Here is a 71,910-nt window from a genome sequence, read left to right as displayed (position 1 = left end):
AGGCCAACATAAATGAAAGAAGCTACATGCAAACTCTGCGTGTAGGTAAGCAGACTGCGGCCACATACATCGCAGGTACATCATCATACTGTATAATAAACTGCAACATCACGAGTGATGGGGTGTGGCAAGCCATGTTTGTAGTTGCAGTGGACTCATTGTAGGCATTCAATGAGCCAGAAAAACAAGGAAATATCTAAATAAGATGTAGCAGAAAAGATACAACGTAAACTAACCTGCAAACTGTACCGACCAGCAGGGGTAATATGTAGCCTGTTTTCCCCATAAAACCAGGAGGAAGACCAACATGGTGTTGCACCTATGTATTTGCAATGAATGGAGACAGATGGATAGGAACAAAAACATCATCGGCAATGGGGTGTGCTCAGTAATAGAACAACCAGCAAATTGTATGAGGCAAAGACATCATTGGCAATGGACCTGTCTTCCGAAATGAATAGAAAATAAGTAGCAACCAATGAAAACAGAAGAACAAATGGAAAAGAGAACTGGCAAGGTCTAATGATATTGCCATCACAAAATCAATGCAAACAGGAAGGTTAATGGAAAGATGAAATAACCAAACACCATTTACAATTCCATTGCCTCAGTCTAGAAACAGTTTATCATCACACAATCCTAACACCTCAGTCAATAACATATAGAACGAAACAATTAACCGTCACCATAGAGGGACCTGCACCGACATTGACCAACCAGGGAAGACGAAGGTGAGTTGTCCCTGAGCTGGACCAGTAAAATTGTTTGGCTGCGACGTGGCCAGTACAACCGCATGGGCGCCATCTGTAGTTTGTTAGGTTCAATTTTGGAAACAAGAGAGCAGCAGGAGCCAACGACCTCCTAGGGTTTTTTTTTGGGGGGGGGAGGCAAGATCCTCACAGGGAGGAGAGGGAGTCTGAGGGAAGGAAAGAGGGAGAATGCATTTCCTTGTTTCTTCCTGATGAGCCCAAAGGTGCAACATGAAGTCTTAAACCATGCACCGATACACGTCTATAGATGGCAAATTTACCAAACATAAGTTCATGCTATGCGCCAACTGGTTTCCCCAAACACAAACAGCATGAACTGTCAATCTGGAGGTAAAATAAAATCAGAGAGAAGGAAGTTTTAATGCAAAATCAAGGGAGAGAAAAAGGAGACAAGATCTAAGAACCAAACCAGGTAACAGGACGCAAACAATTGAACATGAAAGTAGCAAGGAACAGACACTACATGGCATGGGGAGGACCTGAAAGTAGCAGTTGGACATGAAAGTAGCAATGAACACCGAAGATTAGTTGTAGATCATAAAACTGGACATGGAAATTTGACTTGCGTAGCATAAAACTGGGCGTGGGAATTTTACTTTGTTTCGCACTCAACTCACCAACAACTATGAAATTTCTAGGCCAAAGCATAACCGAAGCAAACGATGCAAACATAAATTATGTTCGATATTTATTTAGGCTAAATATACATAAAAATTGTAGCAGGGTGGCACACAAGCACCGGTCTTTTGGAACACATGGAACTTGTGCTAGCCTGGTAGAGTTTTTATTTATATTCAGCATAATTTATTTATGCATAACAATACAAACCCTACCGTATGCAGATGAATATATAACAAAACATTTTTTTTTGCATAATTTATGTTTTAGCATCATAAAATAAGGAAATGAATATATAACAACACAAATCCTAGCGTATGCAGATAAGGTTGTAAACGGGACTTCTCAAAAAATAAGGCTTGCATGCAGCAGATGATATAGCCAAAAAAAAAGAGAGGCAAATCTACAGCAAACACCCCCAAATTTCGTTCCCCTAAATATCGAATCATTTTGGATGTGCAAATACAATTGTGACTTACTGAATGCGTAGCTTGCACTGCCTGTAGAGGGAGATCATTTGCTGACAACAAACATGTAAAATGACAGTGACAGGAAAAGTATGCTGTCACAGTGAAGAAGATAAGAAACTTTTGTAAACGAAGAAATGTTTTTTAGAGGCCTCAGAAACATAGCAATCATCATTTGTTCATCAACTTGGAGCCTCAAGGCATGGTGTTAACTGATGGCCAAAAAAAGGCATGGTGTTAATTGGTTTACCCTCAGAAACTGCATGATATCAGTAACATAACACTCATGCCCAGTACCTCACAAGCGAGCGAACATGAGATCATATCATTGAGCAATGCACATGTAATTTTCATCACAAGCTCAAGAAGGAAACAATAGTAAGGCGAGAGGGACGGTTGCTTGTATTGGAAGCTGTTTTACTGAGGTGGACCAATCAGATAAGACGAAGATGATGCGGTGCTGGCATGGACCAATCGTAGTTTTATGGGTGACGTGTACCAACTCGCTACCCAGGGAGGCCTTCCTGAATAGAGGCCTCAGAAACATAGCAATCATCATCATTTGTTCATCAACTTAGAGCCTCAAGGCATGGTGATAACTGGTTTACCCTCAGAAATTGCATCATATAAGTAACACCCATGCCGAGTACCTCACAAGCGAATGAACATCAGATCATATCATTGAGCAATGCATATGGAATTTTCATCACAGGCTCAAGAAGGGAAAAAATAGCAAATGGCAGACGCTAAGATCATCTGATCATAACCAAATCTCGGTTTACAATCAGAAGGTTTACCACGATAGAGGAGCTAGGCAACGTGACCCCAAAATCGCCTCTACAATCAGAAAAGGATGTGATTTTGCGGTCCTAATTTGGCCGCTAACCAGAAATTTGGAATTTGAATGGCACTTAAGCTAACATGGACTAAATTTAACAAAATTATAACTGCATAGAACCACGGCAGAATTACCTCTTTGGATAACCGTTCTTCATTTCCTCTTGCTGGCCATAAGCAAGCACGACCTGAAAACCAAAGGCAACAATTACATTACACAAAAGGAAGCCGGAATTATAGCACATCATATTATTGTACATGGAACAAAAAGCTGAGTAACATTAGTTACATTATTTACAGATGGGTTGTCATTTTGAGCCTTCATAGGATAATATTAGCATAGTACAGGATTGTTTCAGGTGGATATGGAGACTCATTTTGCCATGGGGGAAAGAACTTTCAGAGTTTGGCAAAGGTGTCCAGCTAGCAAGCGAGGCTTGTTATGGGAATGGGTTTCATCAGACTGATCATGATGATGAAAGATGACACCTCGAGGAAGAGAACAGCACTGACTGTGCAGGCAGAATGAAAAGTATTAGTTTTGCTTAAACGATTGAAGGATATACATTCGCAAATCGAAGAACAATGAGGAGACAGAAGCTAAATCAGTAAATATGGTTTGGTGCTTACTGCCAGGCATTCGAACGTTTCTGGCGTGGACATTTTTTTTTGACATCATACTCCGAAAGGTAAAGAAAAATAGAGCATGTTTAGTACTATTTCTCGGTGTACAAATTACAGTAAAAGTAGGGAATTGTTACCTTGTAGTAAATAGCGAGCCATTTAGTAGCATCTGCTGTACCAAAAGGGGCAATGTCGAGTTAGCAGAGAGCCTGGCTAATTGTTACATGAGGATATCAGGCACTATGGAGTGAACCTAAAATAGTAAGAGCTCAAATAAGAAGGTAAAATCATTTGCTGAAACAATCATCAGTAGCTTAGTTTCAGCATTGCATCAGTAGCTTAGTTTCAATCATCAAGCTACTGATGATGCTACTGATGCAATGCTCAAATAAGAAGGTAAAATCATTTGCTGAAACTAAGCTACTGATGAAACTAAGCTACTGATGCAATGCTTTACCTGAGCTATTCATCTGTGATAGCACTGAGCATCAGCTGAGTTGCATCGTCTGCGTCTTCGAGCTGGCAAAGCACTCCTATTCCCCAGGGAGTAATCTGAAGAATGGCAACAACCATGCGTAACAAAAAAAAAGGGTTTCTTAGCTTGTTTTAGTACAAATGCCAGAAGACTGTAACTCCTTTAGAAATTGGGGAATAAGGAGTGGTAAGCGGGCTGTTAAGTTGGGATGTTATGTTGCTACAATTTTTAGGGATTGTGCGCACATGCGAGAAAGCGCAAACAGTAACTTGTGTGCATGTGCTGGACAAATATTTGTGGCAACTTGGCAGGGGGGTTACGATATAACAAATGATGAAGAGAGAACGGATAACTGCAGCAACTTGACCAATTTTTCTCCTGGAAATGGAGCAGCACAGGTGATGCTTGAACCATCTGTTTAAGCAGCATAGATTGATTGTAAGGAAACTATTCTGATATCACGAAACTATTGTACTAAAAAGAAAGGAGGCATGGACTCTGTTAGATTCATTGCATATGCAGAAGATAACTATTAAGTTTGTTACACATGAAGACTGACTAATACAGCCAAAAGCTAAAACAAACGGGCCACTGTGAAGATGGTTCAGGCGTATTACTTGCTGTAAAATGTAATGGGAAATAGTTTTACCTGGCGAAGAAACTGTGCAATTTGGTGTACTGAACATCCATGTCTTTTAGTACTGTCCATAGCACCAAAAAATCAATACTCCTGCAAAGGCATAGTAAACTAATATTTAATCTCTTGCTTGAAACAGAACCCAAATTCTAAGAATAGGTGAAAAAAGTTCGGTGAGCGAAGGGAGCTTAGAGGAACTGAGGATAAGATCAGGACAATGACACCAGTTCAGTCAGGATTAAAGCATGAAACAACACTAACTAAATGCCCACAGAAGGTCATATAGAAGCTGGTATGAACTGCATGGATCATGAGACCTTAGATGCATGGGTCAGGAATTTGAAAACTTGTAGAAGCTCATATAGGAACAACTTACACAACTGAATGACTACTCCATAATGATCGAAATGCTTTATCGGACCTTACATTCGCAAAATCACCCTTGCATTTCAAGCACTGAAGATTAAAGGCTTTTGTGCGTTACTCCAGAAAGAGAACGAAAAGGAAATCTGGAAAAAAAGGAAAAAAGATAGTAACTTACGTAGTAAAAGTTTTGATCCCGAATTCACCATAACTTGGGCATATTTAATGATTTCCAGGTAGTTTCAAGCAGCAGTTTAGAAGAAACAGAAGTTAGTAAACCGTGGGTATATAACTAAAGAGACCCTAAACAAAAACTTAAAAAAAAGAAGATAGTAACCTATGTAGCTAAAGTGCTGTTCCTAAATTCACAAAAACTTGGGCACCGTAAATTTGTTCTAAGTTTTTTGAAGCTGCAATAGAGAAGAAACAGAAGTAAATAAAAGGTGGGTATACAACTAAAGCCCTCAGTGTGAATCTTTAAAAAATAAATAAGATAGCGACCTATGGAGCTAAAGTGTTGTTCCCAAATTCACAAAAACTTGGACATTGTTAATTTGTTCCAAGTTATTTGAAGCTGCAACTGAGCAGAAATTGAAGTAAATAAAAGGTGGGTATACAACTAAAGCCCTCAGTGTGTGCGCCTAGCTGCATCTGGAAAAAAAATGTGGGGCTGAGCTCCAATTGAGAGAACAAATGGCCTTGTTATGGAACTGTTAAATTCAGCTCTGGATCATTTACCCCTAAATTCCTTGATCTATATCATTTTTGGAGAGGAAGCAGAAATAGCAATCAGAATTATGAGGTAAGCAAGTAAATTAAAGACCTCCAAATTTACAACCAAAGACACATATACTGAAGTAAATAAAAAAACAGTAAAGAAAATTAATCTTTGGACAGCCGGTTACCAAGCGACATCTGCTATCAGCTGAAGAAAGCCTCAAGCGGTTTCATACATAAGACACATGCACGGGCGAAGTTAGTTGCCAAAAAAGAGAGCTCTTCCATAACTTCACAAGATCTGCCTGTAGAAGCCTGGAGCAGTAGGGTAGAATGACAGATAAACTATTACACCTGTAAGTGACATGAAAATCAACAAACACATTTGTAACATAAAGGATAAAACTGAGAAAGGAAACTAAAGCATGTAATTGTTAATACAGGAAGTATAATCTTCAGTGTAGTCCTGAGAGAAGGCAAGACCATAACCAGTTAGTTTAGCTCTGAAAGTAAGGTGCTTAGAAGACAACATACAAATAGTGCCAACTAATGATTTTATTGGAAAACTGAGACTCAACATATCAATAAGCGAGGAGCCAGGTATTTCATAGTTCATACAACTGCACACCAAAGAAAGGAGATTTAGCACAATCTGTGCACATATCAAAAACAATCACGTAGATCAGGCACTGAAAACAGTTGCATTAGCTCGTGCTAAACAGAGCCAAACTCCCAGAACTTTTTTCCCTGGGCCAGTTTGGAGGCATATTTGCACAAACAAGGTCTATGCTGCGAGATGTGAGCTTCATCAAGATAGAGAAAGTGAGGGCAAGAGAGAGGAGAGCTGGGAGCTTACCTCGTCGTCCACGCAGCCGCCGCTGCCGTGGCTGGCGAGCGTCTCCATGCGGAAGCAGGGCACCACCGCCAGGGGTGGGGTCGGCGCTGGGCGCCCACGACCTCCAGCACGGACAGCTAGGGTTTCCTGTAGCACACGAGCACACACAGAGCAGAGGGAGGAGGCATCACCGAGGGGCAGCCACGCCTGCGGCCACCGGCTCGCCCGCTTGCGCCGCGCTATGGCCGGGGACGGGCACCGTAGCCCCGTGGCCTGGCAGCGCCTCGCGCCGTGAGCGGGCGGTGCGGGCACGGCCGGCACGGCGCGAGGCCAGGGGAAGAGGAGGAGGGGGAGAGGAGGAGGAGGAGGAGGAGGCCGGCCGCAGCCGCCGTGCCCGCCCACGCCATCGCCGCCCCTGTCCGCGTGGAGATCGAGAGGGAGAGGGAGAGACCGACGGGTGAGGGAGAGAGGAAGTTGGGAGAAGACTCTGGAACGAGAAGCGGAAGGCCAAGTATATATTTGCCAGGCCGGATTCGGATGAGAAGCCAGGGAAGCCGAGACGAAGCAGCTGAGAAGCCGGATAAAGCAGGAGAAGCTGCTTCCGACGGAAACCGCTTCGAGCGTTTAGGACCGTTGATCGGCATATCGGACGGGCACAAAATTTCGGGACGACGTGGACGGTGGTTCCGCTCGAGGAGCATGTTCGGCTTGTCTAGTTTAATGGGCAGAAGCACATTGAGCAAGTGCAGGCTGTCGTAGTGCAAAATAACATAATGGTCACTTAAACTTGTGATTTAATTAGGTTGTCACATCACATACAGTCACATCCATTACTCTTTTCTTCTCGAATGTGCCATTTGCACGGTATTCGTTAAGCAGAAGAAGAGTTTTACAAATTATTAAAATTGGGACAGTAATTTGCGGTTACCGAACCAAACACCGACAGAGCTCACACAGTTGTGAGTACAAAAGAAACTATGTAGCAACCGCATAGAGGACCAAGCAAAGGGACAAACAAACACAGCAGGCCCTGAACCCAGCGGCTAAAAAGCGTTCTGCTCGAAGCCAGTGAGGTTGAGCTCCATGGCCACCGGATCAAAATTTGGAGCGAAGAGCGTCTGAAGGGCCTCCTGCTTGGTGGGCGACAACGGCTCAGCGAAGAAGGCCTTGATACTGTCCAAGGCCGCATGCTCCGGACTCGATGCCATGTCTGCGATCCCTAGCTTTTGCTTCAGCACATTTTGTGCCTGGACAGTCGGGTTGGAGGCCTTGGCCTTAGCAGCAAGCCTCCCACTTCGACGCACCGACAAACCGTTGAAGGTGTCCTGGACCTCCTCAGCCTCAGCTTGCTGATCAAAGGGGTCTCGAGTGGGATGCATAACCGCGCCTCCAATTGTGTCAACAGGGACACATTAGCCAATGGAGGTTGAGCGCTATGGCCTTCGTCGTGAGTCGAAGACCCGTGGCTGGGCCTCAACAGCTCAAGCTCCACAGCTTCCAAATTCGGCATAGGCATCATCGGCCGCTTCCTACCCTGGGGGGAGCAACGCGTGGCCAAGTCAGGCGATCCACAAAGCTGGACCGGAAGGGGCGACCCTCCTGCTAGGACCCCCACACCCGAAGGCTTCTCCATGAGGACCAACCCCTTAGAGCGCATGGGATCCCATCGCTCATGGCCCGGCACGACCTGCATCTCGGAAGCGATGGGGTCGAAGAAGTCGTCGAAGGAAACCTGAGGCAGGGAGGTGTGCACGACAACCTCGCTTGCAGCAGGAATCACGGATGGGGCGTGGGGCGTCGACGGATCAACGGGTAACCCAGATGTGGCCTTGACGGTAACGCTGCCGAAGCGAAGCGAGCCAGTCCACAACCATGCTCTACCACCCAGCGCACATACACCCATCAATGGTGAGTAGTGGCATGTGGAGGCAGTAGCGACAACGTTGGACCTCGGCCGCTTGCAGTCATGCGCTATGTGCCCAAACTCGTGGCAGCGCAGGCAGTGGCAGGGGAGCCGGGAGGTGGCCACCCAGTGAGTCCGGGATAGACAATTGAAGCACCTACCCCAAAAATCAGCAGTGAAGATTCGGGGTCTGACCCCTGGGCGGGCACCTTGCTGAAGCCTGGCCTGACCGCCTCCCCGGCACAGCCGCTGGTTGCCCACGGGATGATTTGGAGAATGAGGCAGGATGCACCGTCACCCATCAGCATCAAGGGCGGATACCATGCTCCGCGGGCCGAGCCGCAGTTGAACTGGGATCCGCGGAGCCTCGAAGGGCGAGGCCGCACCGCCCCTGTGTGGCGCGTCGCAGTCACCCGTTGCGGCCGTGGCAGCGCTCCGCCAGCGGTGTCGGTGATGGCGTCGACGCTGCCTGCGGCGCCGCGGCACCGGGATGGCAGCCGCAGCCGCAGCTGCCATCGGTGGGGGCTCGCCGAGGAGGGAGCAGCACCCGAGCGAGTCAAACGCGCGGCCTGCAGCTACGGGGAAGGAGAGCGTTCGAGGTCGGAGTCGCCGGAGAGAGAGCCATCCTCCCAATGCAAGCGCTTGGACCTACCGGCGGAGAGGTGGCGGGGAAGAATGAGGCGGCGTCGGGGGAGAGAGTGGGGCGACCAGGTGACGCCAACAGCCCGGAGCTGGTGGCCGTGGATGCGCCCAGCACGGCCCCACCCTTCCGGGATGGCGGCGACGACAGCAAAGGATGTGTGGCGGCGGGCACGCCGGCAGCCACGAAACCCTCATTGGCAATTGTGGCAGTCGCAGGTCCACCCGCTCCAGGCGAAGACCGCTCGACCGGCAGAAGCCGTTGGCCGCCCGCCGGAGGGGAGGCGCCATGACAACCGCAGCCAAGACCGGAGGTAGGAGACCCACCAGTCGATAGATCAGCACGAGGAGGGAACGGATCCAAAGCTAAAGGAAGGATTTGAGCCGGATTGAGGGAAGATTGTGGTGGATTTAGGGGATTTTGTGGAGGGGGCGGGCGAGCACCCGAGGGCAGCGGGTGGGGCTCCAACGGCTCCATTAGATTAGTAAACTGTGTAAGGAACTATGGACGTGTATATACAAATATATCCATTACTCTAGACGCAATGCTAACTACTAATATATATATAATGTATATATATATATAAAACGCAATGAGAGCACCGGATGATGCATCAATACAACGGTAGACAGCAGACAGACAGACATTCCACACCAACCATATAAGCAGAAATTAAAGCTGATCAGCTTTGGCACTGGACGGCAGGAACCAGGAAGTACAGGTGGTCGTCTTGGTAAATAAAGATTCATTTCTTTTTAGAGAACGAGTTTGTTGACGTGTGTTTGTGTAAAAGAGGATAAAGTGAACAGTACAAAGCGTTAGACACCTTGCTCCAGACACGAGAGAAGCAATGGAAGCAAAGCAGAACAGCTGCTCACTATATTAAAAAAATAAAAGGTCTAAACTTAGCCCTCGTTTGGTTCAGGCTGTGTTTAGTTGACGACATTTGTGAACTTGGTACTGTAGCATTTCGTTTTTATTTGATAATTAGTATTCAATCATGGACTAATTAGGTTCAAAACGTTCGTCTCGCGATTTTCAACCAAACTGTGCAATTAGTTTTTTTTCGTCTACATTTAATGCTCCATACACGTATCGTAAGATTCGATGTGATGACTATCATAGTACTTTTTGAAAAACTTTGTAGGAACTAAACGTAGAACCGGTTTGGCTGGCTGCGGGCGGCTCCGACTCCTACGCCGAAATCACTGTTCATCTATACGTATTTCACTGTTCATCGAAGCCCTTTTTCTCTCTCCTCTCCTCCCCACTCACAGACGCAGTCGCAGCAGCCGGAGCCAGAAATTCGAGCTCCGCTGGCTCCGGCTCCCGCAGCCTCCTGTCGGCCGCCCAGCGGCCGACACCCTGCTACAGTGCCGGAGCCGGAGCCGGCAGGAGCCCGGCCAAACGGTTCCGTAGCCTCAGCTCCCGCTGGCTCCAGCTCCACCTACAATCGTCCTGTGTGTCACTGTGCTCTCCTGTAGCAGCCCTGAACCAGCTCCGGCTTAGGCAGAGACTTGAGAGGAGCCGGGGAAGCCAGCGATGGGTGGCTCCAGATGGCTCTGCCACACAGTGACGGAGCCGGAGCCACACCAAACAACCTCTTTTAGTAGTACAACGAATCAACAAAATACCGGAGGGTCTAGCAACAACATAACTAAAGCAAACTAACAACAATGACATGTTGGAATTGGACCTCAACACGTAGCATGATCGTTTGGCTGTGGCTTGTCGTAAACGATCGTAAATTTTTAGCCAGAATAGTATTTTTCTCGATCTCACACAAAGCAGCCAGCAATACTTCTTCATAAACCAGCCAACCGAACAGACCCATGAGCCATAGAAACATCAACTCTCACCCTCCACTGCTCTACACCAACAAAGACCTGACCCTCGTTAAGCTTCCCCACAAAGCCAGTCGAATATCACACATCATTGATTGACGGAGTCGTCAAGTCGAAAAAACAAAGTCAATGCGCACGCCATGCTTAAACAAGCAACACCACAAGGGTTGGTCACTACTAAAATGATGGACTTCTCCTAGTGTTTTTAAGTAGTAATAAAATAATACCACTAGTCATAGCATATAGAAACCTCACTAGAAAGCATTTAGTAGAAAAAAATTTATACTAAATGTTGAATGCTAAAACACTGGGAGAATCCCACCTCACTAGGGAAAGATGGAAATTGTGGTTGTGAGTCTTTGCACTCTGAATGGGCAGCGAGTGCAAAGGTCGGGCATTGTGTGCGCGGATAGGTGTCGCCACTTTGTTACATCCATCGTCTTGCATGCGTGCATGCATGATCCACTTCCATTACCTAGCCAGGAGTACTAGCATGATGACTGCCAGAGTCTTGCGCTCTGACTGTCTCTTTCAGTCTCAGTCCGCTAGTAAGAAGCAACGATAATGGCCCATCTGGTATGGATTCGCCGGCAGCTTCGAGAGCTATTTTTCAGCTCCGGTCACCAAACGGGGTCATGCCGCTCCACTTCACACAGGGAGATCCGCAATTTACGCTGAGATAAACGAAGAGAGACAAGATGAGCCAAAAATACTGGCATCACCTAGCTGCGCCTCACAACAGAGACAGCAGTGGGCCCTCGGGCAGCCATGGTCGGCTTTGCCCTTGTGGAGCCTTCGCGCGGGCACGGTCGGAGCCAGCACCGGGAGCTACGGACGGCCGTGCGGCGAGGGCACAGGAGGCGCGCCCGCGAAGAAGGACGGCGGCGCGGCGGCGCGGCCACGCGGCGAGGGCGCATGCGGCGCGCCCTCGTTGGGACGAGCATAGGCGGAGCGCCCGTGTGGGGAGGAGAGACTCCGCCGGGTTGCTCTGGGTCGCCGGTTCGCTGGGCCGCGCGTGGGCGAGCTCGCCTGGCCGCGGTGGAGCAGAGACGTGGAGCAGACGACGAGCGCCGTGCAGCTCGAGGAAGATGTGGACGCGGTGGGGAGAAAGAGATAAGGTAGACAGAAGGGAAATAAAGAAAGAAACAGGGAAAAGAAAAAAAAAAAGGGTATTATGGGTATTTCACACCTTTCAACCATAATGAGAAGCTGTTTTAACCTTCCATCAAAATAGCAGCTCCACCTATAGAGCTGCTTCTGGAGTTAGAGAAAAAAAACGGAACGACTAGCGCTCGAAGGTTTGGACGGACGGGGCGTCTGGATGACCGCGCCTGTAGTCGTTTCCCGCGCCCACACGGGGCCCGCGTCAGCCCAAGCATCACCAGCGTCGAAAAAGAGAGGGAGGGGGCGCCAGATGCCTTGCCGGCGTCGGAGGAGGAAGAGACACTGATGTGAGGCAGCAGAAAAGTGTGGAGGGAGATGCAATACCCGATTTACATTTGAAACATCCAGATGCAATACTTGCAACATACATATGAAGGCAGATGAAATACTTGAAACATGCATATGAAACACTTGCTGCAACATCAAATCTACTTTAGAAACATCTAGATGAAAACCAACATATGTACGAAAACAACTGAAACACTAGGAACATACGTCTGAAAAACTTGCAAAAACATATGAAACATCCAGATGAAACACTTGCAAACATACATCTGGAAAAATAGATGAAACATTCGGAACATATACTTGAAACATATGTGTATAGCCATTGCAACATGTGCAACATCCCGATATACTTTTGCAACATCAAGATGAAACACTTGCAATATCCAGATGAAACATCTAAAACACTTAAAACATACGCTTTCAACGTGGGCTTTTAACGCAATGTCATCGTGTTGCTTGGACTAATGGAGGCTTGTCGTTGTGGAGCTCGACGCCGGCGCGGAGGTCGGCGGCGGCGCATGGAGCTCGTCGTGCGGCCGCGGCATGGGAAACTCGCCAATGGGACGGCTTCACACGAAGCTCACCCCCCTTACCTATTTGCTGGAGCATCCGTCGTGGAGGCTTGCCGGCTTGGTGGAGGCGGCCACATCGAGCGGGCCGACCACGGCAAGTAGGCAGTGCGGTGGAGTGCGGCCGCGCACGAGCAGGCGGTGCGATGGAGGCGGACAAGAGCGAGGGAGGGCATGGTGGAGAATTTTACTTTTTGGCAGGGTGCGGACGAGATGGAGGGAAGACGCGATAACGAGTTTGGGAGGCACGTCCGTCCGCCCACGGAGGCCCGTGTGAAACCATTATAAAAAATGAATTGACGGGTGAAGCGGAGCTATACCGAACCGACCCAATACATGTCCTGGTTCCACACGTCCACGTCACGACGTGACGGCTCATCCCGCAGAGTCGATCGACGGTCCAGAAGTTGTCCACATCCGCAACCAGTGTACACAAGTAACTAATGACGCTATTTCGTGGGAAGAATTGAAGTGGGAGGCACATGTGGAACTTTATTTAAAAAGAAAAAAGGAAGTTGTCAATCACATAAACACACCCATAAATAAGTACATGCATACACACATAATCGAACATGAATGAAGATATATCGAGTTCTATAAAGCTGCAAATGGAGTGTTTTGCGCGCATGCGCTTGTCCACTTCTTGTCTTAAAAATTCAAGTGTGTTCTCAGGGAACGTAGTAATTGAAGGATGTGGGAAATATATACATCCCTCCGCTCTGCGTTATAATGCATTTTTAAAATTTTAAACGATTTAGGGAAATACTCAAATGATGCATGTACACATGGATTAAATTAAACTCGATCAATTCAGAAAAAATAACAATGATGAGGGACCTAACTAGTAATTACTGTACTGTGCGCCAATCATACTTCATTGCCTCTATTTATTTATTTATTTATTTATTTATTTTCAAATCAAAATAAAATGAAATGGCGATACACCATATATGGGAGCTTATTACTGTATCACACATAGCTTGCGAAAAAATAGCAGAAAATGTTTTTTTTATATAATCACTGGTATATATATGCTAGTTGTTAGAGATGTGAAAACCTTAACCATGCAACATCCCCTAGAAAAGCTGCAAGTCAAAGAAATGGAGATGTTCGGATAGAGGAAGTCCAACTCTATGGTGGAGTTGGTGAAGTGATGAATCTCGTTAGTTTGAGAAAACTACTAAAACAATCCCAAACACCCACCCTAAACCAATCTCCCTCTCTGCAATATATAGGAAGCGTGACAGCTCAATTTCTTGTTGTCACATAGCCGAAACAAATAAAGGCCTTCAACACAAGCAATGCGACAAGAGCTAGAAACATATATACGACAAGCTCTGAGAGGGTCCGAAAGAGGAATGAAGCACTGGGAAGAAGAAAGATGCATGCCATATTGTTCCTTGTGTACCAAAGGCGAGGGTAGTTTACGGTAGACATCAACCAGTCAAACATGGGCAGAAATTAACCGCGCAACTATAAGAGTCTTTTTATATCCTTTTATATTGATAGGAATATAAACTTTGGTGGAAAAAAAATTCTCAACTAGTTTCTTCAATTTGATCTCTAATAAAATCCCCTTTGGATTCGAGGAACTTTTTCTATTTCCCGTGTTTTTCTATGAAAATGGACTGATTTCTGTAAAATACATGTACGATTCCGGTGGAAGTCCTATGTTCCAAAGGGACCCTAATTATTGACATCATTTATTCCTATGTTCTAAAGGGATCCTAATTTAGTTTCTCACTAACTAAAGATAAAGGGCGAAGATGGCTCTCCAAAGTGTGCACAACATATATATAGCGGAGTTGTTGTGGGGTGTAATGTAGAGAGCATTTTTATTCAAGTAGTTCTCCAAACGAGGATTTAAAAAGTGAGTCTAAAAAAAGCTGGACCTACAGGGGTCAGACCACCCCTAGGCATTGTTGTGATAGAGAAGACCTTCTCACATAGGTCGTGAAAACCCCCCGAACCCTTGCCCCACCCTAACACAGGGGCACTGTTGCCCTGTAAGAACCGGGCCGGGCCTTTTGACATATGCTTTGGCCATGGAACAGACAAGGGGATTTTTTTAAGTACTGCCTAAAATTCGCTTCCACGAGGAGTCGAATTCAGGACCTATGGAGTGCCACTGAGGCTCTCTAACCAGATAGACTAAGATTATTGAAGATACAAGGAGTTACTGCATTTTAGGTGCCTGAATTTTTTAGGCAACAATCTTAGACAACCAATTACCAACCAACCAACAACAAAGCATTTTAGACAACCAATTAATATAATTAAAAGATGCAAGAAATAATTTAGCTTTTTTTTCTAAAGTTAAATAATGATATAATTATATTTTTTGATCGGAGATATAATTATATGTTACTTATTATGTTACCTCAACAATAGCAAAAAAAAAAACCAGGCAACTAAAATATAGGATACGTGAGAAATGAAAGCTCATCATCTTTGCAGTCGTCTAGCGCCAAGAAGCAAGGTTAATGTTCTAGCTAGCTAGCAAGTGACCTTATCTTATCCCCTATAGGCTGTGGCCACCTTGCCGCGATATTGTGTCGACGTCGTATCGTAGTGAGCACTTCACTTGAGCACTTGCGTCACACCAAGCGCAGCAGCAGCTAGCCCTAGCTTTATTTGCAGAGTTTTCTTTGCAACTGTGCAGTGCATATGTGTGTATATATATATAGGTAGCCTCCGGTCGCACGCCACCGGCCATTTGTTCGCTGGCAGCGAGAGCAACGGCCAACGGGCAAGCTAAGGTACCATTGCTAGCTCGTTAGGCGGTAATAGGTAGCTAAGCTAGCTAGGTAAGGGCAGCATACGTACATCGATCAGCATGGGCGCCGGCGGCGGCAGCGTGAGGCGTGTGGCGGCGGCGCTGGTCTGGGTGCTGGTGCTCGCGGCGGCGGCAGGCGGCGGCAGCGTCTGCGAGGCGCAGCTCCGGCGCGGGTACTACGCCGGCGTGTGCCCCAACGTGGAGTCCATCGTTCGCGGCGTGGTGGCCAAGAAGATCCAGCAGACGCCCACCACGGTAGGCGCCACGGTGCGCCTCTTCTTCCACGACTGCTTCGTCGAGGTACTCACACAGACACTGACACAGCAACATTCGATCGTGTACACGCATGGGACGCGACCGCCTGAAGGTCGCAGATCGTTCGTATGGTGGTGCGATGACCATGCCACATGAATCCGTCGACCAATGCAGGGCTGCGACGCGTCGGTGATGGTGGCGTCGACGGCGAACAACACGGCGGAGAAGGACCACCCCATCAACCTGTCCCTGGCCGGCGACGGCTTCGACACGGTGATCAGGGCCAGGGCGGCCGTGGACGCAGCGCCGGGGTGCCGCGGCAAGGTGTCGTGCGCGGACATCCTCGCCATGGCCACGAGGGACGCCATCGCGCTGGTACGCACACAGCACACTGCACTTCAGTTACAAGCGAATTCACGGAAACTGAATTCGTGCATGCAGTCCGGCGGGCCGTCGTACGCGGTGGAGCTGGGTCGTCTGGACGGGCTGAGGTCGACGGCGAGCAGCGTCAACGGGAGGCTGCCGGCGCCCTTCTTCAACCTGGACCAGCTCAACCAGATGTTCGCCGCCAACGGGCTGTCGCAGGCCGACATGGTCGCCCTCTCAGGTACGTTTCTGATCGTTTCTGGTCTTGCAAGCTACTCTTCAACTCATCGCATGCATTGCACGACCTCAATCATCAGTGGCCTCTGCAGACAAGTGCATGGCATGCAGCACTTTTCTGAATCTGAAAAGCTAAGCAAGCCTACCTTTCCACCATAACTGCTTGCATTGCTTATGGCTGGCAATCAGACAACCACAGCCATGCACGCAACCGTCGCCACTACCTTCCGCCATGCCGAAATCCAGCAGCTCGCACATGATCGAAGTCCAATCCATGTTTCGCTTTCCCGTTCTGGAAAGCTTTGTGAAGCTTTCGTACAAAACAACATCCGTAAAAACCTCACCGACCAAGGTAGAAGAAACATCAATGACTGTCGACGACCACTCACCGTGTTACCTTGCATACATGCAGCCGGGCACACGGTGGGGCTGGCACACTGCGGCACCTTCGCGGCGCGGCTGCGGGGTGCCGACGCGACGCTGGACGCCGGGTACGCGGCGCAGCTGGCGGCGTGGTGCCCGGCGGGGGTGGACCCGCGGGTGGCCGTGGCCATGGACCCCGTCACGCCGGTCACCTTCGACAACCAGTTCTTCCGCAACCTGCAGGCGGGGAAGGGCCTGCTGGCGTCGGACCAGGTGTTGCACACGGACCCCAGGTCCAGGCCCACCGTCGACGCGCTGGCCCGGAGTCGCGTCGCCTTCGAGCGGGCCTTCGTCGACGCCATCACCAAGATGGGCCGCGTCGGGGTCAAAACGGCGTGGGCCCAGGGGAACGTCCGCCGCGACTGCGCCGTGCTCGGCTGAGAAAAAAAAGGAGAGAATTGGTTTAAATTTATGCGTATGTATAACTGGAATTATATATGTGAGTGTTTGCTGACGCACTCGAGCAAATAAAAAAACGATGTTATAACTCTCATGTCGGTTTCTTAAAAAAACTCAGGTAGCAGTTTAGCACTAAGTGCAGGTGAGCAATTCGGCCACATCAAGCAGCCAACCCACACAAGGCTGATGCAAGCACCGTAAGTGTACATGCATCGTTGTCCGGAGTTTGGTGTGACATTCAGGGCTGGAAAATAAACGCTTAGTGTAACCAAATAGGGGAACATGCCTCCATCAGCTTTGATGATGATTGTCCTACTCGTCACACAGAAATCATCTGAACATGAAGAGACATTGGATCACAGGGTGTGTACCTTTCGATTGTGTGGAGAGAGATGATGTCGCAAGTGGTGGAGACGCTATTATTGATGGTGTTGCAAAGTCATCGATGAGAAGTAGAGGAACGTTCCTGTTCAAGATGCGATAAGCCTGCTGGCAGTAGAGAAGGCGCCCCGACGTGCCCCGATGCAGCCTTCGAAAGGGAGTCATCGTGGAAGTTGGGAGCAATTATGAGAGCGCAGCAGGGAGAAGAGGGAAATCCTAATTTGTTATATTAGGATTTTCCAAACTAGAAACTCACAATAGTAGTTTTTGGTGTGTCTTTTAATTTGGAGGATTGGTATATATATATATGGAGGAGAACCCCTACCTTCACATCAACTAGTAATATGATACTAATTGATGTTGCACCTTCCACCTTTTCTTCAAAGGCTTAAAAATTAAAGCCCAATAGGGAACACAAATATTGGGCCTTTGAGATTTATTATAATTTATGCATATTGGCTTAGGGGAACTAGACCATATAAATTCTAATATGGTCATGTATAAATACTTAGCTGGCAATATGGTTGTGATAATGATGTACTCCCTTTTGTCTTGAAAAGAATCAAACTTTATTTAAGTTTGGCCAAATTATAGAAAATAATATCGATATTTATATATCTAAACAAATTTACTAAGAAAATATATTCCATAATTAATCTGAAAAGCACTCTCCAAGCCTTTCATTTACGTCTAGTGGATAACAACCCAACGCCAACATAATTAGGAAGCAATTCATGTTCATCGATAGTGAATTTGCCACAACTATAACCATGCTCTAATATAATTAGCACAAGTGGTTTCCAGCATGGCTAAACATGCTTCAATCAAGATTGATCTAACAAACATACCCTGTCATATCACCTGAAGCGACTCAATTAGTGGTTAAGCATTATTTTTCAAGTTTCAAACATATGACAAAAAAGTTCAGTGTGGAGTAGTGTTGGGATTGAATCGCACCAAACACTTGGCACTTCACGTGCGCTTGTAAAATTGCACACTAAATCGTATCAACCTGGTTTCCAAAAATAAATCCTCTGGATTTCACGAGTATTCCATGAAAACCCACAAACACCCATCTAAGGCGCGACGTACCCTATCAGGGTTAGATGTACTTTGGGTTGTTCTAGAACCGACAGACTACCTGTAACGGCCTCAATGATCATCGAGACAACAAAAAGAGCTCCAACCTAGGGTTTGGAAAATTGATTTGGATTTGAGGAATAAAACGTAAAGGCACATGTGCTCTTTACTCATTTAAACATAGTATATGCGCACACGCTCATATACGTATGTCCTAACCCTATGATCTTATATACAAGCATGCATATATAGAGGTAGAGCTCCAACCTATGGGGAAGGACATGATGATTATCTCTAAAGCTTGGGGTTGCTCAAGGGATAAGGGAGATATAGAGGTAGAGCTAGCTGGGTAAGTGTAGGTGGTGATAAGGTGCTCACCGTTGAAGAAATTGAACCGATGTTGCTGGTTGTTGGAGATTGATGGCAACAGCTAGTTTATTCTTTTCAGATAGAGGGTGGAATTGAAGGGCCCTCGCTTGTGGTGGCAATAGTCGATGTAGAGTGGCCAGGGGCTTGGTCAGTGTTGTCGCTAGAGGTCGAGGGTGCCATGAGGGGGATCGGCGAGCATCATGATTTGTGAGGTCATCGAGTGTGTTGTGTGCAATGAGAAGAGGCATTGCTTTTTTCTAGAGAGGAGGGTTGGCAAAGTGGCCGGATGGGTCTCCGGGCCTCATCCCTCCTCCACTCCTACTAACTCCTCCGAGCCGCCTTGCTTGTTGCACTATGCATTAGCATTAAACTCATCTAGCTAGTGACTGCGTGTTTAGTTCGCGAATTTTGGGAATTTAACTACTGTAGCAATTTCGTTTGTATTTGGCAATTAGTGTTCAATCATGGGCTAATTAGGCTCAAAACGTTCGTCTCGCAATTTCCAATCAAACTGTGCAATTAATTTTTTTCGTCTATATTTAATGCTTTATGCACGTATCACAAGATTCAATGTGATGGCTACTGTAGCACTTTTTGAGAACTAAACACAGCCTGAATTGAGGATTGACAGTGGGAGCCTAGGCCGGTTTATAGAGTGCAGGGCCATGACTTGCATAGCACGTGCATTGAGGAGACAACCAACATAAGAGCAAGTATAATAACAGGCTGTAAGCTGGCTAAATACTGAGGTGGAAGAGAGAAAAAAGGAGAGAGAGGATAAGCGGGCTGTAAGCTTACAGCCGGCTTAGGCACAGGAACCAAGAAACTCTATGAGAAAGACAAGCGGGCCATATATTAAAGGTAAAGAGCTAACTATTATATGGATGGGTTCAGAGAAGGCTGCAAAGAACCTTACAGCTGGTAAACCTGGTGTATTATTAGCCTTGCTCTAAAGGTGCACGAACTCTACGGTGAAGGGTAGCCAGGTGAATATGTGATGTCCTGTGCGGACACTGTTCACGTCCTTTGCGATACTGTTCATCAGAGCCGGTTTTCTCAATCTTCGTTTTCTCTCTTACAAAGCCGTTCTGAGGGGAAGAAGCTCGTTTTTTGGGCTCCTCCGGCTCTGGCTACAGTGTCGCTACAGTGTAGGAGCCGGAGCACGCGGGAGCCCGACTAAACAGAGCCTATATGTTACACGCTCTTTGAATTAATTTAGATCAGATCATTAGGTGGTCATAAAATCCAGCAATGTTTGGTGGTTTTGTGGCCGGCCATGGGAGAGGCCTGTGAATGGCTTGCATCAAATGTCATTCAGCTTGTTCGTTGGTTGGTTTCTGGACTGATAAGTCCGGCTGGTGCTGGTTTGTTGTGAGAGGAAAACACTGTACCATGACTGATAAACCCTAACTGAAACCAACAAGCGAACAGGCTGATTGGGTGGAAGGGACGACGTACATCCAGAAGAAAGGATAGTACTCACTCCGTTCCTAAAAGAATGTAATTTTAGAACAGTACTATAATTTAGTATATCAAATTTGACCAATTATAAATAAAAAAAATATAAATATCTACAATATCAAATAAGTATCATTAAATTAATTATGAAATATATTTTCATAATAAATTGATTTTCAGTCATAAATGTAAATACTATTTACTAAAAACTTGATCAAAAGTGAAACACTTTAACTGACACACATACCATAGTTACAGCCTTTTTAGGACAGATGTAAGCTCCCTTTGGCACGGCTCATCCAAAACGGCTTCACCGGTGAAGCCAGAAAAACTGGCTTTTTTCCGGCTTCTATTACATTTTATCCCCGGCTTACAAAACGGCTTCACGTTATAGTGCCTCAATTTACGCAAAATAGATAAAGCCAAATCCGGCATAAGCCGTGCCAAAAGTCCCGTAGTATGTCGTTGTTACAAGCTCCTTGAATTAATCGAGGCCATTAAATGATCATAAAATGCAAATGGTGTTGCGGAGTCCTAAGTGGCCATTGGAGAGGCATAGGAGTGGCTCGGGCCCACTCGTCGTTAGGAGGAAGGGATGGCGTACATAAGAATCACTATTGTTTTAAAATAGTATATAAATATTATATAAGTATAGATAAGGATGGTATATGGTTATCAGTGTTTTGAATTTACGGATGTATGGTTTTGTCCCCTACATTTTTCTCTACCCTCGTCCCAGTTAAGAACTAATAGCATTTGTACAAGAAGATGGACGTTATTAGGGTTTTGGATTTAGCCACGTAGGATTATCCCTCAGAGTTCATTTATACATGAAGATGGCCATATAATAGAGTTGTTTATTTAGGGTTTATTAAGATCCTTCTATTTAGAATTTAAAATTGTTTAATATTTGTCCCCTAATTAAAGTTTGGTATATGCAAACACCGCCCCTCTCCCCTGCACACACTAGTACCACCAATTCGGTTTATACAACAATTTATTTTGTATATCCTCCGGTTACTGTTAAAAAGAAATACAATGAAAAAAAAAGAATACAACAATAGATTTCACACATAATTTTTGAATGATTGGGCTTTGCATTTGCAGGTGGCAGGTGCCGAATAACGTTTTGTTTGGGGCCCAGCGCAATTATATTTGATTCGTTTATTTGCCCAACAAGGAACAATAACCGGTCTGTTAGCTTCTTTTACTTTGCGCTTCTGAATGATGTGTTCATGCGTCTCTATGTTAACAAATGGGGGTTATAGTTTGCTTATTAGGAATTTGCATTGTCGGATGTTTTTTTTTATTCTGGCTGGACCATCCGGTTGTTGTCCGGCTAAAAGAAATTAAACACGAATACCAAGTAGACTTTGTATATGCTCTATCACTGCTACGTACTACGTGCTCACACGCGCCGCCATGTGCTTTTGCACGTTAAATATATTTTACAAATTACAACATACGCTAGCTAGTCAAGTCTACAGTACTAAACCCACCCAGACCTGGATCTGATCTGTGAATCTCTCTCGCCCCTCAGCTCATTGTTGTGAGCTTCTTTCAATCCTCTACTAGTCAGCTGGAGATCAGAAAGAGGCCGGCTAGTTTTGTAATATGTTTGGTTTGATGCTTTTTCTTTAAAGACATCTGATGCCTGAACTCTTTTCATTATCTAAAAAAAATTATATACTGAAGAAAAAGAGCTAAGTGATGTTATGGTCTGACACTCTGACTCAATGCACGTGATGTTCATGGCGCCCGATGCAAGTGATGGCTCTTGCTCCTACCGATCGAAGAAAAACACGAATACCGAGTAGACATTTGTCTACACTCTATGACTGCTACGTACTACGTGCTCGTGCGTCCATGTGTTTGTGCACGTTAAACTAGCTAGTCAAGTCCACAGTATTAGTAAACCCACCCATATACCTGATCTGATGTGTGAACCTATCTCTCTCGCCCCTCATTGTTGTGAGCTCCTTCCCATCAGTCAGCTGGTAGAGATAGATCAGAAAGAGGCTGGCCGGCGAGATCGAGCGAGATGGCGGAGACGGTGCTGAGCATGGCGAGGTCCATGCTGGGGAGCGCCGTCAGCAAGGCCGCCGCCGCCGCCGCCCAAGAGATGAGTCTGCTCATGGGGGTGCAGAACGAGATCTGGTACGCACGTTGAGTTGTTACTCTCCACTTGTCGCAGTTCCTTGCTGGATACATAGTGTTTCTTCAGTCGTTTGGTATGTAGGCAACCAAAAGGGCTTGCTTTGCGTTGCTCTCCTAGCAAGCTCATCACTCGTCCTAGCCAAGCCAGTAGAAAGCTTTTCCTTGGGCGTGCGGGTGAGCCAGATCTCAGCTCGCCCCCGCACTCTAGTCCAGCTCGGAAACACGCACGGGCAGCAGCAACAAGGCTGTGCTGCCGAGTTCGAGTTCAACGTCCACGTTGCCTCGATCTGGTCCATGGCCACCATAGCCGCAAGCCTGAGTTCCCCGCCAGCGAGATGGAGGTCTCCGCTAGCGTCGTCCCTCACACTGGATTGGCCGATTGGGGCTGCAGCTCACCCACACGGCTACACTGTCCCAGGCTCCTTCGCGTCTAGCTGCCAGCCTGCTACTCATCACCTCCTCCTTACCTCGCGAAGGGGATAAGGTGGGTCTAAGGGCCTAGCTAGTGCAATATTTTCTCACCTTTCTTCTATTCCCACTACCAGTTAGAGTAGGCTGCATTTTTAATGAGGGAACAAAGTTCCAACCTCTACTATCTGGGATGGTACACAGCTGATAGTCAAGATACAAATCAAAGCCACAGGGCTTATGCAGCCAGAAGAAACAAAAAACAAGATTCAACCCAGCTAATGAGCGCAGTAAGCAAAGCAAAGAGCTAAGCCTCAATGCGGCTCCTGAAGTTCCAACCACACTTGGCAAAGACAGCTAAGAGCAAAGTCTCGCATCTTCTGCAGCCTTCCATGGTCAAAGGTCGCTCCTCCTCTCTATGCAGCATAGACCACTGTCGGATTCAAAAGGTCACACTGAAAATTACCTGCATACATGTATTAGATTTAGCCTTGATAAATACCATATAATTTCAATTCAATCATATCGCCCAACAAAGTGTAGACACTCCTATCAAAAATTTGGTTTATGAGCTTTAGACTTAATCCTTGTGTTTGTCGGAGTAGGCTGCATGGTTCTTCTGTTTATCCTTGTGTAACCTTACCAAGCGAGGATATGGGGACAAGCTTGCTTATTTGGATGTCTTGTCTAAGTGTTCTGGACTTTTTCGTGGTCCACAAATATCATCGTTGCCCTAAGCAACAAACCAGCCCAAGCCACGGCTAGGGCGACGTCGACAGCTTGCTGATCAGGATGTTGGTGGCAGGAGGGAAATTAAGAAGGTTTGTTAGGCAAGTTTATCAAGGGCTGGTGGTGGAAGGAGGGACATTAGTAAGATTTGTTAGGCAAGTTTATCAAGGGCACATTAGTTTGGATTATAATCATCAAAGAGAATAAACTTTGCTGTGTATAGGCGTGGGTTTCTCTTCGATAGTGGCACTGGGTTCTTCCTGCCGCCACCGCCACCGTCGACCACGACCCTCCACCAGTTCCTCGCTATCCTTCGTGTTCTTTGCCTCAATCCCAATTGCTCCTACGCTCACCACTATGCTCTCCTCACCGATTAGCCCACGCATGCACGTGAAGGACTCGCGCTTGAGGTGCCCCATCAAAGGGCTGGCCACACCACCATAGCCGGCGAAGAACTTTCAGTAATACCTAGTGAGTCCTAGGAAGTCGTGCAAAGCACATGTTCTGCGTAGACGTGGCCACTCCACTACCGCCACCTTGTCTATATCCATGACAACGCCCTTGGACAATGTGATATGGCTGAGGTACCCCACAGAGGATTCACCAAACAATTAAGCACTTGGAACATTTTTGCGAAGAGGTGGTGGTCGCGCATCTCTTGCAGCATGTTCTCCACATGCTATAAGTGCTCAGCCTAAGAATAGCAATACACAAGAATATCATCAAAAAATACAAGTACTGAGTGGCGGATGAATGTTTAAAGAAGATCGTTCATGAAAGTATGGAATGTTGCTAGGGCATTCGTGAGGCCAACGGCAAGATGAGGAACTCAAACCGGCCACGGTGGGTTTGGAAAACTGTCTTGGCAGTGTCATTAGAGTGCATGCACAACTAGTGGTAACTCATCAACGACCGGAATGGGGAATTTGTCCTTGACTGTCTTGTCGCTAAGGGCATGGTAGTCGATGCAGAAGCGCCAACCGCCATCGTGCTTCTTGTCAAGGAGCACAAGGGTGGAAAATGGCAATGTCGATCTCCAATGATCCCTTTTTTGACCGAAATCTCCAATGATCCCTTGGGTGAGCATATCCTCGCACTGGGGTCCAATGTTGTCCTTCAAGAGCTGCAGTTAGTGGTACAGTCGCACGACTACCGACATCGAGTCGGGCATCAGGTGGATGCGATAGTCATGGTGGCATCAGGGCAGAAGGTTGTGGGGCTCGACGAAGATGTCATTGTAGGCCTGTAGCATCTTCAAGGAGGGCGCGTGGGTCAGAGACGGTGCAGGTGGCCAACTGGCGTGTACCAATGCCATGCTAGACCACAGGTAGGGCACGTACCATGTCTGGACCTCTTGATCCATGTCTGACCCTCCCGATCCTGTGGATTGGGCAGTCGAATTGGATCACATCCTGGCCTAGCTCACCACTCTCAACAATCAGATGGACTCTTATGACAAACAGATTGTGTGCACTGAGGATTTCTAGTCGGGTGAGGATACCAGTGACCTCACCGATGATTCCACTTCTGAAGGGCAACTCAACCGTGGTGGCGGTGGCAACAATGGTGGTGGTGGTGGTGGTGGTAGCGGCGGTAGCAGTGACAATAGCGGTGGCAGTGCCGGTGATTTTTTGCCACGATCACTACTATCACCGTGATGGTCACTATGGCTGTCCTTGCCACCCGAAGCTCAACTTTCCATCAAACAACAACGAGTTCGATACGCTGGAATGACCGAATAAATGCAACTTTCTACGGCCATCGCACACTTGAGGACAAGGTGTGGATGACATCTCTCTATGTTGATGGTGACTAGTACTGTTAAATGGAACATGACTTTTGCATTGTATCTCCTGGCCATGCTTCATTGAGTTCATCAATTTGCGCTTCGGTCTCCAATTTGCTCCAATGTCCTCATGGAGTTGGAGGCCCTGCATCGCTTCGTTTCTGTGGAGGAGTACTAGCGAAGTTCCATAACACTCATTTGCCATTGTGACAATCTAACCTCACATCACAGGACCAACCTCTTCATGACTGGCTTGGCATAGCCACTGTGTTCCAATTGAACTCTAGCGTCTGTCTAATCTATAGACGATCATGAGTTTGGTGCGGGCGTATGAACGTCATCGGCATGAGGTGGGTTCAGTCGTGACCTATGGCACGACCAAGACAACTTCGCGCAGCCATGCAACACCCACAACCACCATAGTGGCACCCTCAGAAATGCCTACCAATGCCAGGCCAGAGGGGCCACGCCCTCCCCATCCCTTAAGACCCAAGGAGATGTAAGAGAAGTGCTAGAATGGTCAATGCTATATGTCCACTCGGTGGCCTCAGTATCTGTGCGACGCCCATGAAGCCGGCCATGAGGGGACACACAAAACTCTTCTCTATGCCTCCTTTTACAATGAGCATGCCCATCATCTGGTGCATGGCTTTGTGCACAGCTATGAGGTGTGCCAGTAGAACCAGATATAACATCTCCATCTGGCTTGTCTCCTCTAGCCAGTGCCAGTTCTAGAGCATGTCTGGAGTGGCATCTCCATAGACTTTGTCATTCCCTCATGTCGGTGGCAAGTCTATGATCCTCACCATCATTGATGACTTCTCCAAGCTGGCACAATTCATTGCTTTAGGCCATCCTAATCCACTAGCTCTATTTCTTGGGCCTTCTTCAAAAACTTTGGGCATCTTCATGACATTCCATGCACCGCTGTGAGTGACCGTGACCCAGTCTTCACCAACAACTTCTAGGAGGAGTTGATCAAGCTGGTGAGTGTCCAATTCTTGTAGAGTTTGGCCTTCCATCCCTATACAAATGGTCAGTCCGAGGTGACAAATTGCATCATCATTAAGGTACCTACGGTGTCTAGCTAGGGATCATCCAAGTTCCTGGTTATAGTGGTTTCCATGGGTAGGATATTTTTAAAATACTTAATACTAATCGGCTCTTCATGTTATGCCATTCGAGGTGGTCTATGGACGGTTGCCACTGGCGCTCATCTCCTATTCGCTGGGCTCAACCAAGGTCATGGTTGTGGATGATTAGATGAGGAGCATATATGAGTTCCTCGCTAAAATACAAGAACGCCTACTACTAGCCCAAGATGTGATTAAGCACTAGTAGGACAAGAAGAGATGCCTTGTGGAGTTTGCTATTGGTGATTGGGCGTGACTCTGCCTTCACCACCAGATGATGTCAAGCATCACACTCTAGCTTCCCCATCTAATCTTGGCCTCGCTTCTTTGGGTCGTATCAAGTCACCGAACACTAGGGTACCACCACCTATCGCATATAGTTATTGAAGAAGGCCAAGATTCATGATGTATTCCGTGTTGCCCTCATGAAAAAGTATGAGGGTGCTCTGCCAACAGCGATGGCCCCATTGCCACCCTTGCTTCATGATCGTGTGGTTCCGATGCTCACCAAGATTGTGCGTGCCCATCTCAACCATGGCCAGTGGCAGCTCTTGGTCCATTGGGAGGGTCGCAATGCAACGGAGGCAACATCGAAGTCTTTAGCTGATTTCATGGACCATTACCTAGAGTTTCAACTTGAGGACAAGCTTTTTGTCATGGAGGCGAGAAGTATTGTGGACTCCTTCATGGACCACCAATACCATCGTCATCCTAAGCAATAGGCCAGCCCAAGCTGTGGCTAGGACGATGTCGACGGTGTGTGGATCCAGCCATGGCTAGGGCAACTGGCCAGCCCAAATCCACAAAACTCATTACTTGTCGGCTTCATGAGTTTTTCCTCATTTGCTCGAGAGAGCCAAATCGGCTCATCTTGTTGAGCAAGGTTCTCATTACTTGTGCCAACTAGGCCAAGCTAGGCTACCTGAGCTAGGTTTATACCAAACTTGCCAAATAATAGCAAACCTAGCAATGATACCAAACATACCCCATATTATGCCAAATACAATACTATTGATTGCCTTATTTTACTTCCATGAGAGTATTTATATGATTAAAATGTATTATCCATGCTTGATTTTGCTTGCTTTATCTCAACTATGTGTCGAATATCTATACCTGGGAATCTAAGCTAAAGGATTAATGAGCGTCACATTGGCTCATCCGATGGTTAAGGACGCAACTGCGGCCTCGTCCGACCCCCAGGGGCCGGGCCACGCCTTGTCCGACTCCAAGGATGAGGTTTCCACCTCGTCCGACCCCAAGGCATGGGTTGTGACTATGAAGGATGAGGTTTCCGCCTCATCCGACCCCAAGGCGTGGGCCACGACTCCTCCGACCCTAGGGCACGAGCTCTGACTCGTCTGGTCCTACGGGGAAGGTTCCGCCTCGTCCGACCCCCGAGGGTTGGATTCCATCTCGCCCGTCCCCTAGGGCAAGTTTTCCGCCTCGCCCATTCCCTAGGGTCAGATTTGCTACCGGGCAAAAGCAGTGGCCCTAGGGTGGGACCTAAACCGCTTCAACCACTATGGCATGGAGGCGCACGCCCGGGAGCACGTCTTGGGTGCGTCCTGATGCGACTGGCGGCCGCATCAGGCTAGGCTGGGAGACTCACATCGCCCGCCACGTCAGCAGGCCAGGACTGTGCTGCCAACTCCCTGCTTGACCACCGTCCAATGCCAGTTGACCTGCGTTAGTTGACTGACACTATATCACCAGCCCCCGTATGGCCTGTGTCAGGGGACCCTTTGGACATTCCGTCCGCTCGGATGGGATGGAAGATAAGAACGACGCACGACGCCCGCACGTATGCTACAACGGCCAATAGGACCTCGGTGCGATGCCGCTACCACCACGATCTACAGGGTCAGTGGGACCCACGCGAAGAGGAGGATGGCACACCCCTAGAAGCCTTATTTTCTCTTTCTTTTTTCCTCTTCCCTTCTCTCGGTCTCGGGTATCCTGTTCTCTCCCCTTGGTCTATAAAAGGGAATGCAGGGCACCGTTCAGGTAGAGAGATCAATCGACCGATAGATTGAGTAGTAGAAGTATCGAGCAATCAAACCACAGAGACTTGGGAGCTCCTCCCTCTCTCGACAGTTTGTAACCCCCTACTATAAACTCAGTGCTAGTAACACGAGTAGCCCAAAACTGGATGTAGGGACATTCAGCCTGAACCAGTATAATTCTTGTGTCTTCTTAGCACACCATCCGGGTCAGACGCACAATATATAAATTTACTTGTTTGTGTTTACTCAAAACAGTGATAGTTGGCACGCCAGGTAGGGGCTCTTTGCATGTCGCGTCAACACCACTAGGCCACGGATGGCTAACCACGGTGCGAGCTGGGTCCTAGGCATGCACATGCGTTTCAAGAGCCTAGACTTCATCGTCTCCACAGAGGGAGAACTGGCACAGGCTAATGGCCCTACCACACGGTCTCAGGCCATCATTCTTGATGCGATCATCGAGACCCTTGGGGAGCTATGGCTACGCACCCTAGAAACCCATGCTCCTGGGAGTGACCCACGTCCGTCCACCATGAACAGCGAGTTCGTAGGCATGACGAGTTATGTTTCGGAGTCCTTCTATGACTTGATCGCGGAAGGCTCCGAGACCATCTCTGATTTTGACTCTGGCGGGGGGAGCCACCACCCCTCGCGCGAGTGCTTCATGGCGGGAATCCATGATGTGCACAACGAAGGTGTCCATGGTGGGGAAGCCATTCCCACGAATGGCCAGGACAACGAGGTCGAGGGGGACACAAGGGCCCCGCGCGTGGAGTAGTTATGGGCACGGCAAAAGGAGCTCGAGGATGCATGGCTCCAGTTGGAGCAGGAGCAAGCAGAGCTCGAGCACGAGATTGCTCACCGTGCAGACAGTGGGCACGCATGTGCCATAGCCCGCGACGTACATAGGAGGATCATCAAGGATGACGATGGCCTCCCACACTTTGCCCACGCTAGTCAAAACATAGCCACGACGGTGGCTATGATCTGAGGCATGCCAGAGCCCACGACGCCCGATGAGTGCCGAGCTCATCGAGAGATACGCACGTTGCTTGAGCGAGTAGCGGTGCAGCAGGCAGAGAGCTCGATATCTCGATGACGTGAGCTCGATGCCAGCCAGCGTACGTCCTTGGGACATCATGCCAGGGACGTATCCATCCACCAGGCGCCCTCATTGTAGGGCGGTGGAAGACTCGCCATGGCCTCGATCCAAGGGCATCTCGACCGCGACCATGATGCTCGGTTCACCCTGAACGCCTGAAGGCATGCATAGGGTGACAGAGGTGAGGCAGCCAACCGTGGCTACCACCCTCACTGTGGTGGGCACTACGACCATGAGGAGGACTAGAGTCATAGCCCCAAACCAATGGGGCCCTAGGCTTTCGGTTGGCATATCCTCAAGACGACGCTCCCGCCCCGATACCACCCACCGACTAACATCCTAAAATACTCCAGGGAAACAAACCCCAGCTTGTGGCTCAAGGACTACCGGCTTGCCTGTCGGGCCAGCAGTGTGATCAATGATGACTTCGTCATCCGCAATCTCCCCTTGTTCCTGGCCAACTTAGCACGAACATGGCTGGAGCACCTTTCACCCAACTGCATGTAGAGTTGGGCGAACCTGAAACAAATCTTCATGGGGAACTTCCAGGGCACTTACGCGTGCCCTGGGAACCCCTGGTACTTGAAGAACTGCCAATAGAAGTTGGGAGAGACTCTCCGTGAGTACATCGATGCTTCTCCCAGCAGTGCAACGAGCTCCCCAATGTCACCGATGCCGACGTCGTTGGAGCCTTCCTATTAGGGACAACCTACGAGTCCCTGGTCCCTAAGTTGGGACGTAAGGGCCCACGGACTACCAAGGAACTCCTCGACATCGCGATCAGCCACGCTTCCGGTGAGGAGGCGGTTGGAGCAATTTTCGATCACTCTAGGGACAAGGTGAAGTGGGACAAGGATGCCGACGAAGGCCCCTCTGACCGTTCGAATAAGAAGAAGAACCGAAAAGGGCACGGGGGCTCGCTTGTGGCCGCCGCCGAGCGAAAAGAAAGTCGAGCACCGGCCGAGGGCACCCCCGATCACTTCGACAAGCTGCTCAAGGGGCCATGCTCAAACCACGTCTTCCCCATCAAAAACATGTGCAAGGACTGCTCCCTCATGAAGCGTTTCTTCACCGGCAGCTCTAAGAAATGGGAGAAGAAGAAGAAGCCCGAGGTAGAAGCCGATGACATCAGAGAGAAGGATGACGTCTTTCTATCACCAGATGGCTGCCTATTGATCATTGGTGGGCCAGAGGCATACGGCTCCAAGCGCCGATAAAAGCTCATGCGTTGAGAGGTCTACGAAGCCAAGCCCGCTACGCCCGCTTTCCTCAAATGGTCAGGGTCTCCCATAACCTTCGACTAATCCGACCACCTGGATAGCGTCACACACCTAGGTAGGTACTCGCTCATGGTCGACCCTATCATCGGCACGAAGCGGCTCACCAAGGTATTGATGGACGGAGGCAGCAGCCTCAACATCTTGTACGTCGAGACGCTCAACGCTATGGGCATCGATCGAGCGTGCATCTGGCCGACCGGAGCGCCCTTCCACGTCATTGTGCCTAGAAAGCAGGTTGTGCCACTTAGGCAGATCAATCTGCCCATTACCTTCGGGGGTTTGTCCAACTATAGGACAGAGACCCTAACCGTCAAAGTGGTTGGGTTCCATAGAGTTCATGGCTGTCCCCAACTACACCTACCTCAAGCTTAAGATGCTGGGCCCATGTAGGGTCATCACCATCAGCACTTCTTTCTAGAGGGCCTACGAGTGCGAGGTCGAAAGCTATGAGCTCGCTTTGGCAACCCTCACTTTAGAGGAGCTCACAGCTATCAGGAAGGACATCGCTGAAGGAGCGCCCGACGTGAAGCTAGTGGCCAGATCCTTTGAGCCAGCGGAGAATGTCAAGGAGGTCCTCGTTGACCCCAACAACTCCACTGACAAGACGGTGCACATTGGCACCGCCCTCTCCCCCAAGTAGGAAGGCGTGCTCGTTGACTTCCTCTGCCCCAATCGAGACATCTTTGTGTGGAAACCCTTGGATATGCTGGGAATTCTGAGGGAAGTCACCGAGCATGCCTTGAAGATTAGGCTGAGTTCTAGGCCGGTCAAACAACGCCTGCGCTGCTTCAACAAGGAGAAGCGGAGGCTCATCGGCGAGGAGATCGCTAAGCTCTTGGTGGCCAATTTCATCAAGGAAGTATACCACCTAGAGTGGTTGTCCAATCCCATTCTTGTAAAAAAGAAAAGTGGGAAATGGAGAATGTGTGTTGACTACACAAGCCTCAATAAGGCGTGCCTGAAGGATTAGTTTCCTTTTCCATGCATAGATTAGGTTGTTGACTCAACCTCGGGGTGCGAAACCCTATGCTTCCTTGATGCGTACTCCGGGTATCATCAGATCATGATAAAAGAGTCCAACTAGCTTGCCACCTCTTTCATCACCCCGTGCGGATCATTCTGCTACATTACTATGCCATTCAGACTCAAGAACGCCGGGGCTACGTACCAGCATTGCGTGACCAAATGCTTTGGAGACCTCATCGGGCGGACTGTTGAGGCTTACGTGGACAACATCGTAGTCAAGTCCAAGCAGACCAACCAGCTTGTGGCCGACCTGGAGCAGACCTTCAGGAAGCTCCAAGAGAACATCATCAAGCTCAACCTCGAGAAATGCGTCTTTGGGGTCCCAAGGGGCATGTTGCTCTAATTCATCGTCTCCGAGCGTGGCATCAAAGCCAACCCGGTAAAAATTTCAGCCATCATGAAGATGGGCCTGATTCCGAACCTAAAGGGAGCTCAGAAGGTTATCGAGTGCCTCGCAGTGCTTAGTTGCTTCATTTTGCACCTCGGTGAATCTAGGCTCCCCCTTTACTAGCTCCTAAAGAAAACCAACCAATTTGCATGGATGCCTGAGGCTCAGGAGGCGCTTGACAAGCTCAAAGTGCCCCTGACGAAGGCCCCAATTTTGGTCCCGCCGGCTGAGGGAGAGCCGCTCCTACTCTACATCGTAGCTATGACTCAGGTGGTCAGCGCCGCCTTGGTTGTAGAACAGGGACGCGCCCTCAAAGTACAACACCCCATGTACTTCATTAGCAAAGTCTTGTCCGACTCCAAGACACGCTAGCCCCAGATCCAAAAGTTCCTATACACCATCCTGATCACCAAGAGGAAGCTGCGCCACTACATCGACTCACACTAGGTGACCGTCGTGTCATCTTTCCCCCTCGGCGAGGTTATCTAGAACCAGGAAGCCACGGGGAGAATCGTGAAATGGGCGCTCGAGCTGATGGATCAGGGCGTCACGTACGCCCCATAAACGGCCATCAAGTCTCAGGTACTGGCTGACTTTGTGGTCGAATGGACCAAGATCCAGAGGCCACCGGCGGCCGTCGATCTGGAGTACTGGATGATGTACTTCGACGGGTCACTGATGAAGAAGGGCACCGAGGTTGGGCTAGTTTTTGTTTCCCCCCTTGGGGTGCGCATGAGGTACGCAATTCGCTTCCACTTCCCGGTTTCAAATAATGTGGCTGAGTACGAGGCACTCGTTAATGGCTTACACATCACCATTGAGTTGGGCATTTGATGGCTTGACGTCTGAGGCAACTCGCAACTGATCATCGACCAGGTCATGAAGGAATCAAGCTGCCACAACACCAAGATGGCTGCGTATTGTCATGAGGCTTGATAGTTGGAGGACAAGTTTGACGGCCTCGTGATCAACCATATCTCGAGGTGGCTCAATGAAGCAGCCAACATGTTAGCAAAGATGGCATTTAGCCGAGAGCCGGTCCCACACAAGCCCTTAATCCGATACGAGGAACCAGAATAGACCGGCAAAGAGCCACTAGTTCTAGGCTCGGGGGCTGACCAACCCTCAGTTCCATCCGACCCCGAGGTCATGGAACTCATCAAAGACCTAGTGGCGGAGCCCGACCCTCTGACCAACTAGAGAACACCTTATCTCAATTGCCTCCTCCACGAGGTGCTCCCTACTGACAAGACGGAGGCCCGATGACTCGTGTGTCACACCAAGTCCTTCGTCGTCATCAAAGGGGAGCTCTACAAGCGCAGCTACACTAGAATCCTAAAGTGTTGCATCCCCACTGAGCAGGGGAAGGACATGCTGGAAGACATCCATGGAGGGGTCTACGGGCATCATGCCGCACCTAGAACCTTGGTGCATTCTAGCAAGGTTTCTACTGGCCAACCGCGGTGGCCGACGCCGAGCAGGTCGTACGCACCTGCAAAGGATGCCAGTACTACACTCAACAAACTCACCTACCGGCCCAAGTGCTCTAGACATTCCCCATCATGTGGCCGTTCACGGTCTAGGGGCTTGACCTGGTAGGGCCCCTCAAAAGGGCGCCCGGGGGCTTTATGCACTTACTTGTCACCGTGGATAAGTTCACAAAATGGATAGAGGCTCGACCGATCACCGTGATCAAATCTAAGCAGACCATGTTGTTCGTCATGGACATCATCCACCGATTCAGGGTCCCAAACTCCATCATAACCGACAACGGCACACAATTCACAGGGAAGAAATTCCTCCGATTCTACGATGACCACCACATCCGCGTTGATTGGGCAGCCGTAGCGCACCCCTACACGAACAGGCAGGTCGGGCGCACGAACGGCATGGTCCTCCAAGGCCTCAAGCCCAGGATCTTCAACTGGCTCAACAAAGCTAGCGGACGGTGGGTCGCGGAGCTCCCCTTGGTACTCTAGAGCCTAAGGACATCCAACAACTGGGCAACTAGTTACACGCTGTTTTCATGGTCTATGGCTCTGAGGCCATCCGCCCAACCGACCTCAACTACGGAGCGCCAAGAAGTCAAGGCCTACAACGAGCAGGGAAACGAAGCATCTTTGGAAGATGCCATGGACCTGCTTGATGAAGCACGTGACATCGCCCTGCTCCATTCGCCCAAATACCAGAAGGTGCTACGACGCTACCATAGCTAACATGTGCGGGGTCTGCCTTCGGCATAGGCGATTTAGTCCTTCACCGCATCCAGAGCAACAAAAAATGCCAAAAACTTTTAGCGCCGTGGGAAGGACCGTACATCATCGCAGATGTACTCTAACCCGGCACCTACAAGCTTAAGACTGAGGATGGCAAAGCCATTGCCAACGCCTGGAACATCAAGCAGCTACGTCGCTTTTACCCTTCGTCTTTCAGTTCCAAAGCTTCCAATATGCTTATCAAACTAAGTAATATTTCTACAAAAACCAAAAAATGTTACCTCCTATCGGATTCGCTTCTGATCTGCTCGGTCTTCAGTAACACCCAACCCCGGCAACTACCTGGGGTCGGATTTTACTCGAGGGCTGATAGGAGTACATATACTTAGAAACATTTTTCCATCCGACTCTTCCTTTTTATGACAAGACCTAGAAATAAGAGTTGCCGAAAACTAACGATGAGTAAAACTAGTTGGAATGCAAAAAGCCTACGCCTCGACGGCTATGGCATCGCTTGCTCACCAGCGTGATCATTACTTAGTCGCTCGCAACTTAAGTTTCTAATGCCTTAACATAAAACAAGGGTCGGATCACAACAAACTTTATGTATATATACTCAGGAACATTTTCCCATCTGACTCTTCCTTTTTATGACAAGACCTAGAAATAAGAGTTGCCAAAAACTAACGATGAGTAAAACTAGTCGGAATGCAAAAAGCCTACGCCCCGATGGCTACGGCATCGCTTGCTCACCAGCGTGATCATTACTTAGTCGCTCGCAACTTAAGTTTCTAGTGCCTTAACATAAAACAAGGGTCGGATCACAACGAACTTTATGTATATATACATAGAAAGGCCAAACAACGTTTCCGGCCATAAATAAAAGTCTTTATAAAAAGACCAACGCCAGACTCAGCTATCTAACTAAACACTCTTGGGTAGGATTTCTTCTCCGACCTTCTCTGCCAGGTCCTGCGCTGGGAGAGCCGCTTCCTTCTCAATTTTGTCCAGCTCAGCGTTAGTGTAGCCAGGCCCGAAGCCCTCACTAATCACCGGTAGATTGATGTTGACGTAGTGGGAGCGGGCGATGGTGAACGCGCTGTGGACACCGGTGTACAGGGCCTCCCTTGCTAGCGAGTGCGCTTGATCCGGGATCTAGGTAGCCCGGACCGTGAGCGAGCTCGTCTCCATGGCCAGGGAGACCCCGAGGTCATCGAAGACCAACCCGACGGCAGCGCGCAAGGCATCGTGGTCATCGCTCTTCGACTGGAGTTGACCCTGCACCTCGGAGAGTTCCCTCTGGAGCACGCCAACATCCCCGGCCAAGGTAGCGGCCAGGCCCTCGGCTTCTTCCTTCAACCTCTGCTCATTTTCGAGCACGCGCCGAGCATCGATGCTCTCTTGACGGGCAAGGTCGAGTGCCGAGCGGAGTCGTCCAAGCTCCACGGCATCTTCCCCGACCTTGGAAACCATAGCCTTGAGCTTGTCCTCGGCCTCATTGGCGTGTTGGTGGGCTTCCCGTTCCTTGGTTTGGAGGCTCGCCACCTCCTCCTGTAGCCACAACACTTCAGCGGCAAGCCCCCAAACCTCCTTCTCACGATGGAGGAATAGGGACTTCTCCTAGCTGCGCATCGCAAGGGACTATGAAAAAATCATGTTAGAATTATATAAACAGGGCTCAAAAGTAGAAAACGTGAAGATTTGACAAACCTGGCCGACAGGGGCGATGTCATCCTTCAATACCCCCAACACGTCGGTTAGAGAGCGGACTACGGACTCAAGTCCTGAGCGCATGCTCGCCCAGTCCTTCACCTCCGTTGGGTCATCAAGGGTGAACACCAGGTCGCTCGGGTCCAGCCACATGGCCCAATGGAGCCGGTTTCTTCCCCACGCGAGCGGATCGTCACCCGGCTGGACAAGGGACTGGGAGGGCCTAGCCCCAACCGAGGGGTTAGCTATCGCAACCGTCGGCGTCGGCCCAACGGGAGTCGATGGTACCACCTCCATCACCGGCGTTCCCTCGGGAGCGGACCCTCCGATGGCAGAGGAGGCTGGCAGCTCAAGCTCCGAAGTCTGAGCCATCGATGCATCTACAGGGGATGCCTCGGTCGTGCCTCCTCTCGTCTGCTCCACCTCGGGCACGTTGACCGACGCGGGTGTCGATTCCACGCGCTCCTCCTCTGGCTCAATCGGTGCCTCCGCCTCCCCCGCTTCCTCAGGTAGTGCCATGTCTGCCTCAGCACCATAACGGCGCGCCCCCGGTGCCACACCAGTCGGCGCTTGGGGGATTGGCCGACGCGACAGCATCTTCTGCGGCGCCAACACCAGGAATTTGTTGGGGCCGGTCCTACGGAAAGCACCAACGTCACACGACAAAATCAAAGAACGCAACGAAAGGGCAAAGAAGTCGTTAACTCACCTCGACACCATTATCCAAGAAAGTTTTGGGTGCTGGTCACTCGACCCTGACTCTGCCACGTCGGTAATCGGCCACTTTGAACCCCCGGTGAGGTCGGTCAGAGTGGGGCAAACTTGCTCCTCTAACCTCGGGGGTGCGTCCGCCCTTGCCGATCTTGGAGGCGCAACCTCTTCGGTTTGCGCCGGGGCATGCTATGGAATTAGGGTCAGGTTGGCCTACCCCGCATCAGCTCGCTCATCCTCGCGCGCAAGCGCGCCCCATGGGATGTCGGGGTCGGACTCGTCCTCCTCCTCTTCCTCCTCCTCGCCGCCGTCACTCTCCTCCAAGCCTTACCGACGCTTTCCACGGTGAAGCCTCGCTCGTTCCTTCTTCACCTTCTTCCATTCCTTCTTCGCCTTCGCCACCTCAGCCGTGGCACGGTTCTCCACCCTCCTGGCCGTGTCCTCTGCAAGTGGCGGGATGGACTCACGGGCAAAGAGGTCGGGCTGCAAATCCCGGCGCTTAGAATATGAGAACAGAGGAGGGTTGGCCAAGGAAAGAAACTCGAAGAAGGCTTACCAATTTGATGAAACCCGCATCCAGCCACATCGCGGGATGCCCCAGGATAGGGTACATCAGGGCGAGATCCACCGATGGATCCACCGGGCACTCCATCGCTTCCTTGATGCGTTGTGCTGCTTCATCGACGCTGAGGGCCTCACCGGCAACCATCGCCGTCCCTTCGGGCACTGAATCCGGCGTCATCTTGTACATCAGAAGAGCACGCGCCATCAGTGGCACCAGCCTCCTAACGTGGTATGCTCTGATGACGCTGGTCCCATGAAGACCACGGCCCTTCAGAGTCGCGATGGCTTTGAGAAGGTCACCGAGCGTCTTCTGCTCCTTTTTGATGGGCCCGTACCTCCACATGCTCGGCACCTCCTCAATCAGGTGGTCAGTGAAGATCAGTAGGGGGGCAGCGTTGTCATTCCTTAGGTAGAACTAGAGCTTATGCCACCCCTTGTTGGACTTCAACAACGGGATGGACATGTACTCCGATGATCGGCTGCCTTGAAGACGGATGCTCACACACCCCATCGGCACCGCTAGGTCCGGCTTCTTTTTCTGTAGCTCGACGACGAATAAGTATTTCCATAGCTCGAAGTGGGGCTTGATCCCTAGATACCCTTCGCATAGCACAATGAAGGCCAAGATGTGTTGAATCCCTTTGGGATTCAGATGCTGCAGCTAAAGCCCGTAGTAGTGCACCAACCCTCGGAGGAATCAATGGGGAGGAGTCATGAACCTATGCTCATGGAAGGGGACGAAGGAGACAACATAGCCGTTGGGCGGCGACGGCTCATCCTTGCCACCAGGTACAATCCACTCCATCATCACGGTCCTCGTGTGGAGAAGGCCCTTCTTAACTAGACCCTCCATGCGTGCGTGGAGAACGTCGGAGCGATGCCATGGCTCCATCGAGGAACAGGGATGGCGATGCAGAAGATCTGGTGGTGGTGTAGGGCTAGAGAGCGAGAGCTTCGCCGGTGGTGGAGTGGAAACAAGGGAACGAAGGTCAAAGGTAGAAAGATCGGAGGGGCAAGGATGCGGCTGCGCGTACGGAGGCTGGGGAGAAACGGTTCTGTTTATAAGGTAAGGGCGGAACGGGCGAGGGGCGAACCGTCCGCCTAAATTAACGCGTCCCACGCCTCACCAGATCCATTCCCTTCGGGGGTCGTGCCCTCATTATCCCACGCCACATTAGTCGTATCGCTGCCTCTAGAGACGAGCGCATGCCTATCCAAGTCTTCCCCGCGAAGGATCCGCCGGGGGATGGTTCGCCTTCAAAGCCTACGGGGCGCAGCAGGTCAGTGGGATACGGAGCTGAAAACACTCCCACGGCCCAATAACGCCCAGGAGTTCGAAGGCTGGCCCACCAGTGGGTTCACGGCCATTCTAGGGCACCCTAGAGTGAGGGGAGGTTAAGGACGGGCCCACTAGCGGCCAATACCCAAGGCGCGCGAAGCGCCACGGGCGTACCGACCCTCATTTCGAGTCTTGGATGATGCAAGGTCCATGGTTTTTCCCCAAAGAAAGGCATCGAGCCCTCGGACCGGTCGAACGGATCCGAGAACTATATGGACTGGCCACCAAGAATCTAGAGTCAGTCACCAGCTGACCTCGAATTGGGCCCCACGAAGGGGATGCCGGCAACTCACCGAGCACCGTGCTCCATCCAGCGAGGAAAGCACGGCACGACTTGGCCGCTCTGTTCTAGCGAAAGGACACGTGAGGGATGACGATCACAAGATGAACCGACCCCCGACCGGACCCCTGCTACACACGGGGGCTCGGGGGCTTGGCATCGAAAAGAGACTGAACACGTGGTCGCAGACAAACGATGAGTCACCTCGGGTTGTGTAAGCCGCGGACGGAGTGACGCAAGAAACTAGGCGACCGACCAAATCTCACGGTCATACCCACGAAGGGTCCGACATCGGCAAAAGGGAATCGCCGTCCCCAGGACACGCCGTGGGCAACAAAAGAAGGCTAGAGCCCTCGGAGTCCTTCCTTTCGAAAAAACCTCCGAAGGAGTATTTTACTCCTCCGCAGGCTCGGGGGCTACACCCAGTGGCAAGTCAAAAAATCCTCCAGGCAATTCTACCCGAATCGCCCGGGGGCTCGGGGGCTACTATCGGATATCTATACCCGGGAATCCGAGTCAAAGGATCAATGAGCGTCACGTCGGCTCATCCGATGGTTAAGGACGCAACTGCGGCCTCATCCGACCCCCAAGGGCCGGGCCACGCCTCATCCGACTCCGAGGACGAGGTTTCCGCCTCGTGCGACCCCAAGGCGTGGGTTGCGACTCCGAGGATGAGGTTTCCGCCTCGTCCAACCCCAAGGCATGGGCCGCGACTCATCCGACCCCAGGGCGTGGGCTCCGACTCGTCCGGTCCTAAGGGGAGGACTCCGCCTCATCCGACCCCCGAGGGTCGGATTCTGTCTCGCTCGGCCCCCAGGGCGAGTTTTCCGCCTTGCCCGTTCCCTGAAGGTCGGATTTGCTACCGGGCAAAAGCAGTGGCCCTAGGGTGGGACCCGAACCGCTTCAACCACTACGGCGTGGAGGCGCACACCCGAGAGCACGTCTCCCCAGCCTCCCGTATGGCCTCTGTCAGGGGATCCTTTGGCCATTCTGTCCGCTCGGATGGGATGGAAGAGAAGAACGACGCCCGACGCCCGCACGTATGCTGCAGCGGCCAACAGAACCCCGGTGCGACGCCGCTGCCACCACGATCTACAGGGCCAGCGGGACCTATGCGAAGAGGAGGACGGCACACCCCCGGAAGCCTTATTTTCTCTTTCTTTTTTCCTCTCCCCTTCTCTCCGTCTCGGGTATCCTGTTCTCTCCCCTTGGTCTATAAAAGGGAAGGCAGGACACCGTTCAGGGAGAGAGATCAATCGACCGATAGATTGAGCAGTAGAAACATTGAGCAATCAAACCACAAAGACTTGGGAGCTCCTCGCTCTCTCGACAGTTTGTAACCCCTACTACAAACTCAGTGCTAGTAACACGAGCAGCCTGAAACTAGACGTAGGGACATTCAGCCCGAACCAGTATAATCCTTGTGTCCTCTTAGCACACCATCCGGGTCAGACGCGCAATATACAAATTTACTCATTGGTGTTTACTCGAAACACCGACACTATGCAAACACATAACTATACTATATCTTGATTATAAATGACGACATTAAGGAGCTGCTAATATATCTGATTGGCTGTCATGTTTTTCCTAGACTCCGGTCTGTTTATTCACACCGAAAAAATGTCCGAGTGAGCAATATTTTTTAAGTGTGATAATAATTCAGAATCATTTTTTAATAAAGAAGCACAAAAATGTGGAATAGGAACAAAATTCCCCCTGATACTAACAATTCCTCCAAAAGTCGAAAAGTATTAAGTTTTCTCAAAATCTGGTTGATTGCAGGTTCATGAAAGATGAGCTAGAAACTATGCAAGCATTTCTGGTGGCCCCTGAAGTAACCAAGAAAAAAGATAAACTGGTGAAGGTCTGGGCAAAGCAAGTACGAGATCTGTCATATGACATTGAGGATTGCCTTGACGAGTTCACAGTACACGTGGGAAGCCAAAGCCTGTCACAACAGATGATGAAGCTGAAAGACCGTCACCGGATTGCTGTCCAGATCCGCAATCTCAAGGCAAGAGTTGAAGAAGTGAGCAAGAGGAACACACGCTACCACTTAATCAAGACAGAGGCATCCAACACCACCATGGACGAGACGGAGTCCTACTTGGAAGATATTCGCAACCACTCGGCTAGCAACATCGATGAAGCACAGCTTGTAGGCTTTGATGAACCCAAGAAGAAGTTGCTTGAGATGATACAAGAAGTTCGTGCCGATGATGGACATGCACGTGTGATCTCAGTGGTCGGCATGGGAGGTTTGGGTAAAACTACTCTTGCCAGGAAGATATATGAAAGCAAGGAAGACATTGCAAAGAACTTCACATGCCGTGCATGGATCACTGTATCACAATCATTTTTGAAGATAGATCTTCTGAAAGATATGATTAAGCAACTGTTGGGCGATAAATCATTGGAGAGATGCTTGAAACAACTTGAAGGAAAGGGATTGCATGTAAATGACCTTGCCAGCTACCTCACACAAGGGCTAAAGGATAAAATGTATTTTGTTATTCTTGATGACTTGTGGACCATTGAAGCATGGAATTGGATTAATAAGTTTGCTTCTCTAAGCAACAAAAGCAAAGGTAGTCGGATCATAGTTACAACACGTGATGCTGCTATAGCAAAGGCATGCAGTTCTAATGACTCTCTTGTTTACCATCTTCAACCTCTAGAAATAGGTGATGCCAAAGAGTTGCTTCTAAGGAAGGCACAAAAAGATACCAAAGCCACCATGAGTGAGGGTTTGATGACAACAGTAGAACAGTTGGCAACAAAATGTGGTTGTTTACCACTGGCTATTCTCACAGTAGGAGGCATCCTTGCTAGTAAGAAGATAGAGGAGTGGGAGAAATTTAATAAGCAGCTCTCTTCAGAGGTTGAGAACAACCCAGACCTTGAACCTGTGCGAAGGATAGTAACCCTTAGCTACAATCATTTGCCATCTCATCTCAAGCCATGCTTTCTATACCTAAGCATTTTTCCTGAGGACTTTGAAATTAAAAGGAGGCGTCTGGTAGATAGGTGGATTGCAGAGGGGCTGGTTACTGCCAGGGGTCGAGTAACAGTTGAGGAAGTTGGAGAAAGTTACTTTCAGCAGCTAATCAGCCGAAGCATGATTCTACCAGCAAGAGTAAATTTCGAAGGAGTTGTTAAGAGCTGCCGTGTTCATGATATCGTGCGTGATACAATAATCTCGATATCCAGAGAGGAGAATTTTGTTTACTTGACAGAAGACAATGTAGCTGGAGTAGTAGTTGGAGAGAAATTCCGTCATGTGGCATACCATGACAAGAGCTGTACAAATGTTGGAGTGGATTGGAGTTGTGTCCGATCATTAACTTCCTTTGGTGAGAGACCAATGAAGCCCGCACCTTCACTTTGTTCACCGGAGTTGAGGATGTTAAGAACATTGGATCTGAAGGATGCACAGTTCAAAATTGCGCAAAAAGACATAGACAACATAGGATTATTGCGCCACTTGAAATATGTGAATGCTCAGTATGATGGTCCAAGATTTAGTCATTCAAATATTTATGCACTTCCTAGATCTATCGGAAAATTACAGAGCTTGCAATTCCTGGACCTAAGTGGTAGTTGTATTTCAGCACTACCAACTGAAGTCACTAAACTGCAGAGTCTTCGAAGCCTCCGTTGTACCAAACACATCGAGTTTTGTGATTTTGACCCCAGGAGGCCATTGAGATGCATGGAAAATGTATTGCGCCTGGCGCCCATAATGTTCACACCCCTAGTTGATTCTGAAGTCCGCAATGAAATGATTGCTGAGGCACACTTGGTCTTCTCTATGCCTTTCTCTTATCTAGAAGTACCAGGTGTGCGGGTGCCAAGAGGAATCGGCAACCTAAAAGTGCTGCAGATCCTAGAGGTTGTGGATCTCAAGGGCACTAGTACGAAAGCAATTGAAGAGTTGGGTGAACTAAGTCAGCTAAGAAAATTAAGCGTGACGACAAGAGGGGCAGCAAAGGGAAAATGCACGGCCTTTTGCAAAGCCCTTGTGAAGCTTGTCTCTCTCCGCTCTGTCCACGTGGATAGTAGTCATAATATTGTTGGTGGGGGAACACTTCAGTGGCTAGGTTCTCCTCTCTCCCCTCCCCCGCTGCTAAGGAGCCTAAAGTTGATTGGAAAGCTGCAGGTGACACCCGCTTGGTTTGGGAGTCTTACACTGTTGGTGAAGATTTACTTACGAGAGAGCTACCTAAAGGACCTGCAGATACTTGGGGCACTGCCCCAGCTTATGCTCCTTCAGCTAATTGGTAATGCATATACTGGGGAGAAACTAACATTCAGAACTGGAGCATTCCCAAGTCTCAGGAAACTTGTTTCTCAAGGATATAAATTTACAGAGATGAGGTTTGAGGAGGACGCCTCGCCCCACATGGAAAGCATAGATATCGGTAAGTCCTGGCTAAAGTCAGGGATTATTGGTATTAAGCACCTTCCAAGTCTCAAGGAGATTTCACTTGGTTACAACGGCAAGGTGGCAGGACTTAATATGCTGCAGGCGGAAGTCAACCAACACCCCAATAAGCCCGTGCTGCGACTGTTGAGGGACCAGAGCTACCATGACCTGGGGGATGTCATCAGATCCGGCGTTGAAGTGGAAGCAACCGAACCGCAGCCTGATGACGCCGAAGAGAGCTCCCAAGTGATCACAACGGCCGACAACAGGTCAGTCCTGCTCGTGCCTGCTCGCGCACCATAAGTTATCTATTTTTTAGCGTAGTTTGTTGTCAGCATGCATGTTTTATGCTTACAGCTCGTCTCTTTTCTTGCGTTGTTTCCAGCGAAATCCAAACCGTTCCCAGTTGATGCTGCCTGCTAGTGCGAGCTGCCCTGTGCCCTGACTCTCCCTGCAAGGACTCTGCTCCTGGTCTCAACCTGCCACGCAGATTGCCCTTATACCGTGCTGGTTCTGCTCCGACAAATACCCCCTGCTTGTGTTCCGCATCGGATTTCTTCTTACAGCTAGTGGCAGCGGTATCAGTCCAACCTGCAGCTGAATCTGAATTGGCTGTCTGTCTGATTATGATGCGTGCGTGGTGAGAGATTTTCATTCTCTGACTTATAGTCTATCATATTCTTGATACGACCTTGTTTGTGATATGCAGCACAGTACTTTACTACTGTATTTGTGAACTGCAGACTCCGAAATTTGTTTCTGCGATATCCTCGTATTTTTGCTTTTTTTAGGCTGCCTTTTTATTTTTAATTTAAAGTTATGTACTACTATGTAATAACAAGATGTTGCGTACTGAGATACTGTAATCCTGTTGTTTTCAGCTGTTAACTGCACATCTCTGCAGACCTGTTTATTTGAAAAGCAAAGACAGTATGTCCAGTCAATTCCCTTATATCTCAGCACGCTGGATGATGTAGAACATCCAACGAAATGGGTCACACTTATTTATCATGGTAGGCGTCCTGTTCTTCCTTAGATACATCTTGATAATGAGTTATGACATCATTTTGGCATACGATCTACTCCATTTGAATCTAGAATGCTTGGTTATTCCTTGTCAAGAGTTTAACTGTTGCCCTCGCGTTTCTGGAGTACTAGCTAGATTCATCAGAAACAGAACTGTTAGTGATTCTAGATGTTCTGTGATATCTTAGTTGCCATATTATAACATGTTAACGCATAGAATTCTGAATCGGTAGGATTTGGACATATCACACAGCTGATTGTCTGAATGCCATTAAGTTTCACCAGGACCATTAGCATTTTTTTTACTCAGTCTGGACATAGGATATTCAGATTACAGTTACAATGCAATCCAAAAGAACCAAGTTTGCTAACCAGTCTGAAACATTAGCTTTTGCATTGTTGTCATCTTCAATACACCTGAACATTTTGTTACAGGCCCAAATACACTGCAGAGGTTTGTAACCAGTCATCAAAGTGCTCCTGATCTTCATTGTTACAGGCCAAAACACACGTCAAACGGTGTTGTTCATTATAGTTTGCAATGATAGTTAGCCCTTTATTATTTACCATATCGCTTCCCGCATCGACACTGCTTGTTGTGGTACTAAAATGACCGTTGGATGCGATCCCTCGGGTGGAGAGGCTGACGGCGATCCTGGTGATCGTGACGCCGCTCTTGCTGGTGGTGGTGATCGATCGAGCAGAAGATAGCACAACATACACAAAGCTCCACAGCAGGACCAGCAACCAGATGAGCAGAGCAGAGGGTGTCGTTGTCTTGCCTGAGCAGCACGGCGGTGCCGGTGAAGCGGGTGTGGTGCGGCCTCAGCCGGCTCAGCGCACGCCGCGGCCAGTCGGCCGTCGCGGAGCTACCTGTGAATCTTCTAGCTTTGTTCCATCCCATGGACCGGGGTCCGGGGATCAGGACTAGGGAGCGGTCGGGCGCCGAGGTGGGTGACTTGGATGCGGCATGCGGGCTGTACAGCGTCGTGCGTGCACGTCTTGTCCCCGCGGGAGATGCTCAGCACCACCAGCACCTGGGCTGGAGCCTACAGGACGAGCCACCGGTGGCAAGGGTATGGCGGCCACGACGACGTCGGCCATGAAGGGGGACGAGGGCCGCCGTAGCCTAGACCCTGCTGGCATCCTACTTCTGGCTGGGCGCTCTGAGCTAAGCAGAGGAGAACAGAGCAGTGCTCGACATCAATGTTACCAAGTTATCTAGTCGATCCTAGTCGTCATAAGATCTAATTATATTTTAGAGTATATATAAGATCAAGCATGAAGATAATTCTAGAGTGGGGGCTGCATTAAAAGTTGTAAATTGGAGGGGGGGAAAATATGACCCCAAATAGCTTCGATGCAGCCCATGTTCTGAGCTACCAGTAATTCCATCCTGTTTCTGGTCGTTTGGCCGCCCCTAGTCGTTCGACTAATCTTGATTAGTCTTCTGATAATAATTAATCAATTCTGAATGTCTTCGGTCAGGCATCTGGGCTGAACACAAATCTAACCAATATATGGGGGACAGGAAGCCTTAGACGACATAGTATCCATCCTCGGCTGCCAGCTTCAAGATTTCCCTATCAGGTACCTTGGACTTCCACTCAGCACGAAGTCCATACCAAAGCGGCAGGCTGGTTTGGATTAAGTCCGTGCTGCGCTCGGTTCCTATCTATGCCATGATGGCCGAGAACTTGCCACAGTGGGCCCGAAAGGAGATCGATGCCATTTGCAGGAAATTCCTGTGGGCGGGGACTGATGCATCAGTGGCAGTGCGAGGCAAATGCACGGTGGTGTGGCCGGCAGCTTGCAAACCAACGCAGCTGGGAGGATTGGGAATCAGTGACCTCAAGCTAGCCGGATATGCCTTACAGACCAGGTGGTTGTGGCTGCAGAGAACAGACCATGACCGTGCATGGTCCGAGCTGCCAATCCAAACCGCGCCGGAAGTGCAGGCCTTCTTCAGAGCGTCAACCTTCATCATCATCGGTGACGGGACACAGACCCGATTCTGGGAAGACAGGTGGATCAGTTGCGGATTTAGCACCCTGCCTATACCAATTCGTGCCTAACCGAGTGAGGAGACGGCAAACAGTAAGGCAAGGATTCACCTTTGGGGTTTATCGCTGCAAGCTCTCACTGAATATCTTCACCTTTGGGGCACGGTGAGCAACATACATGTGACCGAGCCACCGGACAAGACAGTATGGAGGTGGACTCAAGATGGCAAATACTTGGCCAAGTCTGCATACAACATGCTACATGCTCCTGCAATTCCTTTCTTGGGACACAGACTCATATGGAAGACTTGGGCTCCATTGAGGATCAAGATCTTTCTGTGGCCCGCCTTCAAGCGCAGGCATTGGACGAGCGACCAAAGGGCCAGGCATGGGCTGGAAGCATGAGAGATGTGCTACCTATGTGATCAGGAAAGGGAGACCATCGACCACATCCTCGCCACTTGGCCATTCACCAGAGAGCTGTGGTACTTCATCCTGCACGCCCTGGGGAAGAAACCGCTTCCTCAAGCAGCAAACTCGACACTGCGTTGGTGGAGTGGAGGTGCCTGCGATCACTGCATGACGGAGACCGAAGATCAGGCATGGACTCCCTGTTTGCTCCAGTCTCTTGGCAGGTGTGGAAGGAACGGAACGCCAGGTGCTTCCGGGATGCTACAGCCACTGTGAGCGAGCTTCTCCAACTTATCAAGGCGGAAGCTGATCGTTGGATTGAAGCCTGAGCTACAAAGCTGGCATTGTTGGCTGAGTCTTAGCTTTGTTGGATCATGCAGGGATCCCGGGTTGTTCTAGTTCAAAATGTAGCCACTCGTGGAAACTTTAGCCGGTAACGGCACTCTTGTACTATATACTTCACTCCTTCTAATGCAATGATATGCACACTCGTGCATATTCGAGAAAAAAAAATTAATCAAAGGACCACAAATCTTATCGGTCTAATTAAGTCGTAGCTCCAAGACGAGTTTAGAATACCGACTAAGATAACGAATCAGGATTAATCAGACGGCTTGAACTCGTGATTTTGTACTTTGAGCTACCTTTGACTGGTATGAGCCCGTTATGCTTTGCTGGGAAGCTTCTAATTTCCTGGATTACTGCGTGGTTTCCCATTGGCTTAGCAGTGATTCAGACGGAACTTGGATCTAGATAAGACCCGAAACCAAGTTTCTTTGATCCAAAAATATAATTTTGAGAACAGAGGAATCTAGATGACATCATTGCCAGGTCGAAGAACTACTCATGAATTTTACTCCCATCACCAAAACTGCCCGGTATTGGGCCGGAGAACTTGTTGTTGTCGGCCGTGAGTTTCTTGAGCGCAACTGATCTAAGCATCACGAACATAAGCTGCCACTGAATTGGTTGTTGCCTATGCGCAATGTCACAAGGTTGCTAGACATCATGGCTGGAAGACTCCCGGTGAGCTGGTTACTCTGTAGTGACAAGTAATAAAGCTGCGGTGCCATCCACAAATCTTCTGGAACATCTCCGGAGAGATTGTTATCATCTAGAGCCACGTATCGCAGAGTTGGGCAGTTTGCGAGGCCTGCCGGGATAGAGCCGTTCAACTGGTTGCCCTTGGCAGTGAGGTACTTGAACTGGCCTCTGGCGCACAGATCTTCTGGGATGGTACCAGTGAGCTCGTTGTAATCAGCCTCAACAATGAGCAAAACCGAATTCTTTCCAAGGTCCGGCGGGAGCGTGCCAGTAAACCTGTTATTTGCAAGCCTGAATACTGACAGTGACGGTAACTGGCCGATGCTCACTGGTATCTCGCCAGAAAAGTTGTTTCTGAAGAGGTACAGGTCAGTGAGGTTCTTCAAGGTCCCGAAGACTTCTGGGATAGCCCCAGTAAGCTTATAATTCTCCGAAAGGTCGATAAACGTTAAGCTCACCGCGGCGAAGTAATCAATCACCACATCACCGCTGAAGTTGTTGCTGTACAGATACAATTGTTGCAACTTGCTGAGCCTCCAAACTGCCGCAGGTATGCTTCCGTTCAACATGTTATTGGATAGGCTCAGTACCTCCAGCTGCTTCATCTCAAGCACATGGCTCGGGAAGTCGCCGACGAGGTTGCACTGCGAAGCCCAGAGGCTGACAAGGTTGGTGAGGTTATTGAACGACACCGGCAGCTCGCCCGCAAGGAACGGGTTCTCGGCCAGCCACAGGGTCCGAAGCCTTGTCAGCGCGCCGAGACTCGCCGGGATGGTGCCGTTGAATCCGTTCCCGTATAGGAGCAGCGTGGTCAGGTTCTCCCCTAGGCGGCCGATGTCCGCAGGCAGCTCACTAGTGAAGTTGTTCTCGGACAGGTCGAGGTACCGGAGCGAAGCGCAGCGGTAGAGCGCGGTCGGGAATGCGCCCGAGATGCTGTTGTTGGAGACGTCGAGGTAGGTCAGGGCCGAGAAGCCGCCGACGGCGTCCAGGAAGGGGCCCGCCACGCCGGCGCTACCGAGCGTGAGGTTGGTGACGCGCCCGGCCGTGTTGCACCCAACGAATGTCCAGGTGCATGGGGCGCCCGGGGATGAGGCGTTCTTCCATCGCGCGAGCACTGGCGGGTTGCCCCACGCGCTCTTGATCTGGAGCAGCAGCTGCGCCTCGTCCGCCGGCTGGGACTGCGCAGCCGCTCGTCGGCGCACAGGGCAGAAGAGAAGCAGCGCGAGCAGCAGGAAGAAGTAGGCGCGGTCGCGCGGGTACACGCGGCGCGGTGGTGCCATTGTAGGTACGTCTCCGCCGGCTTGGTGGCGTTGGCGTTTGGTTGTGTTGACTGGTGCTGCGCACGGCCGCGGCGCGCTGTTGGCAGCCGGTGGCGATAGGGAGGCCGATTTGTATGCTGAGCTACCTTTGACTGGTATGAGGCCGTTATTATGCTTTGCTGGCAGGTGATTGCTGCGAAGCTTGTAATTTCCTTGCTCGGGGAGAATCCCTGTGGAGGATCGGCCTCCAGCCGGGTCTTCGCTCTAGAAGTCTGATTTTTTTGTTCGTAGTGGGAATTTTTTGTTTGAGCACACAGAGAAATTGAAAAAAGAAAAACTAATTGTTCGTGGTCCAGTATACAGACTGCAGCTGGCGACGGGACTGTGGTAATTAATGATACACGAATACGACGTTTCCTTTTTTTCATGATACATAAGAAAATAATTTTAGTGAGCAGAACGCAAAAAAAAAAAACAAGAACGCGGTTTCGTTGACAATTAGCTCAACTAACGCGTTTGGCAGCGCTCCTCCACGCGCGCTTAACAGCCAGAGCCGGAACCCTTGGGCGGTGTCAGTTTTCTCATCTCTCTATCCATACACGAAAATGGCTCCGGCTCCGTGTTTTGCTGGTCAAGAAGCGCTTCTCCACTCGAGGGCGTTTAGTGCAGCTCTGCACCTGGAGCAAGTGTCACTGCTATAGAAAGTTTAATCACCACCAGTTTATGACCTGAGAGGTCCCTTCTGGGTGACCTACCGACGGTGATAAACACTTTCACAGCCGGCCCGGTGTATGATCTGGCAGTAAACACAATGCCAGTCTTCGCCACCGCATCGTGTGCCGAACCGCCGGTGTAACCATTTAGCACCGCTGGATACTCATGCAATGCGCAACACACATCCAAACCGGCGGAGATAAGAAGTTTCGCCACCGGTTTGAAGATGGAAGGACGCACCACCCGTTAGAGCCGGCGGTGGAAATCTCTACCACCGTCGGCTCGTCTGATGATCCGATGGTGGAAACCACAATGGTTCAGACCACCGCGCATCATCCGCCGAGCCAACTGTGATTGCTAGTTTCACCGCCGGTTTGTTCTTATGGTGCATTTGTTTGCAAATTGATTTATTCATCTTGGGCACACAGTACGTTATGGTGGTGTTACAACTCGCATCTCCATGGAGAAGCCGGTGCGAGAGCCATACTAAATAGGCATAAGTTGTGTCGCTTGCACAACAGTGAGACTTCCGGGAAGGATATGAAATATGATCCGTGTGTTACCACAGATGTCATTGTCCATCTGGTTCTGCTAGATGGATATATAGTAGCAGTGGCACTTTTGAAACTAGATCAAACCATGCTGCTAACTTATATATCCCCTACTAAAGCTCTATGTAAAGAAACGTTGAGAGGAACCAAATCAAGTACATCATTCACAACTTTATGTCCAACAATTCTATATTCTATATAAAGTAGGATAAGGCAACATCAAAGATTTATTAACACTCTAGAGATCCACCCAAAATCTAACTTGCTGTTAAAAAACAAGAATTGGTCTTTCATATGCATCGATCCTGACCAGAATTGTGAGTCTCCTGGTTTCATACTAACCTGAGTAATGGCTTTACTGTGTAAATATTTTCTCTTAGGTAAATCTTGCCATAGTCTATTCTCACCCAGTAACATAAAAAGCCATTTGCTAAGCAAACACCCATTCTGAATTTTCAAATTCAAAATTCCTAGCTCCCGCCCCTATTCTTTGGTGTATAAACACAACCAGAATTTTCTACTTCTCCTAGAGAGGTGGGATTCTCCTAGGATTTTAGTATTCAAAATTTAGTATAAACTTTCCCTACCAAATGCCTCCTAGTAAGGATTTCCATGTGCTATGACTAGTGGTAGTGTTTTACTACTACTTAGAAACACTAAGAGAATTCCACCATTTTTGTAGGGAAAGAATACTCCATTTGGCCAACCGATTCATCAGCAAGATGAAAAGAATGCCTTCTTTCACAGCCATCTGGAGGAGACCGTATACTGCCAAGAACCATCAACCTTTGTCGACCCTACCGCCCCTAACTATGTCTATCTCCTGCAGAAATCTATGTATGGTATCTCAAGCTTGGAACTAGTGCTTCGCCGAGGACATGTACATCATCAGTTTCATTGCTTCCAAGTCGGATGCGTCTCTCTTTGTTTGCATAGATGGATACCATATCACCTACCTACTGCTCTACTACGTCAATGACATCATCCTCACGGCGTCGTCCTCGGCACTGCTCATGCATATCACTAGTTCTCCATGACCAACCTTGGGGATATGCACCACTTCCTCGGCATCTCAGTGATGTGCTCCAGCGACGGCCTCTTCCTATCATAGATCGAGCTAGTACACTGTTGACCTCCTTTAGTGTCCCAGGATATGGACCAGTGCCACTTGACCGTGATGCCAGTGGACGTGCAGTCGGCCTCCAAAGTTGCCACCATGGTGACCTCTTGGAGTACCAGAGCCTCACTGGTGCGCTCCAACACCTCATTCTGATGTGACTAAACTTGTCGTATGCAGTTCAGCTGGTCCGTCAGTTCATGCATGATCTTCACGAGCTTCATCTCGCGTCGATCAAGCAGATCCTCCGATTTGTGAAGGGCATCCTCTCTGTGAGCCTTTCACATTAGTGTTAGACTAGTTATCTCCCTAACTGCATACTCCAACGCCGACTGGACTGACTGCTAGGAGTCGCGGCATTCCACTTTTAACTTTTGCATCTTCCTCGGCAACAACCTAGTGTGCTGGTCTATTCTAAGTGCCAGACTAGAGTCTCCCACTCAAGCGTAGAAGCGTGGTATCGCGTGATCGCCCACGTGCGTTGCTGAGTGCTGCTGGCTGCGACAAGTCCTAGAGATCCACCTCTCGATCCCATCACAAGGATTGTCTACATGGGACAACATGAGTGCTATCTACATGACGGCCAACCCCCTTCATCATCGATGAATGAAGCATATCGAGATTGACATCCACTTCGCTTGTGAAAAGGTCATCTTGGGCCATGTCAGTGTCCTCCATGTTCCCTTGGCGCACCAATTTGCAGACATGATGGCGAGAGATTACCTATACAACTATTTACTGACTTTAGATTCAATGTGTGCAACTGTGACCCTACAGCTACAACTGTGGGTAAATAGTATGAATTATGTATAGCTGATATTAGTTTTTGACCCCGGCAAAGCGTATCGCGCATAGAGAATCATAAGGGTAGCACACGGGACATAGATTTATGCTAGTTTAGGTACGTGGTACCCTATGTCCAGTTTCACTGGCACTCGGCAAAGCCTAAAAAACACTTGGCAAAGGGTTTGCCGAGTGTCAACACTCGGCAAACGACACTCGGCGAATTTTAGTCGGCAAACAGACTTTGCCGAGTGTTTTTTGTCGGACACTCGGCAAAGACTTCGCCGAGTGCCGGAAAAGCACTCGGCAAAATGAAAATGCGAAAAAACCCAAAAATAATAGCAAAAAAAAAAAATTTCGGGGGAGGCTGCCAGCGGCCAGCGTGCGCTGTCTCCATCGAAGTCGTTGCATTTTTTGTGCAAAATTCGTGGCTAACGCGGCCAGCGGGATTTGAACTCACGACCTCTCCTTCGTGTGTTTGCTGCTCTACCACTGCACTACACTGTCACTTGTGTCTAGATTCCGTTATCTATCCTCATATATTATACTAAACCGAGAGTAAATTGCTTGTTTGAGGCTCTAAACGAATTCAAATCAAAAAGTGGTCAACTATAAAGTTTCATAACTTTTCGAGATCTACAATTTTCATTTAGGAAGTTTTTCCATCCGAGCTCGTTTGTAAAATTCGAATTTCAAATTTGAGAGATTCAAACGTAGTTTTGCATGACAAGATGATTTGAAATCAAAAAGTTGTCAACTACAAAGTTCCATAACTTTTCGAGATCTACAATTTTTATTTAGGAAGTTTTTCCATCCGAGGTCGTTTGAAAAATTCGAATTTCAAATTTGAGAGATTCAAACGTAGTTTTGCATGATAAGATGATTTCAAATCAAAAAGTTGTCAACTACATAGTTTCATAACTTTTGGAGATCTACAATTTTCATTTAGGAAGTTTTTCCATCCGACGTCTTTTGAAAAATTCAAATTTTCAAATTTTCAAATTCAAACGTCGTTTTTGCATGACAAGATGATTTCAAATCAAAATGTTGCCAACTACAAAATTTCATAACTTCTCAAGATCTACAAAGTTTATTTTGGTCATTTGTTCATCCAACCTAGTGGTAGTAACATTGTTCATAAATTTTATATATCTCTCTTGTACTTTGATAAAACTAATATGAGAGATATGAGAGAGATGTAGATTTTATGAACAACGTTATTGTCGCTTTGTCAAATAAAGAAATGACCAAAATAAACTTTGTAGATCTTGAGAAGTTATACAACTTTGTAGTTGAAAACTTTTTCATTTGAATTCATTTAGGGCCTCAAAAATTACTTTGAAAAAATTATTTGCCGAGGGCCAAAAAAAAATGCACACGGCAAAATGCCTCTTTGCCAAGTGCCAAAACAAAGGCACTCGGCAAAATACATCTTTGCCGAGTGCCAAAAAAAGGCACTCGGCAAAGACGCATTTTGCCGTGTGCCGAAAAATAGCACTCGGTAAAATACATCTTTGCCGAGTGCCAGAAAAAAACACTCGGCAAAGCCATCTTTGTCGAGTGTTTTTTATTTGGCACTCGGCAAAGACCGTCTTTGCCGAGTGCCTGATAAAATACACTCGGCAAAGCCTCCGGCACTCGGCAAAGTGCCGGTTTCCGATAGTGTTTAGAGTAGATATCTTTATCTCGCATGCTTGAGTTTATAAGGGGTTGCTGAGTATTGTGAAGGTACCGACTGGGAGCCCCCTACCCCGCTTTATATACACCGGGAGTAGGGTTACATAGACGGCCATCGGTTCCTAGTTAGTTAGAAGGAAATAACAAGAGAATGACTATTGTATCCCATAGAAGTCAGTGTCTAATCTCCTCGCGCTAGGTTACTTAACCACCACATCTGATGACATACCCTAGCTCGGGTGTGCCTCATGTTCGCCAGCCTCGACCTATACCAATGGTAGTGGGCCTATATACATTATTATACCAACATGTGTACTATTGCAAATGGCTATGTATACAAAAGAATTTTAGCTAGCATAAATTATACACGTGTACTATTTATTTATTTTATACAATAACAACCAATCCATTATCCCCACTTGATTTATGATTTACAATAACAACCAATCCATTATCCTCGCTTGATTTACAATAACAACTCAGATAAAGAATTTTAGCTAGCATAAATTATACATGTGTACTGTTTGTTTATTTATTTATTTATATACCTACTCCCTCAATCCTGAAACATATAGTCATTATTAGACAAAATAAGGGAGAGTGCAATAAATGCATGCACCCCTCATTTATAATTTACTAATCTATTAAAATAAGGGTGGACTTCTCAGTTTCCACGTACAAAAATGCATGTACCCCTCATTTAATTTACTAAATGTACCCCTCATTTAATTTACTAATTGCAAGTACTGAATAACATATTTGTATTTAGTAAACAATATATATTTTTCCCAAATTCCTTATATTTTAGGACAAATTTCAAAGGAATGTATGGAGGCATGCAAATCATAATTTCAAGTTGATATGACAAAACCTATTGTTTTAAGGGCTAAAACTTCATGTTTTTTTGGAACAATTTTTGAATCACAAAATATAGTTTTTTTTACGGAGGAAGTAACATACCATAGAGTTTTTTTTTTTTTTTTTTTTTTTTTTTTTTTTTTTTTTTTTACGAATTACACAAGTTTAGAAACACACCAGCTACCAACCAAATTTAAATATGCCCCCGCCACTGCCGGTGGATATACAAAAATATCGGTACGGCAGCCATTATTCGTGTGGAGGCCAGGTGGCCGGGGCCATTCGCTGGCAATTATTGGACGTGCTTGAATTGCAACTTACAACTACAGACAATAAAGCCACCAAGACGGCAAGACATGACTTGACCAGTGCATCTCGATCTCTCGAGTCACCGCCCCCTGTTGCGAGCTTCTTCCGATCCTCTACTAGCTGAGCCAGCTCTCAGCTGGTAGAGATAGATCAGAAACAGGCTGGTCGGCGAGATTGAGCGATATGGCGGAGATGGTGCTGAGCATGGCGAGGTCCATGCTGGGGAGCGCCGTCAGCAAGGCCGCCGCGGCTGCCTCGGAAGAGATGAGCCTGCTCATGGGGGTGCAGATGGAGATCTGGTACGTATGTACGATCCATCCGTCTTCGTCTCCGATCCGTTAATTACTCTCGATCGACTGAGAGCATCTCTAAGAGCCTTCTAAATCTCACTCTCTAAATCATCATTTAAAGAGTCATTTGTATAAAATTCGTTTTCTATATCTTTTCACTCTCCAACAGTTTTTCTATATCTCATGCACACTCTATAGAGCCATTCTCATCTTCTATTTTTGGCTAACAAAAAATCCGGAATAGAAGATTGCTATATTTGGATGATCATTTAAAAAAGCTGTTGGAGGGTAGTTTTTCATCAAAATCTCTATTCCTAGCACGTAGGAAGGATATTGAGAGTCTCTCGGAGATGCTCTAATATTCCTTTTAGGCTTTCACTAGCTATAGCTAAGTTGTTCCTTGGGTTGCATGAAGAACTTGGGCGTGTTAGCGAGCGAGGCTAGTACCTACTGTAGTTTGTATTCGTAGGCAATCAAAATAAGGCAATGTTGGGCGTGGCTCCAGGGGCTCCGGCTCCTCATGCCTCGGTCCTGTTAAACGCTGTTGGTGACTGTAGCGGCTCCCATTAGGGCCCCGGCTCTCTCGAAATTGCACTGCGAAACCAACAGAGCCAGAGGAGCTGTGATTTAGAGCCCGTTTGGCCGGGCTCCGAGCGGCTCCAGCTCCTCTGACTCCTCCCCTATTCATCTCCTGTAGCGACACTGTTCACCGGAGCCGTTTTTCTCTCTCATCCTTTCCTCTCTCACTGACAGCGCCGGAGCCGGAGAAGCTCGTTTTTTTGGCTCCTCCGGCTCCAGCTGATCCTGCGCGCTACAGTTGCGCTTCAGTGTGGGAGCCAGAGCCGGCGGGAGCCTGGCCAAACGCGCCCTCAGAGGCTCGGGCGGCTCCTCCACAGTGGTGCTACAGCCCCAGAGCTGGAGCTGCCGGAGCCCCTCCGAACAGGCTTTACAGCTTTGCTTTGCTCTCCTCTGGCAAGCTAGCTAGCTAGTTCACTCGTCGTCTCATCCTAATAGCAAGCAGCAAACTTTTCCTTAGCTTGCCCCATGCATGCCATTTGGGCGGCAAGCAAGGTTCCCTTGCTCAAGCTAGCTCTGGTCCGGCGCATGCATGCAGAAACGCACGAGTAGCAGCGACGTTTTCATCTAGTCGCTCGAATCAGTTCCTGTGCATTTGTCCGAGTGATCAATATGTATTTTTAAGTGTAATATAAAAGTTGTGACAGTTCCAAAAGTTGGAAAATGATACATTTCTTCTTGAACCTAATTTGACCGGCAGGTTCATGAAAGATGAACTAGAAACTATGCAAGCGTTCTTGGTAGCCCCTGAAGTAACCAAGAAAAAAGATAAACTGGTGAAGGTCTGGGCAAAGCAAGTACGAGATCTGTCATATGACATTGAGGATTGCCTTACCGAGTTCACAGTACATGTGGGAAGCCGAAGCCTGTCACAACAGATGATGAAGCTCAAAGACCGTCACCAGATTGCTGTCCAGATCCGCGATCTCAAGGCAAGAGTTGAAGAAGTGAGCAAGAGGAACACACGCTACCACTTAATCAAGACAGAGGCATCCAACACCACCATGGACGAGACAGAGTCCTACTTGGAAGATATTCGCAACCACTCGGCTAGCAACATCGATGAAGCACAGCTTGTAGGCTTTGATGAACCCAAGAAGAAGTTGCTTGAGATGATACAAGAAGTTCGTGACGATGATGGACATGCACGTGTGATGTCAGTGGTCGGCATGGGAGGTTTGGGTAAAACTACTCTTGCCAGGAAGATATATGAAACCAAGGAAGACATTGCAAAGAACTTCACATGCCGTGCATGGATCACTGTATCACAATCATTTTTGAAGATAGAGCTTCTGAAAGATATGATTAGGCAACTGTTGGGCGATGAATCATTGAAGAGATGCTTGAAACAACTTGAAGGAAAGGGATTGCATGTAAATGACCTTGCCAGCTACCTCACACAAGGGCTAAAGGATAAAATGTATTTTGTTATTCTTGATGACTTGTGGACCATTGAAGCATGGAATTGGATTAATAAGTTTGCTTCTCTAAGCAACAAAAGCAAAGGTAGTCGGATCATAGTTACAATTAACACGTGATGCTGCTATAGCAAAGGCATGCAGTTCTAATGATTCTCACAGTAGGAGGCATCCTTGCTAGTAAGAAGATAGAGGAGTGGGAGAAATTTAATAAGCAGCTCTCTTCAGAGGTTGAGAACAACCCAGACCTTGAACCTGTGCGAAGGATAGTAACCCTTAGTTACAATCATTTGCCATCTCATCTCAAGCCATGCTTTCTATACCTAAGCATTTTTCCTGAGGACTTTGAAATTAAAAGGAGGCGTCTGGTAGATAGGTGGATTGAAGAGGGGCTGGTTACTGCCAGGGTCGAGTAACAGCTGAGGAAGTTGGAGAAAGTTACTTTCAGCAGCTAATCAGCCGAAGCATGACTCTACCAGCAAGAGTGAATATAGAAGGAGTTGTTAAGAGCTGCCGTGTTCATGATATCGTGCGCGATACAATAATCTCGATATCCAAAGAGGAGAATTTTGTTTACTCAACAGAAGGTAATGTACCTGGAGTACTAGTTGGAGCTGTGTCCGATCATTAACTTCCTTTGGTGAGAGACCAATGAAGCCCGCACCTTCACTTTGTTCACCTGAGTTGAGGATGTTAAGAACCTTGGATGTTAAGGATGCACAGTTCAAAATCGCGCAAAAAGATATTAACAACATAGGATTATTGCGCCACTTGAAATATGTGAATGCTCAGTATGATGGTCCAAGATATAGTCATTCAAATATTTATGCACTTCCTAGATCTATCGGAAAATTACAGAGCTTACAAGTCCTGGACCTAAGAGGCAGTTGTATTTCAGCACTAGCAACTGAGGTCACTAAACTCCAGAGTCTGCGAATCCTCCGCTGTAGCAAATATAAAGATATTATGGATAATTTCAACCCAAGGCACAAGTTGGAATGTTTTAACAACATATTGCACCTGCCCATAATGTTCACACCCCCAGTTGATTCTGAATACCGCAATGAAATGATTGCTGAGGCACATCTAGTCTTCTCTAGCTCTTTTTCTTATTTACGAGTACCAGGTGTGCGGATGCCAAGAGGAATCGGCAACCTAAAAGCGCTGCAGATCCTAGAGGTTGTGGACCTCAGAGGCACTAGTATGAAAGCAATTGAAGAGTTGGGTGAACTAAGTCAACTAAGAAAATTAAGCGTGGCGACAAGATGGGCAGCAAAGGGAAAATGCGAGGCCTTTTGCAAAGCCCTTGAGAAGCTCTCCTCTCTTCGTTCTATCTATGTGCATAGTGATTCTGGTTACCTTAGTGTTGGAACACTTAAGTGGCTAGATTCTTCTCTCTCCCCTCCCCCGCTGCTAAGGAGCCTAAAGTTGATTGGAAAGATAGGGACTACACCCGCTTGGTTTGGGGATCTTGGGCAGTTGGTCAAGGTGTACTTAGAATGGACCTACCTAGAGGACTTGGAGATACTTCGGGCGCTGCCCAACCTTATGCTCATTCAGCTTTTTAGAAGGGCATATAGTGGGGAGAAACTAACATTCAGAACTGGAGCATTCCCAGGTCTCAGGAAACTTGTTCTTTCTCAACCAGAAGGATTGACAGAGGTGACATTTGAGGAAGACGCCTCACCCTTCGTGGAAAGCATCCATATCGAATATCTGAAGCTAGAGTCAGGGATTATTGGTATCAAGCACCTTCCAAGACTCAAGGAGATTTCACTTGGTCGCGGCTGCAAGGTGGCAGGATTTAATATGCTGCAAGCGGAAGTCAACCAACATCCCAATAAGGCCGTGCTGCGACTGAAGGAGGACCGAAAGTACCATGGCCTGGGAGATGTCGTCGGATCCGGTGTTGAAGAGGAAGCAACCGAACCTCAGCCTGATGACACCAAAGAGAGCTCCCAAGTGATCACAACGACCGACGACAGGTCAGTCCTGCTCCTGCCCGCTCGCCATAAGCACATATAGTCTATTACCATCATGTTTCATGCTTACAACTCGTCTCTTTTCTTGCATTGTTTCCAGCGAAATCCAACCCGTTCCAGTTGATGCTGCCTCCTAGTGCCAGATGCCTGTGCCCTGAGCCCCTGACTCTATCTGCAACGACCCTTCTCGTCTCGACCTGCCACGCAGATCGCTATCACCTTCTTATGCCATTCTGGTTCTGCTCGAATAAATACCCACTTGTGTGCTGCTGCTGCATCGGATTTTTGCTTCCTGCTAGTGACAGCGGTATCAGTCCACCATGCAGTTGATTCTGAATTGGCTGTCTGATTATGATGCGTAGTGAGATAATCCATCATTCTTCATACGACCCTGCTTGTGATATGCACTATAGTACTGTACTACTGTATTTGTGAACTGCAGTTTCCGAAATTTGCCTATGCGATATCCTCGTATTTTTGCTTTTGAAGCTGCATTTTTATTTTTAATTATGTAGTCTGTAATAACAACATGTTGCATACTGAGATTCTGCAATCCTTTTGTTTTCAGCTTTTCACTCATCTCTGCAGCCATGTTTATTCAAAAATCAAATACAGTTGATGGATGTTAATGCATGTGTGATATCTCAGTTGGGTGATGTGGAATATCCAAAGAAATGGGGCACGATGATTGGCAACGCAATGCTTATTTGTCATGGAGCTCGTTTGATTCCCATTGGGCGCTGTTGGCTGTAGAGTTCACGGTGGGCGTCTTTTTCTTACTTAGATACATCTTGATTACGATGAGATCATTTTGCCTTATGATCTACTCCAATATGAATCTAGACTAGAATACTCGATTCCTTGTCAAGAGTTTGGCTGTTGCCCCTCGTTTCTGGAGTACTAGCTAGATTCATCAGAGACTGAACTGTTGGTGACTCTGCAGGTTGTTCTGTGACATCTTAGTTGCCATATATAACGTATATGTAATTTTGAATCACTAGGATTTGGACATATCACACAACTGGTTGTCTGAATGCCATTAAGTTCCATCAGGACCATTAGTTTTTTTTTTTTTTTTTTTGCCTCGATCTGGACACAGAACATTCAGAATATATTTACAATCCCAAGGTAACAAGTTTGTTAACTAGCCTGCAACATTAGCTTTTGCATAGTTGTCATCTTCAGTACACCTGAACATTGTTACATGCCAAAATACACTGCCAACAACACATACAAGTTTGTACTCGGCGTAAAGAACCAAAGTTTGCTCTTTACTTGTCACCATTCTCTGCAGAGGTTTGTAACCGGTCATGTAAAGTCAAGTGCTCCTGATCTTCATTGTACGTTTCACAGGCCAAAACACACGGTGTTGTTCATGAGTTTGCAACAGCAGTTAGCCCTTTATTATTTATCATATCACTTCCCGCATCGATTGCTTGTTGTGAACTTGTGGTACAAAAATGGCCGTTGAATTCAGCAATCCCTCGGGTGGAGAGGCTGACAGCGATCCTGGTGATCATGATTCGTGACGCTTGCTCTTGCTGGTGGTTGTGATCGATCGGCGGAGTATAGCAACTAGAAGAGCAGAGTAGAACAGAGGATGTGGTGCCCGAGCCGCACGGCGGTGCCGGTGAAGAGGATGTGGGCGCGGCCTCAGCGCAAGCATTGGCCTCCGCAAAACCACCAGTGGGCACGTCATGTCATGTCGCCATGGGAGATGGTCAGCAACATGAGCACCCTCTGCTTTGGGATGGAGGTATATATAGTACTTATTAGAGGGTTGTACTCGCACGTGTTCCAGTGGAGGTATCTAGATTTTCAAATTTGAACTTATATTAGTTGCTCTTTTATTAACTCTTGTATTTTATTTTATTAAAAATAAAGATTTAAAGTTGTAGACTACACTTTTAAGTATATGGTGGCATAAACGATCTTTTAACCTGCACCACGTTGCTCAAGATCTGTGGTAAACAAATATGGTTGTTTACCACTGGCTATTCTCACAGGAGGAGGCATTCCCCTTCAACAAAAGGGTACCTGTACCCAAAACTGACACAGGTGGGTAGATAGAAGGGACAACTCACTCTAAGGAACTCGGCAAAGGGGGGTCACAGCGACCAGGGCCGGACGACAATTCACAAAAAATATAGGTATCCACAAAGTCGTAAGACCATGTATGGGGGCTGACGCCTGCTCAGTGCCGGAAGATCAAGGAAGTTGGTGAATTGATGACAGAGAAGCCAACGACTGAAGCCTTGGTGAACGGGGGCCATAATTATAACGGTCATACTGTTTAGAAAGAATTAAAGTTAAATTTTTTATGTTGACTGTGAAACTAAACATGTGCGGATGTGCCTAATTCTAAAGACTACACCGATTGCCATGGCAGATTGGTTCCTCTTCTTGAGCATGATCCTCGGAGTCATCACAGTCAAGTCCTGCGCACACCAGGGTAGCCTTGTAGTGTCCAAGCGAAGGCTCTGCCACCTATATAAATTCCTCGATCAGCTCCAATCATTCTCCACACACACCCCTCCATATATATACTTTTGGTACTACATAGGAGTATCCTCGAAAGCAGAGGAACAAGATGGACTGGGCATGGCGGTCAGGAGAGTCACGCGCAGACATCGCTACTGTCACCACCGAGACGAGAGGCAAAAGGCGATAGACAAATTAAGGACATTGTTGTGAAGCTTCCTGCACCTAGCTATGCGGTCCATTTAATTGCGAAGGTAAGCATCCTTGACAGAATGTTAATGATGATATAAAGCTCCCTGCGTCTAGCTGTGCCCTGAAGAAATGAGCATGTAATAGACAAAATTAGAATAAAATACTTCAGTTTCTTTGTTGACAATTAAATTAAACATGTGCGGATAAGCCTAATTCTTACGACTACTGTCATCTGTATGGAAAACTAAATGCTCGTGAAGAATGAAAGCACCAATGTCGTAAAATGCTTAATTAGGTCAGATGAAAATGAGAGAAAGCTAAGATGTGCTTGTTCATGTAACTGAAAATCACAACACTACTACAAAACTGATTTTAGGATACAGGCCATTTTTATTTTCATAGGCGGACAAGAATTTTTTATGTCTCCTAAAATCTGCAGGCCTTTTCGAAGACACCCAACCCATTTTAGGAGGCAGAAGAAAAAAAACCATCTCCATAAAATCGATTAACAGAGGTGGGTCTCTTAAGAGATCCATCTCTGTTAATAGGCTGAGCCCATTACCAATTTTCAGGGCCCATCTCAGCCGATAGCTCTATCTTGCGACGGCATCTCCAGATCTAGATCTGCAACCACCACAGCTCTAGATACCGCGACGTCGCCATCTTCGACTCCATGATCTCGCTCCGGTGTAGGGTCGAGATGACGGACTAGAGGGGGGTAAATAGTCATTTCTAAAACTTAATCGCGCCGGCTAACCGAAACAAGTACGGAATTAAAACTATCGGTCTAGCCAAGACTACACCCCTCTATCTATGTTCTCTAGCACCTTGCAAATATCCTAATTAAACAACTAAGGTGCCAAGCTAGTTAGAGCTCACCTATCCAATTCTAGGAGTAAGGTTACACAAATCTATGCCACTAGTATTTTACACACCGGGGAGTTCCTACACAATTCTAGTAAGCAAAAGCACAAAGCTCCTAAGCTCACTAACAATGCTCAATAACAAGGCAACCAATGCCAAATTAGAAAGCGCAAATACTTAGCTACATAAACTAAGCAATGTGACTAACAAGGCTACATAAATCAAATTAGCCAAGCAAGGGAGCTACTTCTATGCTACATAAGCAAGAAGGTAACTAGTGAGCTACACAAGCTAACTAATTACAAGAGCAACTACACAAGCACAATGTATATGAAGTAAATACAAGCTTGTATAATGAGCACAATCCCCCTCACAATCACTTCTCCAAAGCACCGCACAAGCTTCTTGCGGGCTTCGACAGAGACCATCACCAAGCCGTCTAGGAGGTGGCAACCTCCAAGAGTAACAAAGACCACCGGCTTGCAAGACAACCACCTAGTGCCACTCGATGCAACCTCACGATGCAATCGCACTAGAATCGCTCACTCACTCGATCGGATGAACACTATCAAGCTCAAGTGAGTTAGAGGGCTACCACATAAGCCACCAAGGCTCTAGTGTGCTTAGCTTTGCTCAGCTCTCGGCCAAAGGCCGACCAAAGGGCTACTTATAAGCCCCCACACGAAAAGAGCCGTTGTACCCCTTCACTGGGCACAACCCAAGGTGATTGGACATGCCGGTCGGATCGACCGGACGCACCCTACCAGCGTTCGGTCAACGGATGGCTGCCACGTCATCACTGGCTTCAAATACTGAGCGCCCGATCTCAACTGTTAAGTTGCGACTGGACATGCACCGCGAGGATGACCGAATGCTGCTACGCCTGAGTCTGGTCATTTCCCGAAAGGTTCCAGAGAGGCAAAAATATGACCGGACGCGTCTGATCACAGGTGATCGGACGTGGCTCAGGGTCCGGTCCTCACTGGCTTGTTCTAATGCTTGCGTCAGCGTATGTCATAGTCTGACCGGATGCACCCCAGCACGTCTGGTCCTATTTCTTCTAAGCGTCCGATCAAAGGACCGAGGGAGGCCTTCACTGCGCACCACTGACCGGACGTAGGGTCAGAGTCCGGTCACTAGCCAAGGCAGAGTCCGGTCAATACGTAGTCGATGCAGAAGTGCTTGGCAATGCAGAATTGTACCAGCAGTGTAATCTATCCCAGAGGCAGGGATGCTTTACCCAGAACGATCCCCGAGAATAGAGAGTCCATGGGGGTAAGGTCTTCTTTCTTGATCCCTAGCTCCTCTAGGGCTCTAGTGACCAGGATGTTGAGGGTGCTCCCTCCGTCGATGAGGACCATCTAAAAGTGTACGTCCTTGATAATAGGGTCTAGGACGAGTGGGAAACGCCCTGGGTATGGGATGTCTGACCACTGGTTGGCCATGGTGAAGGTGATCAGGTGCTCCGACCAGTCGAGGTACTTGGTGTCAGCGATGGGGCCGTCATATATAGCGATCGACAAGACACGTCGGGCTACAAGCTTTTGCTCACGCTTGTCTTGGTGGGGTCCTGGTAGGTTGGGCCCTTATTCTTGCCTCATTCTCTGTCTTGACCGTCTTCGGTCTCATCGTCATCATGGCGTGGCCTTTTTGATGATTCACCACCGAGCGCTGTCTTTAGGCCTCTACATTCCCGCATGGTGTGCTTGCCATCCTTGTGCATAGGGCATGGGCCGTCTAGCAGTTTGCCGAAATCAACATCATAGGTGCGCTTGGCATGGGTGTTGACGGTGTTGATGGAATTATCAGGCTGGCGATAGTGGCCTTGTCTGCCTCTCGAGCTATCCGAGTGGTTGTCGCGCTAGGGCTCGCGGTCATCATGATGGCAGTCTTGGTCATCACGGCGGCGATCGCGGTCATCGTAGCGCCTGTCATCACAGCGGTCATTGTAGCGGCGTTGATGGTGTGCAGAGCGAGCAGCCTGTTCAGCTTCTTTAGCGTCAGCATATCCATTTGCCGTTTGTATCAGTTCGCCGATGGTTGTAGGCCTCTTGCGGTATAGCTTGCCACAAAGTTGCTCGTGCCAGAGCCCTTTGGTGAAGGCAGCGATGGCCTCGGCATCAGTGATGTTAGGAATGGAGTTTCTTGTCTCCAAGAAGCGTCTGATGAAGTCACGCAGGGAGTCCCCGGAAAACTGATGAAGCTTCTCTAGGTCAAACTTGGAGCCGAGCCGTTCGCACGTAGCCATATAGTTGTCGGTGAAGGTTTTCTTGAGGTCGTCCCAAGATCGTATGGAGTTCTCCCGTAGGATGAAGAGCCAATTATTCATAGACTGGTTAAGCATGACGGGTAGATAGTTGGCCATGACATCCTCGTGTCCACCTGCAGTCTCCCAAAATATCCTCTTATTTTGGCTTTTTAAGCTGCCTTTTTATTTTTGTACTACTATGTAATAACAAGATGTTGCTGTTGGGACAAAGTTTTGAGTCGCGAAGGCTAGAGACTGAAACTGCGATCGAGCTAACGGTTAATGGATTTTTTGAATGATGTGCAGGGCGAGAAGACAGAAGCCTTCGCCTGCTAGGCCAGTTGTGGCGAAGGCCCACGGGTTGCGGTGAAGGCTCCCCAAGCACCATCACCGACGAAGGCTCCCGCGCTAAGAGCGGAGGCACCTGGATCTGGTCTAGGGCGGAGACTCGGTCAGCAAGAGCGAAGGCTACGGCTGGACGGCGCACAGACGCAGGCGAAGGTCACCCTGGAGAAGGTTCTGGGATCTCAGAAGCTCCCCGAAGGAAGGCAGCGCCAGGCCTTGGGCCACATACGAGCCTACGGTCACGGCCCATCAGGCAATGGCGGTTAAAGGAATGGCTTCCGAAGTTACCCTTAGCCATCTATGTCAATATAGGAATATACCGTGAATGTACCATGACCGACAAGCACTAGTACAGAAACGAGCTGTACTCCTGGTTGGGAAACCCCTTCAGTCTCGGTTTTCCAACCGGGAGCACGAACGCGGGACTAAAGGGCCCCTCCTTTAGTCCCGGTTTCTCGCCCGGGACTAAAGGTTTAGTCCCGGGCGAGAAACCGGGACTAAAGGAGGGGCCCTTTAGTCCCGCGTTTGTGCTCCCGATTGGGAAACCCCTTCCGGTTGGTAATACCAACCGGGGCTAAAGAGGTCTCCTGGCCTAGCCACGTGGGCCGGCCCTTTAGTCTCGGTTGGTATTACCAACCGGGACTAAAGGTTTTCTTTTTTTTTCTTTTTTTGTTTCTATTTTCAATTGATGATTCGTTTTGGTTTTCGAATACGCATTCTACGCTGCTAATAATATACGTATTCTACACGCTTATAATGTTCGAACATTTTGTGCAAACTAAAGTATGAAACTAACGTATATATTACATGCATATACATATATTGTACGTTATTTTATGTACATATAATATGTATATATATATTACAAATAAAGTTTGCATTGTATATTCTATCATATCCTTGGGATAACAAATTCACTCCATCTGGTTTGGCTTCCATGTTTCGTTCACGTCATTGTAGAACTCGCCGGCGGGGTTTAAGACCTGGTCATTAAGAAATCCTACTATGGTCTCTTGAATTGCTTTTAGTTGGTCACGTCGTATGACTTTTTCCTTCAACCATAGAGACTTCAATAAAAGTTAAAGGAAAAGTATTAATATATATATATATATATATGTGTGTGTGTGTGTGTTGGTCACGTGATTACTTATATATATGAGCAATAAAAGAAATTGTGAATATATGAATATATTTATATAACGTACTTTGAGGATCTCTTCAGGAGTTCTTTTTGTGTACGCCATGATGAACTCGTAGACATAGTATCCGCAGTAGTTGGTCTCCTGTTCTTGCCTCGGAACCCACTTTTACGAGAAAAAAGATCCAGTGAATTGAAAGCATGCATGGTGTTAATTGAATTATATATATATATATATATATATATATATATATATAGGTAGTACTTACTTTGTGTGCGATTACATCTAGTGACGCTTTGCAATGTTTCATGTGGTGTTCCTCAATGAAACTTTTCCAAACACTGCGCCCAATAAAATAAAAAATTAATTTGGCCTTTAATAATTGTTGCAGTTAAGAGATCGGGGTATATATAGTTGCTCGAGAGACAAAATTACCCTTGGATAATATATATCATGTCTTGGTACTCTGTTTGCTCTTTTCTTAATGAGTCTAAGATGCTCAACCGACTATTGGCCATATCGATGACCATCAATATCCAGTGATTACTGCATATGTTTTTATACACAAATATGATCAACATTAACTAGAGTCAACATATATATATGGAAGATAGCTTAGCTAGTAAGCAAATAATTGAACAAATGTCCATATGATCGACATGAATTATTTAACACTCACTTGAAGTTGTTGGAGAAGAGTATGTCCTTATTTTGTTGGTTCACTACGAACCTCATGAGATTTTTCTCGAGTTCAGCTTTCCATTGAGGCGGAGGATTAGGGTGTTTGAATACGACATTTGGATCAACGAATCCAACATCATTATCCTTTCCCTTTCTGAGTTCTGTCATCTCATATCTGCATATATAAAAATATAGTGTGTGGATATATAATTTATATATATACATGTAGCTTTATATATATACACTTTAATAGTAGAAAATTAACACACTTATAGATAATAGCAGCTAATGAGACTTTTGTCGAGAGAGTCCAGGTGGCATAGTTGGTGTAATTCTAAAAACTCGACATATATAACGTCATCGCCACGGAAGTAATGTTGGTTTATAACTCCGACAGAAACAAAGGCCTCTCCCCGTTCACACGCCGTCATGTACCACTTGTTTAGCAGGTACATTTGCGTACCCAGTTTACCTAAGGCCTCAGGGTTGTATAGACTCTTTCCATGTTCGAAATTCTTCCAAGGATCCACTTTCGGAATAGATGGTCCTTCAGCGAGCACTTGGGCAAGGTCCAAACCAGTATCCTCGTAAAATCGAACTAGGTCCTCAAAATCGATGTCTAGTAAGTCTACGTTTGAACCATATTCATTACGAATGACAAGAGGGGGGACTGATTGTTGCGATTGTTGTCCGAGTTGTGCAACACCTTTCCCTACTCTAGTCTTTTTCTGCGCCGCCTCAAATGACTTGGTGAGAGAGCGATCATAGTCCGATTTTGGTAGGGTCTTTTGAGATTCCCGCTTTTTCTGGTCCACCTTCTTTCTTAGAAGATCTAGAGGTAGGTAGAAGTATAGTTTCTCTGGGTTCTCCCTCGCTTCTCGTTACATTCTTACTTTTCGAAGAAACTGTTCACATCTTTTTGTACTGCAGCATTTAATTCCTTTTCACTTTTCTTGTAAGATAGTTTTTGGGGAATAACTGGATTAGAGGAGGCTTTCTTCTTTGCCGGCTGGTGGGCCAACGGCTTCGTTTGCGGGACGGACCTCTTAGGAGCTGGCTGTTTCTTGGTCATCAAGAGAGGTGGGGAAGCCGTTGGAGACCTCCTTGGAGGCATTGGAGACCTCCTTAGAGGTGGTGGCGGTGAAGACCTCCTTGGAGGCGTTGGAGACCTCCTTCGAGGTGGCGGCGGTGGCGACGTTGCATAATCATTGCCCAGAGCACTGTAATGATCTGGAGATTGAATAATTGGACTTAGGTTGGCGGAGGCCCTACTGTGTGAGTACAAAAAAGAATAATTAGGTATAAGAAATTGTTATTATTAATCATGCATGTCAATAGAAAATTAGTGAAAAAATTGTTTCGTTCACTTTTATCCGCACCTATTGTCTGGCAGTTGAGGAAGCAGCGGTGGACTAGAGACCCTGGGAATAATGATGTAGCGCTTGCGCCATGGTATGAATGTCTTCTCTACTTCTCCTAGAGTCTTCTCCCCATCACCTCCTGGAATGTCAAGAGCCAGATCACTAAAACCTTTGTTAACTCTATCCACTGAGACGCTAATATATCCAGGTGGTATTATTGCCCCATAGAATCTTGGTGTCTTGGTAGGATCTGGAGGAGAAAAAACACCGAGAGCCACCATGATTGTGGCATTCTCTTTTGGAATATGTAGCTCACATGATGTAAACGGTGCAGTGATATCATCCACGGGGAAACATAGCATTGCGTCTTCTTGATTTGGCAACTCCATGGAAGCATAGCTGTTTTTCAACTGATCAGGGGGGCTAATATTAATGCTGATTCCTGGATCTGATGCCTGCCTTTGGGCACTCATTGCTATTTGCACTTGCTTTATGATTTCGTCCTACATTCTAGCTTGCATGTCTTTTTCGCGCTCGTATGCTTGAAGCAACGCCTCCTGTGACTCACGAACATATTCTTCCAACCTGCTGATCCGCGCTGCTTCCTCATTCTTCCTTCTCTGCCAGCTTCTGTAGGTATTTCTGTCGTTAGGGAAACCATGCTCCCAAGAAATGTTCTGTCCTAAACCTCTCATTTGGCCACTGTGTTCAGCAGTCTCGATGGCATATGTCAGTTGATCATTCTCTCTATTGGGCCTAAACGCACCAATAGCTTTAGCTTGTAGAGCATACGAAAATCTTTGTGTTGCTCTTTCAAGTTTTGGGCCATGAACCAGCTTCTCGGTCTCTAGGTCCAGTCTTCCCCCATGAGCGAAAAACCAATTCTTCGCGCGTTTGGGCCAATTGAGTGATTCTAGTGTGATACCCTTGGCAAGAATGTCTGCTTCCATTTTTTCCCACTTGGGAATGACAGTCGCGTAGCCACCTGATCCCATGCCATGGTGGTATACCTTATGTCGGGCATTCTCTTGGTTCCTTCTCACCCGTTCCTCACCCTCTTCTGATGTCTTGTACTATACAAAATCATTCCAGTAGGGCCTCAACTTCGTGAGCAGGCCCCTAGTATTGAAATTGGGCGCTAGGGTCTTCTTGACGTATTTTGTGTATAGGGATTTCTTCTAAGTCTGGAATTGTGTGTCCATCTTCTTCATAGCCCACTTTTAAACTAGCTCCTTCAATTCATCATCGTTGATATCATCATAATCATCCGCTTGCAACGTGAAATGTTGAAGGATATCATCCCAAATTAAATTCTTATCAAGATCAGAGACGAAACTAACATGAGGCTCGTTAATCTTTTGCTTCCATTCACGGGCACTGATCAGAAGTCTGTCCCTTACAAGGTACCCACAGTGTTGCACGAATTTCCTTGCATGTGGACCAAGTGGTTCGCCTGTCTCGATATTGAATTCCGATATTATGTAGCGCCCCTCCAATGGCTTTTTCGGGCCTCGAATATTTTTGCTTTTCGCCGTTGTGGTCGTCGATCCAGAGGGCTACGTATAAAAAAAGAATAAATAAATATCACGTGTACACATAATAGATGATAGATATTCAAATATATATATATAATATTCAAATATATATATAAATATATATACCTCGCTAGTATTTTCTTGCACAATATTTTCTTGATTATTTTCAAGAGCCAGGTATTGACTCCCGTCATCTACATCCTGCTGGTCACCATCGGCAAATTGAGTGCCGGTGTTGATAATATCCATCATTTCTTCATCCATGTTGTCTCTCGGGGCAGCCCTTTAGCTTTTACACCACTCGATATATCTATAAAAAATAAAAACCATATATCTATAAAATGGATCAAGTCATGTGCTTAAAATTAATTAAATAACTAAGTTTTTTTTCTACATAACATTTATATATATATATATATATATATATATATATATATATATATATATATATATATATATATATATATATATATATATATATATAGAACTACTGTCCTGTAGCCGGCTACAGAATAACTTATTCTGTAGCCACTTTGAGTTACGATAATTACTATGTTAATTTACGAGATTATAGTAACTCCTTACTAAGTGGTTTAATATAACGTTATGGTAAATATCCCCATGTGTTATAGTAACCCAACTATCGTAAATATGTATTGACATTATGGTAAATTAGTATATAAAATTATAGTAAATGGAGGTGGCTACAGAATAACTTATTTTGTAGCCGGCTACTGAATAGCCTCTCCCTATATATATATATATATATGTATATATATATATATATATGTATATATATATATATATATATGAACGACTCTTTGAGGAGGCAGAGGGCAGTAGGATAGGTGGTGCTTTGTTCATGGAAATATAGAAGCTTGGTAGTTGTAAACCGGTATACTAACTGCTCCTCCGTCCTGAAATATAAAGTATCATAACGATATTTAGATAAAAAAATAAGAAGATTAACAAAGACCACTTTGCCCCTCATTAATTAGAATAGAGGGGAGTAGTTTAGTTGTTATTTTCCTTATTTACTAACTGATTGTTTTGGATGAAGCTAATAAGTTTAAAAAGAATCTCAATACATCCTGGCCAAAAAAAGGAGAGAGGAGGTTAAGGATCCAGGATATCTTGTATTTTGGTACAAAAATTTGAATTTCTAGCCTTTATATTTTAGGATGCAGGGTCCATCATCCATTTGGGTATAATACTATTAAGTACTTCATGTATAGGGCCATCCAGCGAATCTAGGGTTTTCCTTGGTGCTGCAGGGAATCCATTTGG

At 47.6% G+C, this 71,910-nt stretch overlaps 2 protein-coding genes, 1 long non-coding RNA gene and 2 pseudogenes across 3 annotated transcripts; 3 read left to right on the top strand and 2 right to left on the bottom strand.

The window, feature by feature from the left end:
• Nucleotides 1–332: 332 nt before the first annotated feature.
• LOC136544887 (uncharacterized) lies at nt 333–3,569 on the bottom strand. Its single transcript, XR_010780865.1, has 3 exons — nt 3,454–3,569; nt 2,828–2,880; nt 333–441 (listed from the first exon to the last, which is right to left on the bottom strand). It is a non-coding gene; the product is annotated as an uncharacterized lncRNA (long non-coding RNA).
• An 11,908-nt stretch (nt 3,570–15,477) lies between these two features.
• On the top strand, nt 15,478–17,287 carry LOC136544886 (peroxidase 51-like). The gene is made up of 4 exons (XM_066536946.1): nt 15,478–15,827; nt 15,957–16,157; nt 16,224–16,389; nt 16,798–17,287. Exons 1-4 carry the CDS (start codon nt 15,588–15,590, stop codon nt 17,187–17,189), a joined length of 999 nt encoding a protein of 332 aa, XP_066393043.1. The 5' UTR covers nt 15,478–15,587; the 3' UTR covers nt 17,190–17,287.
• A 5,249-nt stretch (nt 17,288–22,536) lies between these two features.
• Nucleotides 22,537–44,685, top strand: LOC136541316 (putative disease resistance RPP13-like protein 3). The gene is made up of 3 exons (XM_066533154.1): nt 22,537–22,652; nt 41,116–44,028; nt 44,145–44,685. Exons 1-3 carry the CDS (start codon nt 22,537–22,539, stop codon nt 44,167–44,169), a joined length of 3,054 nt encoding a protein of 1,017 aa, XP_066389251.1. The 3' UTR covers nt 44,170–44,685.
• Nucleotides 44,686–47,111: 2,426 nt separating this feature from the next.
• On the bottom strand, nt 47,112–49,610 carry LOC136541318 (receptor-like protein kinase HSL1; annotated as a pseudogene).
• Nucleotides 49,611–55,557: 5,947 nt separating this feature from the next.
• Nucleotides 55,558–60,339, top strand: LOC136541317 (disease resistance protein Pik-2-like; annotated as a pseudogene).
• Nucleotides 60,340–71,910: the final 11,571 nt, after the last annotated feature.

Source organism: Miscanthus floridulus, chromosome 3, assembly GCF_019320115.1.
Source record: "Miscanthus floridulus cultivar M001 chromosome 3, ASM1932011v1, whole genome shotgun sequence".
Lineage (NCBI taxonomy): Eukaryota > Viridiplantae > Streptophyta > Magnoliopsida > Poales > Poaceae > Miscanthus > Miscanthus floridulus.
The sequence above is the reverse complement of the archived record's forward strand: the minus strand, read 5'-3'. Positions and strand labels throughout refer to the sequence as shown.

Bases quoted from the DNA above. Each gene is read 5' to 3' on its own strand.
- LOC136544886 (XM_066536946.1), top strand. From the start codon at position 15,588: ATGGGCGCCGGCGGCGGCAGCGTGAGGCGTGTGGCGGCGGCGCTGGTC. The intron at 16,158-16,223 runs GTACGCACACAG...TCGTGCATGCAG, and splicing joins CGAGGGACGCCATCGCGCTG to TCCGGCGGGCCGTCGTACGC. The intron at 16,390-16,797 runs GTACGTTTCTGA...GCATACATGCAG, and splicing joins CGACATGGTCGCCCTCTCAG to CCGGGCACACGGTGGGGCTG.
- LOC136541316 (XM_066533154.1), top strand. From the start codon at position 22,537: ATGGCGGAGACGGTGCTGAGCATGGCGAGGTCCATGCTGGGGAGCGCC. The intron at 22,653-41,115 runs GTACGCACGTTG...GGTTGATTGCAG, and splicing joins GGGGTGCAGAACGAGATCTG to GTTCATGAAAGATGAGCTAG. The intron at 44,029-44,144 runs GTCAGTCCTGCT...CGTTGTTTCCAG, and splicing joins ATCACAACGGCCGACAACAG to CGAAATCCAAACCGTTCCCA.